Raw genomic sequence first — 72,089 nt, 5'->3', positions numbered from 1 at the left:
CCCCGTGGCATTTCCACTGGAGGAGACCTCCAAACTTCAAGCTAGTTTGTATGATTTCCTTACAATACCCAAATCTCCAAAATCTTTAACTCTGAGAGCTTCACCTTGTTGCCTGTCAAGGTTTGCAGGGCTTGCAGACCCCAAAACATAAGCAAGGCATTAGGTTCCTTAATTTTTCAACCTCATTACTCCACTAGGACACTTCTCTGCCAGGAAGAATGGCTGTAAGTGGGGTTTTGTGTGTTTTGACAAAAATAAATGAAATAAATACACTCCACACACACAGTTCAGCTCACGGATCTGTGACAATGTCAATGTATGTAGAGACATAATGTATGTAATTCAAACATTACTGATAGCCAGGGCTGCCTGAGTGTCCTGGTGAAGGTCAGAATACAATGCTAAATGAGAAAACAGCCCTCACTACGTAGAGGAAATGACAAGAAATAACCCCACAACCAAACCTCAAATAAATTTGGCCAGATCACCAACATGCTGAACTTGTACATGGCCTACCCATTTGATATATCAGCAGAATAAGAAATCCAAATACTTACTCCAAAATGAAAGACTGTTTCAGAGAAAGCTGCCCAGTGCGGATGATCGATCATGATGAACTACTGTACTTGTAGTTGGAGAGATAAATACATCATTCCAGTCTGGACACAGACTGGCCTAGTTTTTGTCCAGATATAATTAATTATCCTTAAGCTAAACCTGAAACCCACTACATCTGCTTTCCATAGTTGCATTCATTGTTTTGACAGAATAAATCATAAACTACAATCACCATCAGAACATTTATTCCTGGTGTTAATTTGGTGAAGTTTCTTGATACACATTGGAACAAATGCAACCTAAACAAACCTTGGATTCACATAAATCCAGCATTGTTCTTCCTAGAAGTGATTCTACCTACAGTATTTTGTTGATGATTATTAATCTTGATGCTAGGGGCAGCTTGTTTTTTCCCCTCTCTTCCTAAGCACTATTTTTAGCCTGAATACAGCAGTCATCACTCCCCAAAAAGGCTTAACAAATGCCAACACTTTCAGCATCCTCTGGAAAAGGAATTTGCTTCTTTTTTGTTCTGTGTGTAATAGCTGATCACACAGTTAGTTGCAGATCCAGCTTAGTTCTGGTGATGTTTTCCTCAAGACTTTATAACTTTTAAAAAGTACTTTTAATACATAATTTAACAGCAATATAAATCCTAGAAGTGAAGGATATTAGAAATGTGAAAGCTCCTATTTCATAATGATAAAATATGTACTTTGGCATATGTGCAATACCTCCCATGCAAAAATCCCAGAATTTCAAAAACATTAGTTGAAAGAACATAAGATAGGTGCAAGATCAGTGAATCCACCCTGTCATTGTATGCACTGGCCAGCTGAGGCACAGAACACCCACATGAATCATCCTGTCTAAGGCTATTTAGGAGGTAAATGGGAGATGGAAGGAGAAAGAAAAACACCAGTCTTGACTCTGTTGCTTCAGCCACCTCCAAGACACTCTTGCTGTGAGGAACTGTAAGCAGGTTAATGCTTTAGCTGCCACAGCAGCCATGGCTTTCCTTTGACAAAGGCACCAATTTCACCAATATCTGGGGTCCCATTGTCCTTAGGAAAATAACAGGTTATTATTCACCTCCCTCCTTGTAATTTCTTCTGCCATGATATCAAAGAGGTCACCCATTATACCTGGCAGTGTGACAACCATAAAAGGTTACTCTAAAAAGCACTTAAATGTTCTGAATAAAATTCCCATTTATATTTTTCATAACAATTAATTTTGGCAACAAACACACCATGTTTACATCTACAAAAGCTTCAAATTATCCCTTTACAAACACGACATTTAAAAAATCTTCCTACCTCATCCCTGAAAGGACCGGGAAAACAGTAGTAGATATTCCAAGTTTTAACCTTTCCATTTTAAGACACTTTCTGACACTCGATTGATGGCCACAGAATTCAAGAGGTACAGTTTGTGAGCCTGCTGATTAAAAGCTCACATCACCTTGAGTCTGAAGGTGAAAAGCAAGGAGAGTGAAAATCCTGTAGCTGCATGAACAAAAACAGGGCAGAAAAAAATTAAAAGTGTAAAAATTAATAATATTTGATGACTATTTGGTATTGAGCTCTCATTCATAATTACAATGGTTCCTTGACATTCATAGGCCTGCATTCATAGGCAATTTTACTAGTAGTATGCTAGAATGGAAGAGTTGAAATAGTATTAATGTAGCTCCATGAATAAATACCTGTCCCAGTAAGAGAATATTCTTTTTTAATTGATGTAAGGAAAACTAAAGTTCTAACCTAAATGGAAAAGAGACACTACTACACAAATAGAACAATGTCCACATGATAATTACAGAGATCTTGATACACATTACAACTTGCTCAGTAACTGCCCAGCACAGCTGAGTTGTGGTCTACAGCCTTATCCTTAAGAAAATCCTCCTTTTTAAGGGAGTTATGGAAAAGATATGAAGTATTGAAATATAGTTCTACAGTAAAGCAAAGCTAAAGAATTATTAATTCAGATGGTAACCAAGCCCAGACATGCGTGCCCCAGTTTCAGAGCGCCCCAGTCACTTGTCCTGCTAAAAGAACAGGACTTTTAACCATCCAAATCTGGATGAAGATATCCAGGCTACACAGATCTGCTGTTAAAGCAGAAAATCCCTTACAATGTTGCTTTTAAACAAGACACAGCCCTCTGAGTCAGACTTAGAAGTATCTGCCTTTCAAAGTGAAGAGTCTGTATTCCAGCATGTACAGTGACAAAACCACAGTGCAAACTGCATCTAGGCTAAAGTTCCCTACAAATTCACTTTGTACATGTTGATGATATCATACACTGTCCAAAATCTGAAGAGACAGAAATATTTCTCAAACACCAGAGCTCAGAAACACTGGTACTTTCAGAATATAAGCATCACTTCTTCACTCAGTGTTAGTTCCCTCCCACCCTCTTTAGCAGCTGTATGCAATGCCTGAGATCTCTGCATTTTGTCTTGTGTTATTAGTGCCTGGGTCTGCTTATATCTTACCAAACAAATCAGTGGTTGCTTTGAGCTCCATCCCTGCTCCAAGTCAAGAGTCTTGCCTATCCCTAAATACTAAGGAAGGGGACAAAAGCTCTATACAAGCTCCTCAAAACAATTAAATACAAGATGAAACCACCAAGGAGCTCACTTCAGCATCCATCTGGAGAAAGAGCCATTCCCACTGTGAGCCAGCCAAGACAAGAGAAAGCACAGGGTGATGGAGAGCGCAGAGAACTCATCTCTTGCCTGTGAATAACCTGGCAGGATATTAATCTGTTTGTCAGAAACAAAAGTAACACCACTGCAGTTCTAGCCTGAAAAAAGAAATTATTCCTCATTGCCTCAGCTCTTCACAGCCTGGACTGTTTTGGGTAGAACATGAGATTTAAGCAAGAGGGAAAAAAATCTCAGTGTTCTCCTGTGTAATTCTCTGTAAAGGCAGAGACTAAATGATTGAACTGCAGGTCACCATTCCAGTCCATGCGTCCAATCTAAGAAAGGCATTGAGTACTTGTCAGCAGTGACACCAGACATTTGGGAAGCCAGAGGAGCCTCCAAGTAGGAAGAGCATTCTGGAAGCAGGCAAAGAAACCCAAGGAAAAGTAGAAACTCCCAATTCCTCCACCATACAAAACAAGAAAGAAGATCTCTGGTTGCCAAGAGCTTTAAGGGCTCATTAGTTTAAAATGAGTTAGAGATCATTAGCTAAAAATATAAATATCCAGGCTGTATTCTAGAGCAGAGATTGTGTTTTTCATAATACGTTAAATGTTAACTACTCAAGATTTCATTTAAAATACTTTTCTAACAATGAGATCACTGAATAATACCAAAATACAGTGTATGTTTATGATCTTTTAAGATTGCAATTTGTTTTGATTACATCAAACAGCATCTGCTCTGTTTTCTCTTTACCCAAAGCACCAAGAATATGCATAATCACAATATCATTCTGTATTTTGGAATTCATGAGTCTTTCTGCACATTTCATTAGAGGGGAAGTCTTCCAAGGCAAACTTGACAATATATAACACAACATGAGGGATAAAAAAAAAAAACCAACAAAAACAAAGCAAACCAAACTGTCAGGAATACAGCATATTTGCATTTCTCTTACTAGAGGCATTCATGTTTAAGGAAAAAATATCTCTGTTTCACCTCAGACTCTACCTCGACTGTAGAGAAGTCATAATCTTATGTTTATGCCATACATTGGTGTAGTCAAGCATGGGCTATGATCACTATGGTGTACAATTTTTAATTTCCTAGAAGCAATATTTTATATTGCAATTGGCAGGTTGGTTATAGTTGTCATTTTGAGCCGCTTTTTTGTTGTTCTTCTTCTGGTCTTTTATTAACATACTGCCAGATATCGCTCTATGACAGCCCATGCTGGGTTAGTGATAATGTTGTCTGCAGTGGCAGGTCTACCTTGGCAGATTATAGGTATAAAATGGGCAGGGGGCAATTGCCTTGTCAGAATATTTACAAATTTCAAATTACTATCTGCAACCTTAATGACTTGAACAATGAATAAGATTACTATGTCCCCATATCTTCCCTGCATGATTACGGCAATAGTTGGAGAAGATGGGCTAGGAAGGAGACAGCCCTCATTAAAAACAAATAGTTGTGACTGACATGAAAAACTATGAAGGCAAAAGTAAGGTAAACACATTTGGATTTAAGTGGCTTTATTGGAGGGCTTACTGAACCAAGAAGCCTTGCTAACCTTACATAGACTCTATTGCAGAAATAAGTATTAGTCCAAGCCAAATAGCTGTTATTCCTGAAGGTACCTCCATTTCTTCCACTGACTATATTAACCAAAAAACACTGCCTACAATTTAAAAAGGTTACCATGGCTTCTTTATCTTACACTTGATTCATCTGTAACATGTCGTCAAACAGTTATGCAACAACTCTTTTAATGTAACCTATCACACCTCACATGCATCCTTGTTGCATTTTCCTTTTTCTGTCTTTTTCTCCCTAACACCCCACAACAGCCTGACCACAGAACAGCCTGACTACAGAACAGCCTGATTTCTATAGAGTGGCTTCCAGTATCATTTAGCTTGCTATTAGGAAAGAGGAATATCTTCGATTGTCCTGAAACACTTTTCCTTATCTCTTTCTCAGGGTGCTCTTGTCCTTATCCATTTACCTTCTCTGCACTTTGTCAACTTTTTTCAGGCTTAGAGTCACAAGTATGGTGAATTTCCATCAAATTTGCCAGCCTTTGTTCAAAGCCTCCATCACAGTCTGGGACTCTTGCTGCCAGGCTGGAGACTAATACAGGGCAAAAGCACCAGCTTTTCTCCCACAGAGACCAGACATTTCAGCAGACACCTATTAAAAAGGAGTCTAAACCCATTAGATCTTCATGAACCACAGCATCACAGACCATGACATCACCACAGATCTGGCACTGACATGGGCAGACTTTGGACCACACAGTGGTCACCAAGAGAGCCATCTTGCTGGGGGGGGGGGGCGGGGTGCAGAGAGGGCTGACTTCCTTTGAGATGCAGTCAAGCCAGGAGTAGAGGTGACCATGACACAAGACATACCTGCACCCACAGACACTGTCCCTTGGGGACTGAACACAGGGGGCAAAGCCAGGGCTGTTAACAACATACATCAACAGCAGCAGGCACAGCAATGGGACAAACCAGGTCTGAGACTCTAGTCAGGAACAGCAGAAAATTGTGCAGAGACAGGGTAGGTCACAAGGTCTCAGCATGAGTCTATGGGGTCCTAATCAGGAGACAGAGCTAGAGGTAGGACTGAGCACAGGCACAGCTTCTGGCATGACTTAGGCAGCAGTGATGACCATGGCCTGAGGGGAAATGGTAGTCTGTGGGTGGGCACCCAGGTGAGGATGCAAAGGGTTATTAGGCCTGTTAAAACCACCAGTGCCTGCCACAGCCTTCTTAAACTTGGCACAGGACCTTACAGAAACTGACTGCAACACAGAAGTCACTATCTGACCATTCTTGCCACAACAGAAAGCCACCTATTGTCCATCTTTTCATCACATATCAGTTTCCTGGGAAACCTCATTTTTTGTTGCTATCCTCCCCAGCCTAAGGTGGGAAGGGAAAAATGTCTTGGTCATAGTAAAAAGCAGTAAGAAAAAAATAAACCTTTTTTTTCATTTTAGTTGTATTACAAACTTAGTACACTTTATCACTCATTGTCTGTGCCCTCTTGTGGAACTAAATGCTGGGAAACCCAGCAGCATCCCTGCTAATACCTCCTTCCATTCAGCTTTCCTGCTTCTTCAAAGGATTCAATATTATGCTTGCCAGAAGCCAAGCACAAGAGCATGCAGCCCATACCAGCCTAATCCTTGCTTCTAGTTAATAAGAATTTTTGCACTGACTGGAGTGAAGGACTGTGTTAAAACAGTGGAAGGTCACTTAGGCAGCAAGATGATGACAATTAAATACATAGCTGCTACATATTATACTTTAAACACTTCTGAAAAATGGTAAGCATCACATTAGATCACTCTTTCAGATATACATGAAAGAAGTTGTACAGGAAGAAGTTTCTTTGACAAAATCAGAAAGGTTATAGTAGAACGAAGGACAGAAAACAGGTCTCCTAAGTACCAGACATGTTCCTTATCCACCATTTCTTCCTAGAGTGTTTTCCTACACTCAACATTTGTAAGAATTTTTGATACCATAAGGCTTTTACAGGTTAACTTTTTAATTACAAATGCAAAACAAACTCTTTGAAAGGTGCTACCTTTACCAGTACCATTTTTCATGGTCTTTGAAAATATTTTTAAAAGGGGTAACAGCCTGAGCATCTGCTTGTTATAAAATGGAACATGTTTACCTAAAAATGATTTACAAATGTTTTTAATGTTTCTATGGAAACCAGAAAATCCAAAACCACTTGTGTCAGAGATGTTAACATAGGAATGACACATATTTTTTCCTCATATATGTAAAAATATATGCTCAGGAGAAAAAGCCTCTTTTAATTTTAAAGAACATAGAATTGATGGCAAAAATCTTTTGAAATCCAGCACCATTGCTTAGCCATGGACCAATAGCAGCAGGAAAGAGTCAGCAACATAGGACACTGCCAAAATCCTTCACAATTTGAATCTTCAGTTTCTCTCTCAGGGGTCTATTTCTCACATTTTCTGTCTAACAAACCACCACATCAAATGCACTTCAACATGTACAAGTACTTGTTACAGACTACTTCACCTCCATCCCAAACAGAAGCACTAAACAATTTTTTTGCTGTTTTTTTACCTTTCTCATAAGTATTCCGATATGAGGTCAACAGATATTTAAAAGTGAGAGGCACTTGCTTCTGAAAATGTACTGCCTTTGTAGAGAAGCTATTTAGTTCACTCAATGTGGCAAAATAAGTTTACACAAAAACTCTCATTACAATCAATGTGTATATAAAATTGCACATAAGCAACCAGCCCCTGTCCTATGTATTTCTGGGCATCTCAGTGAGACTTCTGCACTGAGTACATGATTGTACACTAGCGCCAGAGAGAGGCCTGGGAATCTGGTGCTTCACCAGTTAGACGTAAAGAATCAGCCTTTGGTTGTGATCATATATGTCTACTGAATATAAAGGGAGTATGCAGCAACCACTATCATAATTCAGGGACTCCCTTGGAGCAGGGTGAATGGGTGTAGTCCTCCATGCAAGACACCACTTGTGCTAATAAAAATATGCAAGAATTGTCAAACCTGGAAATAACTTGCCCAAAAAGTTAATAAATAAATAAATATATAAATGTCCACTATATTTAGCAGATTAAAGGCTTTAGGAACCTATAATTGGCACTCTAAGAGTAGTCTCTGAACTTGGAAATAATTTTATTGTCACCTTTAGAACTTTGGACCTCATACTGGGAATACCTAAATTCACCAGAGCTCCAAGTGAGCAGCTGAGCTACATTTCTTGTAAACTAAAGAATCCATTTATAAACGTTTAGGTAAGTAAATACAGATGGCATCTTCAATTTAACCCAGTTTAGTCCTAGATGCCTAAAACCATTCATCAAAAACTGATTTCAAGATTTAGAATCCCTTATTTCTTTGCTGTGGCTTCCTGATCTTTGATGGAAGACCCATGAGACTTACTTGTTTTGAGATATATGCAAGAAAAAACAACCAATGGACAGTAACATCACCATTAAGGAAATGTTCAGCATCTGAAACCATGCTTCAGATTGTTTCAGACAAAACCATCCAGAAAAAAACACGCCATAAGTATTTGCATGCTTCTTTGAAAACAAACAAAAAAAAAAAAAAACCAAAAAAAAAAACCAACCAAAAAAACATAATAAAAATACTTAACCTGTGAAAAGTAAGATGAAAAAGAGAGCAAAATCTGGATACACTAAAATAAGTCAGTTGTATATTTTATTATCTCACCAGAATGTTACCAAAACCAGCTTTTCTCACCACAGTTTCTGTGAATCCTATGTTACTTTCACTAGTATAGGGAGGCAGCAGTGTTGGTTTATGTATTCCAGTCTTTAAGGAACTGATGGACTATACCCGGGGGTTAAGGGTCCAGTTGATGATGAGGATATTGCAAGAACAATGTGCTGCTCTGGAGAGCTAGAATTTGCACTTCAGTTATTGTGTTAATCCTGCTAAAAACAGCTTCTGAAAGTCTCACTCAGCTACAGATATTTCACAACTATCTCATCATACGTATCTGAGCACATTTTTATGAGACAGATTGGGCAGTACAAACTCATACAAATTAATGCAAATACTCTTCCAGAAAACAGTGGCAGTAGTAATGTGAACGAAGGCTTCCTAAAGTAAGTCATCTACAATGTGACACATGAAGGTTGCCGCCTATCAATCAGAGCTCTTGAAAAAGGCAAGATTGAGTATTCATCCTTCAGTTTCCATGGTTATTTTAAGGTCTTTACATGACCACTCCAAATAAATTAAATTAAATGGATTTATTTTTTTAAACACAACAAACACTGGGATTCAGGATAAAAATGAAAGAAATGTGCTATCTGTAATTTCAACACTATTTTTTCTATACCCACACACATATAACAGGTTTATAAATTATCATATTAACACATTGCTCACTGGCATTTAGAATTAATAATTTATTAGTCATCACCCAAATACAATATATCAGGACTCTCAATGGATCTCTGCTATACTGGAAACAGTAAATATAAAAAATTACTATTGCAAAACAAAGGACGTGATAATGCCATAGCTCAAAATTTAGATATTGAAGTACAAAAATTCATTTTGATGCAGTTTCTGCTAGCCAAAATTAAGACAAAACTGATGTCTAAGCCACACAGGTTTCAGATGTAGCAGTAATATACTGAAGTTCCTTAGTGTTATTTCTGTGCATGCTCATGAATGTTGCCACCAGTACAGTCCTGCACATCACAATGTACACAGAACTTTCCATATTGCCACCAAAAAATCTGCTTCAGGACAGAAGAAAAAATGGATGGAAAACTGTTCCCCTGCTATGGGGAACATGTCTGTGGATATTTTTGTGGGCTTTTCTCCCATTTCAGAAAGGATGTTGTCCTCTATTATTAATTAAATGGAAAATATCCATAGCCACTGATTGAATTACCCCAAAGCACCTGCTTAAAATGATCAATATTGATCAAACTAAAAGGTAGAAAGTACCACTAGTCTTCTTAATGTAAGTGATTTGGCTCAAGAAACGTTTTGATCAAATTAAGTGGAGGATCTAATTAACCTGTGATTAAATTAAGTGGAGGGCAAGTGGTATAGGCATAAATCCCATACACATTGAGATGAAACTAATAGTAATGCACATATTTACAGAGGCAGCCAGGGGAAAGCATGCAATAAATTCAGCAAAGAAAAAAGGTCACAGAAAGAAAGGGAAAATAAAGCACAAAGGGATTAGAATAGAGAAAGAAGATAAATACAGCCACAGACAATGATTACCATTGAATGAGCATTAGCCAAGCCTGGGAGATTAAAGACTGTGAATACACTGGAGTGTATTCTTCCAGATTAAAAATCTAATGCAATGCAAAACTCTATGATCCAGATTGAAATAGAATTCCAGAAGCTACAAAATAGGCTCTTAGATAAGGTCAAATTATGTATGTCTGTAGTTTGTTCCTCATGGGCAGCACATGATTAGATCAGCAGTAGGAACAAGTTGTCAACTCATAACTGAAACAACCCCAGTGCCTTTCCCGCACTCAGCAGATCCTTTCTGTTAGGGAAAGGGGATGTTTCCGGCTCCACACTCATTGAAGAGCCATCTGCAACAATTCAAACGGTCAGATAACCCTCCTTGCATGACCCACTTTCTTATAAGAGACCACTGCCTTATTTCTTCATGAGGTCTCTGAATAAAATTATCACAACCTGTTTGCAAAGAAGTCTGCATATTTTCCACCCACTGCCACAATCTTAATACAGAGAGGCTGGAACAATACAAGTGAGGTCTCTTCTTGACTCCACACCAACTAATATTGGAACAAAATTATCTGTCTCCAAAACAACTGGTTTAAAATCAGCATCCCACTTAAAGGAATAAGAAAATTTTTAGATGCATGCCAAATGGGGCAGAAATCCAAACGTCAGTGTATCTCATAAAGACTTGTTTTTTTTTCTGAAGTTTTTAAGAAAGAACTGTTGACATTATGAAGTTCCAAAAGATAAGGTCTATGTTTGGGGGTTTTGCCCTAATAAGACCACAATACATTAATCTCAGTGCTTGTCAGCTGACATTCTGAAACCCCACTAGTACTCCCTGTATATGGAGTCTGGGAACATGTCCACAAACTCTAAAACTTTTTGATACATTTCTCAGATTAAAAAAAAAAAAAAAAAAAAAAAAAAAGAGGAGAAAAAGAGGGAAATAATTGACTGCAAATTATTTAAGAACAATAAATTACAGATATGGAGCTTAATGGCACTAGAGAGTTCCTATATTTCTGCCCAATGCTTATGACACCAAATGATTACTTAAAAACACCACTCCAGAAGTGATACTTCCATTCTGCCAAGGCACTGGTAGTATTTTCAGACAGTATTCTCTACTAATTATGTTTCTGTGCTTAGGCAATCATTTGCCAGAATTTAGAGTCTCCCCTGAAGGACAAGACAATCATTTAGAAGATATAAACCCCACAGTATTTCAGGGCTCAGTGATTATGCATGAGACACCTGTGTGTCTTCTTGAAACCTGCCTGCATTCAGAAGATACTATATTAGGTTCCAATTTTACATAGCAGCTCTACTTCCTCGCTCATTAGCAATTTTCCACCACCTCAGTCATTCTTTTCCAAAGTTTTGGAAGCTTGCAATAACTAAAACAGACAATGGACTTACTTACTAGGTATTTGGCATTTTCAACTCACAGATTTAAGGCATCTCCATGAAAGACCCTTAAATAAAGAAGACTTTTAAAGCTATCGGCCTTTGTCATCTGGGTACACTAAACTAAAAGAAACAAAAAAAAAAACAAACCCATGTTTCCTTTGTTTCTTGTTTTTTTCTCACCCATGAAGTTGGTGGCTATTATAATCTTGATTTCTGAGGTAATGTCTTTAGATGAGAATAGTTATTTAGTAGGAATCTTTCGTCTAGGCATAACATGTGATTTGAAGAAAGCTTAATTAAATTTTTTTCTCATTTGTTTTAAATTCTAGCTTAGAGTAAATGTTCAGAGATATCTTATTCTAGGCAAAACCTTTTGTTTCTTCCCCATTCTGCTTTGTGCCTCTAGGAATGCCCAAGTTGTGAACGGAAGCAGAAAGGCCGCAGTACATTCTGACAATGCATGTACTTTGAACTTATGCAGAGAGTTATTAAAAAATAAATTGCTTAGAAAGAAAAAGAAAATCCTTCAGAAAATTGAGCCTTTTTCAGACCAATTTTGTAGAGCCACATAGCTCACAAAGTTCCACTGATCTCTAAACAACTCAGCGAACATGCATACTTATGTTGTGGCTGATGTAGACTTTGGAAAGCATTCCTAGGTGCTTTTTTTCTTCTCCTCCCTTTCCTGTCTATTAGAACTGAGGTCTAACTATAGTGAAATTATACATATTAAAAATATGCTTCTTTGATTAATGATAGAATGGCTAATACAGTTGTAAAATGCACCGATGTCAACAGCTTGGAGTACTCTGGAGTACCTTTGGGGCAGGAGCAGAATTCAGAAGGATTTTGACACATTGGGGAAAAACTATGGAATCAACAAGGTGAAATTCAAATCAATATGAGTACAATATATTGCACACAGAAAGGAACAAGCAAGGTACACATATTATGAACCAACTGGCCAGGCAATAGGAGAGCTACTCAGAGTCATTGCAAGTATGAAAACTTGTCATATTTTTTAGTATTACAATAAGGCATTATTATGGATTTTTGATAGGTTACATCGTGTATATAGTGATGATTTCTTCTTCAAGCTAGTAAGCAATAATGGTCACAGGAAAATTTTTTTTTTTCTTTTTCAGTCAAAGAGATTCGCTCCTACACAAAATAACCTCTGTATTACAATCAATAGCAGCACTGAACAATTGGATTTGAAATCACAGTGCATAATCAACTCCAAGACTCCACAGCAGAATCCCTTTTGTTATTTCCTGAGCAGACAAATCGAGATCTTTGTTGTCTTTTAAGTATCAACGATTGTTCAGTGAAGATATTAATTTTCCATTAATAGGCATGGAATTATACATCTGGCTGGTGTCAGCTGTTTTCTGTTACTGGAACCATGAATTAACCTTGCAACATGCAGGCAACTCTGCAGAATTACATATCAAGATCATCACTTTCCCAACTCAAATGATAGCAATAACTTTGTAACATAAACCTTACAAAGCAGTTCAATCTTCTTTTATGCATGAAGTAACTTAATCTTTTTATATAGCACCAGTTCATTCCTGTACATCTAATAGTAGCAATTGCTTAATACAAGGTGTAATAATATTTTTCACTTCAGATCTTCTGGGTTGCAGAACTTGTTGCAGTATCTTCAGTTCCCTATGACAAATCTATTGGTTTCTTCTCTATAACCTGTTAACACCCCAAGTAAAATTGGCAGGTCCCCTGCCAATCAGGAACATTTGAAGGGTCCCCAGAAGACTTCTGTTTATCTTCTTCGTTGCACATAATCATGGTTTCCATGACCTTCATGACACTTTACCACATGCCCTGAAACAAGGAGAGCTACATAACAAACCTAAGGAAATGGCTAAAACTATACACATTGTTTATCTGGGTTCTCATGACAGCTATAGATTAATGGGAAAATTACTCCAGACAATTTCTCTCCTATTTAGCTTTTCGGACAGATTGTGTTCAGATCTTTGTATCTTAACTCCTTGCTCCTCAGAAGGTACTTAGTTCTCTGACTGATTTCCAACTGAGAGACATGTAGAAACATTCTTACAATCACTTTGAGTTTATCTTCACTGACAAAAGCAGGGTGTTAATAGCTAAACTAGGACAATAAACAGTGCATTAACTTCTGCAGTGTACAGCAGTCCTTTGAATTTTCCTTATGCATTTATTAACTTCTGTGTCTTTACACTATTATCTCTACCTGTGGAGAATAATACCTTATCCTGGTACTTAATGTTCTATACACCTAACACTGTTAGACTTCAGTGCAAGTGATTTGATGTTTATTCCATAAGCAATTTTAACTTGCCTCACAAGCTTACATGTTGTTTTTTTTTTTTTTCCAAGCATCTATAAACAACTGTGTGAGCTGGCAGGATGTATGTACCTGTGGCATTCTAATTCTTCATATGTAGTACCAGAAGAATTTATTTCTTTTTATGTGTTTTCAGAGAAGGGTCTAAAAGCATCAAAATGAAGACCAATTTGGGAAGCAATCATTCCTTTGATATATTCCAAAACTGTAGTTCACTTTGAGACTAATTCACTAGTAACACCCACACAGAACACCTAACTTGGAGAAAACTCTGAGGAATAAGTACTGAGTTCCAGCCTGTGAATACTTCTTCCCTTTAGCATCCCTTCTCAGTCATACCCCACCCACAAATTGTATCACAGCTCATGGTGTGCTTGGTTTCCAAGCAACTTATCTATATAGCTAACTTTTGCTCCTTACCCTGCTGCAGAAATTGGGAACCAAACAAAACTACAGCTACAGAAAAAATTGCTCTTTTCACTCATCCTGAGCATAGCTTGACTTCCTGTGCCTAGCTGTAAGCAAGTAAAATATTCTTTCTGTATTAATACCCAAAGAACTTTGGCACATTTCTATTTTGAATTGAAAGTGATTGATCTTAAGCCAAAGATCTCTCCTGGACTACGACCCTCTGCTGCTGCCCTCAAGAATGTGTATTTGATCTTGCTCTGTTTTGGACAGAATATTTCTGGCCAAAGAAACCCTGCATTTCCTCTATCCTTGTTAGAAATATCTTACTTGCTCACTGGATGTCTGGGTGTGGGGAAGACCACTGAAGAACCACTTTCCTGAGACCCACTTCCAGGCTCCTCATGTTTCTTACAGGCAGAAGGAGCAGATGCATGGAAAAAACTACAGTCAAGGCAAAAACCCAGTGTGTCCGGAGGTTTTGCTACCTACTTTTACAGTCTTCCACCAAAACCAAGGAAGTAATGGTTCTCCTCTCTTTTGAATTGTCCGATGTGGGTAGATTTTCATAAGAACATCTGAATCTCAAGCAAGATAGTACTATTGACACTAAATGGAGAGGTAGTTCAGATTCTCAAATGACTGCAAGACTGTTTTCCATCACCTCTTAAGAGAACAGTACATTTTTTTTTAAGTTCAGATTCTAAAAAAAAAAAAAAATAATTAATTTTCATGTATTTAACCTTTCCCTAATTCTTTTTTTTTTTTTTAATTTTTCTTAAGATTTCTAGAAAATTTTGGTGGAAGAAATAGCCAGGAAAATCTTGGCAAAACTGTGAAGAGCAGACAAAGGGATTCCAGAATAAAATCCTTACTGTAAGTTCCACAAAAAAAAATTGTACATATGCTTTGACATCTAGATACCTCTTTGGTCCGAAGAAATTCTGTTAAATGAATTGTGTGTTTGAGAGCCCTTGGAAGCAGTTGCTGTCTTGATAACTTGCACTAAGAAACAGTAATCCACCTGACATTAGTAATTGCAATCAAACCATTTCAATACAGATTGATATACATGATATTATAATATTTTACTAAGACATCCTTCTGTCCCTCCTGTTTCAGTTCCTGGGCTATATGTTCCCTTGGCTTCTGAGGCAGAAGTCAATAGAAATTTCACATGAAAAACTAGGACAGCAGGCTGGCCTCTAAGGAGTTTGGATGCCCCAGGCAACCTGGAAATCATCCATCCTTCCTTGTTTTCAGTCTCTCACTCAGCAGAGATACTAAATGTTACAGAGCTTTTAATATGCTGGTTCCTACATGTCTCTAAAGAATATGCATTTAACTGGCAATTGCCTAAGAAAACAAAGGAAACAAATATACATCCAAACTCATAAGAAATCATGACAGAAAATGTCAAATATTGTTTTACTTTATAAACCTGTGCCTCAAGCAGAATTGTGTCAGATGCCAAGCAGCATGGGAGAAAGACCACAAAATCTTTGTTTTAAGATCAAGTTTCATAAAAAGGTTGCCTTTTGCTTACATCTCAGTGAAGGACAAAGTGGGCTTACAAGCAACAAGAAGCCTCTTCTCATTACATCTCTCATGATGTAACCTCCTGTGACCTGATTTAGCAAGCTGAATGCTTCTCTTAATGCTTATTTACTTGGCAAAGTTCCATACAGAAATACCTAAGCTGTTTTTTGAAGTAGCTGGCTTATATACTAGAAGCTATGTTAAACAGAAGGAAAACACTGGGTCATATCAAAAGCCACTTCATTTAGGCCACTAGCTTCTTTCCAATGGCAGCCAGCACCATAAGCCCGGGAAACAGCAGAGGTGCATAAGTATTTCAGCTCCAGAATAGACCCATCAGTGATCTGTGGGTCAGGACTTTCAAGCCAGCATGGCATCTTTGCCTATCACACAGTTCTCTGAGATCTTTTTTCTCTCAGGATTTTGAGCAGCTGTTTTTCAAGTCAGCACAAAGCCAAGTACCAAGGGGTTATTTTGATGGGTGGAGCACTGCATTAATTATTGTTTCTTCATATCAATATAGGTAAATTATACTATGAGCACATGCATACAAAGACCAAATGTCAGAGTAGTTAGATATGAAATTTCTATGTACTCAAATGGCTATTAGCATACCCAGTTTTCTGAAAGGATATTTTTATATATATTATTATGACAAACCAAGAGGAGAAGAAGGGCAAAAGTCTGCAAAAGGAAGATCCTAAAAGGTAGGTTTATCTTTTTCATTCATAGAGTCATGATTATGGTCACAAACACATCTCACCATTTCCACATTCCAAAGCTGAAAGTATAGCAACATCAAATTAGAGGAAAAAAAAAAAAAAGTTTAATTTAAATGTAATTATATCATTAAATGTAATTTCTGTATTACACAAAAGGTTAATATCATTGCAACTTATTAAAAGAATCTCTGTGAACCTCATCAAGAAAGTTAATAATTTAGATACCATATGAAGTACAAGAAAAATTCCTGTGATACATTTGTCTGTATAAAACAGCAGTTTTCAAGGTTATTCCTTTCATATATCTTAATAGAGGTGAATACTGCTAACTGGAAAACTAAATATAGTTTGAGATTTATTATTTCAGTAATTGCATTTCAGGTCCTAATTAAAAGCAAAGCCAAGAAAAATATTTCAGAAGGGGATCTGAATACACTCACATACATATGCTATACAGTACACATACACTACCACTACCTAGAATGTCTACATCCAGTATCAGAGAAGACATACACTTAGAGCTTCCATGAGGGAGCTATTTTTGACCAGAAATGCTGCTATTCCCCTGTCTGATGAGACCACAGAATATGAGTCAATTCACTAAATAATGCAATGTTTTGGATGGGGCAAAGAAATGGTAAGAGGTAGAAAAGCTAAAGGAGATTCTTGATTTTAACTCATGCAAAGTATACCAAAGTAAAAATGAAAAGACTGCTACTTGTAAGCTTCAGAAGAGGGTTTGGGAGTCAGTCCTAGAAGTGTGAAATGCTTCCAGATTTGTGTAAAAATAGGGTAGAAAGATCAGGAAACAGAACAAAGGCACTCACAGAAACAGAAAGTGAAAAGTCTGAGTATCAAGTGAAAAAAATAAGAGGAAACTTAAGGAAAAGGTCCTTAATTACCCTTCTGTAATTTTATAGGAAACTTAAATCACACTCTAAACAGATGTGATTCATTTAAATTAAGAATCTCTGTGTGGAGGGCGAAGAACCTGTGCAGTGGCTTGGATAAGATTTCTCAGTTAGTAAGCAGTGGTATCCATTTACCACCGTGGTGTATTTTGAAAATGCACCTGAGACTCCTATTTTCTGTCAAAGGGAATTTAGCATTGTTTCAAATGTTCACCAAGATGACACAAAAAATGATATAAGGATATGGGGATTCCAGGAATCATATAAATGTAGAATCTTATTTAGAGGAAGGTTTTAATTTAAGTCTCTTTCACAGTCATTCCTTACATTGTGGCAAAAAACTGTACGCTTTTTCATCTACTTCCCTCTTTTCTTTTCTTTTCTTTTCTTTTCTTTTCTTTTCTTTTCTTTTCTTTTCTTTTTTCCTTTCCTTTCCTTTCCTTTCCTTTCCTTTCCTTTCCTTTCCTTTCCTTTCCTTTCCTTTCCTTTCCTTTCCTTTCCTTTCCTTTCCTTTCCTTTCCTTTCCTTTCCTTTCCTTTCCTTTCCTTTCCTTTCCTTTCCTTTCCTTTCCTTTCCTTTCCTTTCCTTTCCTTTTGTTTCTGGCTGTAATCACCTCCAGGACAAATGGAGTTATTATGATAGGCTTTTCATCCTTACTGGTATAATGTTTATATTTAAAGAAACGGTTTTGAACTACGAGTAGTAATCGATGAAAGAGCAAAGCTGAATACAGGAAGAAAATAACCAGGTAACAGAGAAGAAGAAAGACCAATTGGAAAGTAAAGATAACATTTGTGTGAAAAGCATTGTGGATTATTTTTCATTTTTCTTAGCCACAGATTCAGAAAATTAATGTTTTTAATTTTCTCAGTTCAGACTTTTAGTGCCCATATAAGCATACAAAATGTTGCAAGTCTAAGTGGGATATCTTGCAAAAAAAAAAAAAAAACACCAAAAACCTAAAAAAACCACCAAACCCCAAAACGTTTTTGCATTATCCTAATGACAAAAGTAATCTATTATCCATTTCCTGTATCCTGTCCTTGAGACACTAGATCTTAAACAAGATGTACAGTTGCCTTTGATTGAAATACCAGCACAAACAAGCATGTGAAGGTACAAAATATCAAGGCCAAGAACAAACCTCATATAAAAAATGGTACAGTAGAAGATGTTGCTGAAAATTGTTACTCCAATTTCTCTTGATTTTTTCCACATTAAAAAAATACATACTAAATTCTCTTCCAGTTACACACATGGCACCAAGGCCAGCCAGGCAGGGGGATATTATCTGACATACAGCTGAAGTCAATAGCACTCTTTATGCAGGTGCAGAAAGCTAGATGAGAGCTCAGCTGCATGTAGTTGTACAGCAAAAATGGAAGGGAGATTTTTCATATTGGTTTTCTACACAGACTGAGGAGTGTGACTGGTGCCTTGTACTTGTTGTGTTGCTGGGACAAATTAAACATGAAATATAACCTACTTAAGAGAAATAATAATTCTAATGAAATGCTATTGTAATTACAAACTCATCTATCTGCTATTTACACCTACAACAGTGAAGAAAAAAGAACATAAAGGGTCCATTTACCAAGAGAACAGGGCAACACAATACAAAACAGAATTGAGGTTCAGCTTGGTTTTCCTTCTGTAAAGGAGAAATTCTGTTAAAACGTGTACATATTTATTGTAAATGCATCCTTAACAGAAAACGGAAGTTGCCTAATATAACTTATTCCATCCTGGCTCGAGTTAGAACTCTTAAATAGAGAATTAAACTAAAGCTTTCCATATCACAACGTTAATACTGGTATTTTTACACTAAGGTATTCAGGGCATGAACTCCTTCCTTGCTGGCAAGAATACTCAGGCTTTTCTTAGAGTTACAGTTTTAATATTAAAGACTCTAAGAAATGTATTTTGAAAACAACCAAGTTTTTCTACAAGAAACAAAGATGCTTTAGTCTCACAGAGGATGGTTAACTTCTTAAGATACGTTGTAAATTCCACATAGACCATGACAGTTCTGACTTGACAGCAATATGTACTGGCCAATGAACATGTGTTCTGTTGTCTGCCATTAATTTCTTGGGGGGTGGGGGAAGTGATCTGTAGAAATATCTGATCTGTTGGGAATGATTCCCTGCTTTCTGGATTCAAAGTTTTCACTTGGTACTTTTTTTCTTCTACATAGTGGAAACAATATCTGCAGATAGTTGTCTCATACATTAAAAGACATTGGAATCTAAAGTGTCCTAATAAAAAAATGGGATAAGTTTATTTTCCTCATTTTAATAGCCAGTTCATGCTTAGGCTCTACATTTTCCATTTTCCTCACAGAAGCATTTTCAACTGCAAGAACTATAGCAAGAGTGATTTTTTTTTTTTAATTTTTTTTTCTGAAAATTGAGGGGTTTTTCTTTACAGACTCTGTCTGGAACACTAAACCAGTCCCCATCTTCCCATCTCTAAATCTTGCCTTGATAATGTTTTGAGATTCTTTGCAATAAGGGAGAGGGGTAGAGAAGAAATAACCCGCAAATGACATCTCGTGGCACTTTGCAGATGGCAGGTACATACCAGGAAGCTGGTACTCAGCCCAGTGGAAACCAGACTGTGTCAGGGATGTTCTGTACTTTCATGTCAACAGCAGCACAGTGATATAAGATTTGCCACACTAGATCAAGCCATTGGTCCATCAAGCCCCAGTCGCTGGCAGCAGCCGGCACGTGGTGTATCATAGCAGAGGTATGCAACACAAATACCTGGGAGCATGGGATGTTTTCTGAAGTCATCACTCAACTGCCTTCCCCTCCACCACTACTTCCTCCTCGGCTTTTTGAAGCATTTACTAAACACTGCCACTGCATTTGTGGTGTGTTTTCTCTGTTGCTTTATCTGGGGTTTTACTCTGTTAAACATTAGTGATTGGCTCATTTATGCTCCCTCATGGGCAAAGGAGCTTTTAAAAAATAATATGTTTTCTCAAGTACCAAGGCAGTCCAAACTTCCAGCCTTTCTACTGGAGTTACAAGCAAAAGGGACATCAGGGCTGGTTTATGATGTCAGCTCATTCACAGTGTGATGATAATATATTTAAAGAGAAACATGAGAACAATCCAGAGAAAAAAAGATAGACACAATCCTGCCAAGATGCAGGTGCTTGATTTCAGACATACTGACAACAAGGCTATAAACAGGGGAAAAAAATGTTGAAAACTAAGGATACAGCACTAACCTGACTGAAAGAGCTTGTCTAGAGCTGAGTCATTTCGTACTCTATACTACATGTTTGTTCATAATCATTGCTGTCAGTTTATTTGTTCAAGATTTTTGTGGATTCATGGTTAAAGCCTACTCATTACAGCTGTCCCACAAGTCAGTCTGAATAAAAAGGTACTGTGAAGTACTATGAGTGAGGCATCATGGTTTTTGCACTTTAAAATGCCTGGTTTAAACTAAAGAAAGGATGAACAGTAAGCATCAATTAAATGGAACAATTTGGCTGCTCACACCATACAGCACAATGACAAAGAAAATGACAGCTAAATCACTAAAACATTATTGGGATTGACAGAGACTGAGACAGTCATATTTAACTCTAGAAGATACAGTCAAGGTATATCTGACTGCACTGGAGTTGGCGAATTCAGGCACCTGCAGGAACACATCTGGTGACATTCTGAACTAAATTTCAATAAGATTATTGTTCTGTTTGTATAAGAACTTAGGTAAAACTGAGTGGTCTTTACAAACTAAATTGTTACCCAAACCATGCTATAAGTGACTGCTTATCCCACAAATAACTTCGCATGCAGTCACTTGTATATATAGCTGGCTTTCTAGAGATTAAATGTTCTACAGTACTAATGCCAGACATTTATAACACATGACAATTTCATGGCACACTGAAATAGTTGCCCTCTTTAAAAAAAAAACAAACAGCCTGTACTTAGAACAGTGTGAATGGCATGAGCTTCTTTGCAGAGGTTTCACAGATCATGTGCCTCAGTGTTTAGCACCGGGTACCAGGTGTCAGTTCACTCTGAGGGAAATCCGAGAGCTCCCAAGGGAGGGGAAAAATATTAGAAAATGACAACTTTGCAATAACCTGTACAGAGAGGCTTCTTCTGTCACATTGCATAATGGCAGATCAACAGTGCCATTGCAAACATGGAAAAAAACTCAATATTTGCATGTTTCTCTGCAATTTTTCTTTTCATTATGATTCAGAAAGCTGTGTTAAAATGAAACAAATGGGTAAGCTACTATCAAATGGTTACAAACAAATGGTTTAACAGGTAAAAGTGATCAAGACAGTGTAAATACCGTGGAGAGCCACAGTTCTTCCCTCAAACACTGTTTATTTTAATGCTTGATGTATACCATTTAATGCTTGATGTATAACATTTTTCCCATGGTACAACGCTGATGGAAGCTTATGCATAGTCACCTGTTTTGGAAAGAGTATTATGTCAGAAAGCTGTATAATGAAGGGAGAAAGGAAGAATGTACCTATTTACATCCTCCTATTTTTGACCAGAGAAGTTTTATGTCTATGCATTTGATTTACATTTCAGACAGTCATTATTCCAGGTTCTGATATTTGTACTAACATTCTTATGGCACAGATAAAAACCAGGTACAGCTACCGGTTGGGTGGAGAAGAGATTCAGAGCAGCCCTACAGAGAAGGACTTGGAGGTGCTGGTCAATAAGAAACTTAACATGAACCAGCAGTGTGCATGTGCAGCCCAGAAAGCCAACCGTATCCTGGGCTGCATCAAAAGGAGCGTGACCAGCAGGTCGAAAGAGGTGATCCTGCCCCTCTACTCTGCTCTCTTGAGACCTCACCTGGAGTACTGTGTGCAGTTCTGGTGTCCTCAACATGAAAAGGACATGGAACTGTTGGAACAAGTCCAGAGGAGGCCCACGAGGATGATCAGGGGACCGGAGCACCTCCTGTATGAAGATAGGCTGAGAAAGTTGGGGCTGTTGAGCCTGGAGAAGAGAAGGCTGCGTGGAGACCTCATAGCAGCCTTCCAGTATCTGAAGGGGGCCTATAAGGATGCTGGGGAGGGACTCTTCATTTGGGACTGTAGTGATAGGACAAGGGGTAATGGGTTCAAACTTAAACAGGGGAAGTTTAGATTGGATATAAGGAGGAAGTTCTTTACTGTAAGGGTGGTGAGGCACTGGTAATGTGATGCCTAGGTAAGCTGTGAATGCTGCATCCCTGTCAGTGTTCAAGGCCAGGCTGGTCAGAGCCTTGGGAAGCATGGTTTAGTGTGAGGTGTCCCTGCCTATGTCAGGGGGGTTGGAATTAGATGATCTTAATGTCCTTTCTAACCCTAACTATTCTATGATTCTATGACTCTACAAGGATGCCAGAGAGGGGCTCTTCATGAGGGACTGTAGCAATAGGAAAATGGGCAATGGGTTTAAGTTTAAACAGGGGAAGTTCAGGTTAGATATAAGGAAGAAGTTCTTTACTGTGAGGGTGGTGAGGCACTGGAACAGGTGGCCCAAAGAAGTGGCAAATGGTCCATACCTGTCAGTGTTCAAGGCCAGGTTGGACAGAGTCTTGGGCAACACGGTCTAGTGTAAGGCATCCCTGCCCATGGCAAGGGGGTTGGAACTTGATGATCTTAAGGTCCTTTCCAACCTTAACCATTCTATGATTGCACATAATAAAACTAGGGGGCAGCAGACAGTGTCTAAACAAAAGTTATCATGAAGAACTAGATTCTGCAATGGTTTTCCTATTTGACCACGAAAAGCACAAAATATTGGGATGAAAAACAAGGCCAGCAGGCACAGGTTGGAGAAGTTTTAAGATGAATGCATATACTAGCATTTAAAGTTCCATTTCAGGTTTTTCTTTCTAGTAAATAACTTTATACAAGTACGTTGACAGGTTCTATGTACAAACCACTTATCAAGAAAACAACTCAAGTGGTTCCTTCACACATCTTTGAAAGTCTAGTTTGAAGTGCAACTTGGCATGATGCATCATGCATACTGCCAGCCAGACAGATCCACAACCCCTTCACACCCAGGTGTAAGGGGCCAAAATAAAGCCTGTAACCCTTAACAAAGTTTGGGATTATACTCTAGATAAAAGAAAGTAGAAAGATGACAGAAGACAAAGCAGAGAGCAGGTTTGCAGGTGTTCCTATGGCTTTGTTTCCCTGTGGACACTTACTATTTGCAGAGCACAAAGGTTATAATGAAGCAAAGCAATTACAGTGAATTACTGTGAAGAAAACCAATTACATTAACTGGAGAGAGAACTTGGCACCAAGCTCACAGCTAGCTGAGCTGAAAAACACAGCCAAGGAACGGTATAGTAAGTTAACTTTGACTTTGCCCTCTCCTAGTAAAAGAGCCATAATGTGTGTTATTGTCCTTCACTATTAATGAGTTTGGGGACATTTGAAAACTGTGTATTGTGCATGAACAACATACTTCTAACCTGGAATTCACAACGTTTATGATAGCATTGTAAATCAGTTCTTTTGATGAAAAATCTGGTGACAGTGGTGAAGACAAGGGCTTTACAGAATCCTTTTCTTTTAAATTTTCATCAGTGAATACCTCTACAGATGGCATCAGCTGTCTCTGGGAGGAAACAGCAGAATTTAAAATCAAAGATTGCAAAGCAGGTGAATAAAAATGTTGAGGTATACAGATGTTTGGGGGGGGGGCTTGTTTGTTGTTTTTTTAATTCCTTGATATTTGAAATGTTTTGCTTTTAACCACCGGAACTTCCAAGCCTCTTCAAAAAATTCAGTGAATCAAGCTACAAGTGTCAGATCAGACATAGCAACTTCTTTGCACTTCAGCTATTTCACACAGGTAATGCCCTTCTAGCAACACAAGCATTTTACTGAAATACAGTCACATGCCACAGGAAGCAGGCAAGTTCCTCAAAACTGACAGATGACCAAAGAAGCTGTGTCTTTAACTTGGTGAGTCAAATGACATGGAGTCTTACACACAACTTACATTTTAGTAGGGCTTTACTGGACTCTAGAACTGGGGATGTCTCCCTGCCACAGAAAAAAATCTGTGCCACATCCACCTTAGTTCTGCAATGGCAGAAAGGAACAGGCAAAGAGAAGCACTGAGCACTGACAGGTCCTAAGAAAGTCAAAGGAAACATCAGAGTATATTACCTGCTAAAACATTATTGTTTGCACGGCTGAGAAGTCGTATCATATTTTGTAAGAGCTTTCTTTCAGTTGTCAGGTCAATTGTGTCAGCTTTAGAAATGATCAGATTGATCTCCAAATCAAGCAATTGGTAATTGTCCTCAGAAATCTAAAAAAAAAAAGAAAAATTTTCATTCAACTGTGCTGAATTCTTCAGATGATGCAAAACTACTGCCAACCTAACTCCTCCTTGAAAAGTAACGACTTTATGGATACCTATGAAAGCCTTGCTTTGATGTCCCTTTTCTTTTCTGAAAAGTTACCTGGGGGCTTTACAAGCACTGTCTAGAGGCAAATAAGTATGTAATGCAGGACAAATGAGTTGTTTTTGTTAATACATGACTGGATTGGCACATGCCCTTATGCTCAGCATGTGCACTTAGGTGCACATCAGACAGATGCAAGGTTCTCACTTCCCCTGTAGGAAGGTTGCATTGACTTCCTGGTATTTGGCAGGTGGCATGGAGGCAGTCCTGTCAAAACTGCTGTTCTCATAAGCATGCAAGCAGGTACACACATCTGGGGAATGAACGACCAGAGACATGCTTTCATGTGTGTCCACATAGGAACTGATGAAAACAAACCCACATCTGATTTTTGAGCAGCCCAGTCACAGGCACCTCCTTACTTGGTGGAGATTACACCATAGTTTAACCTATGTTCCAGGGAGTACCTCAGGGGCCTAGCTTTGCCAGTAGACAACTGCAGGAAACTGAGAAAGTCAGCAAATTGCCTGCCATGCAAAAAGCTCAGCCACTCAAGGCAAATTCCACAGGGGTTTGAGGTCACCACACATAATTAAAAATTAACCATCAGTGAATTAAGGACACCACATTTCTTGGATGACAATGATGCTTTAGGCTTTAACAGCCATTTATTTCTCATTTCTAATAAAATTCCCTGTGGTTTCATGAACTAAAAACATAACTAAACTTGTAAACAATCGGTTTGCTTCTATATACATTAATAAAATGCGATAGGTGGGTTATTACTAGCCATGCAGCATTCACCAAAATCATACAGATGTAGAAATGCAACATGAGCATTTTAGAGCACCACAGAAAAATCACAACCAAAACAAACTGAGGAGAAACTTTTTAGGTTATTCTCTATTTGCTTAGCCAGCAAAGAAAAACAGCAGCTTCAAGTGACAACGCAGGTTAAAAGCTTTGCAGAGCTCCTCAGAATGGTTTATTATCACCTCCATAACCCTCAGGAATATATTCGATAGGCAAAAGGGAAAAAACAGCTCTTGATGCCCAGGGCAAAAAATACTGGGTTTTGGGAGGGGGTTGGGGGGTTTGAGGTTTTGTTGGTTTTCTTTTTTCAAAAGAAAAGCAAACAAGTTATGGCATATAAAATTGCACGTACTTTGACTGTACTGATCAGGGTAGGAAATTAAGATGCAACAGAAACAGAAAACAAGGTGGAACGCCAGCCTAAGGAAGAAGAGGAAATCTTTAACATGGGTCCTTTAAAGCCAAGTGGCTCAAAGTGTTCCCCTGAGGTGATGCAGAGCCCCTTTGAGACGACACCTTTCTGAAAATAGGAGATAACACTGCAGCTGTTTGGTGCAGCCCCTGCTCTGATCAGACTGAGAGAAAGTTTTCTGCAGAGTGAAGAAGCAAATATATTTCAGCAATTGAGGTTACGCCAGAGGACTTGATAGGAACTCCCCAAGGAATTGCGAGTCCCCAGTGACAAAGCATTGATTTGTTGCTCTTCTAAGCAGCAGTGGGCTTCCTTCATGGGCCCATTGGAAACACTTCGTTCCAGGAAGAACAGCATAGATAGTAATAAGTGGCTTAGTTACAAGATATTCCACAAAAATCACAATGCTAAGCCAAGGACAAATGGTTTGCTTTTTAAATTCACCTCCGAGCTACTGTAGTAGAAATAAGCCATGCACTGTGTATGGACTAAAGACAGAAGTACATTGCAGGATGCAGAGTACCTAAGCCACTGATAAACTAACTTAGGAGCCAAAAGTTGTTTACCCTCAGCAGCATGCTAACTTCTGCTGATGAACCTATTAATGTCTGAGACTGACAAGACTCAGTTCCTGTAATCTGCAACAGAATCAAAGGGACCAAAATAAGAGTCAGACCAAAATAAAAAAAAAACCCACAAAACTCTGAACTAACTTTTGAACTTATCTGATCATCTCAGCTGTCTTTGGAAGGAGGTGAAAAGCCTTTGGCACAGGTGGAAAAGAAAGGATGATGACTAATATCCAATAGATAGGTTGGAAGAATTCTTTGCCTGCCAAAATCCTGAGTTAACACTCTTGAACAGACACAACCAAATAGGATACATATCCAGCTCATGCTCTGCTGAAATTTTCAGCCTGCTGAATTAATATGAACCATCACCAATCACAACCTGTGCTAATGTCTTGACCTGAGAGATGTAATGGCATATGAGCTAATGTGCCCACTGTTTAGACTTTCCTGCTCCTGGTAGTTTCTTGAAGACATGGCCTAGGCAGCTGTTGACAGTAATCACACTCTGAGCTATGGCTAAGTCTACCACCAAACATGAACCAGGACTCTAATTTGGGATATCAAATTAAACACAATTATGTGAATCTTAACACTGTATACCATTCCAAGCAGGGAGATGGGAAATAGATGTCCTTGGGGAGATGGGGGGAGATCAGGTATCTTATTTTTCAGCTACTGAATTAAATTTTTCCATAGAAGAATCTAAGAAAAGTATACTACTTTATGGGTTCAGCTAGCTGATTGACAGGTTTCTGGAGGATGCTCCATTGTGCAAAGCAGACATGCCCTTAATCACAGCAGAGACTGTGAGACTTCCATAAGCAAGGAAGAAAATCTGGTTACACTTAACAGCCTCACAGTGTTTTAGATTTTTTAATAGATCTGAGAAAGAAAAAAAAAAAAAAAAAGCCAGAATCCTGCAGTGAAAGGAGGGCCAAGGAGAATTTCCATCCTCTATTGGATACTAGGTGAAACCTAGTGACTGAGGATGAGGAAAAAGCTGAGGTACTTAATGCTGCTTTGCCTCGGTCTTTAATAGTCACACCAGCCATCCTCGGGGTACTCAGTTCCCTGAGGTGAACGGCAGGGATAGGTAGCTGATTGAAGACCCCGTAATTCAGGAAGAAATGGTTAGCAACCTCCTGCTTAACTTAGACATAAGCAGGCCTATGAGGCTGGAAGGGTTCCATCCAAGAGTGCTGAAGGAGCTGGCAGAGAAGCTTACTAGGCCATTCTCTATCACCTATCAGCAGTCCTGGTCTAGTGGGCAGGTCCCAGAGGGATTGGAGGTTGGTGACTGGTCACTAGAGGTGTCCCTCAGGGCTTGATGTTAGGCATCAATAATCTGGATGAGGGGATTGGATTCACCCTCAGTAAATTTGCAGACACCAAGTTGGCTGAGAATGTTCATCTGCTGAAGGTTAGGGAGGCTCTACAGAGGGATCTGGACAAGCTGGATCAACGGGCTGCGGCCAATGATATGAGGTCCAACAAGGCAAAGTGCTGGATTCTTCATTTGGGCCACAACAACCTGATGCAATGCTACAGGCTTGGGGAAGAGTGGCTGGAAAGCTGCTCAGCCAGAAGGGACCTGGGGGTGCTGATTGATGGAGCTGAACATGAACCAGCTTCTGCCCAGACAGCCAAGAAGGCCAACAACATCCTGGCTTGTATCAGAAATAGTTTAGACAGCAGGGCCAGAGCAGAGATCATCCCCCTGTACTCAGCACTGGTGGGGCTGCACCTCGAATACTGTGTTCAGTTTTGGGCCCCTTACTACAAGAAAGATGTTGAGGTGTTGGAGTGGGTTCAGAAAAGGGCAACAAAGCTGGTGAAGGGTCTGGAGAACAAGTCTTATGAGGAATAGCTGAGGGAACTGGGGGTGTTTAGTCTGGAAAAGGCTCAGTGTCTCTACAACTACCTGAAAGGAGGTTGTAGTGCGGAGGGGGTCAGTCTCTTCTCCCAGGTAAGAAGTGATAGGACAAGAGGCAACAGCCTCAAGCTGTGACAGGGGAGGTTTAGAATGGATATTAGGAAACGTTTCTTCACAGAAAGAGTGGTCAGACATTGGAACAGGCTGCCCAGGTCAAATCACCTCCCTGGAAGTGTTCAAAAGCTGTGTAGATGAGGCCCTCACTGATATGGCTTAGTGGTGATCTTGGCAGTCCTAGGGTATTTGTTAGATTTGATAATCTTAAAGTTCTTTTCCAACTTAGTTTATTCTACGAAAATTCTACGATAAACAAACAAAATCCACTTACTCAAAAGACACCAGTCTGAAAGATGCTGAATTTAATACTAAAGGTGATGAGACCCCAGATTTACTGTCCCTGAGCACTTTCTTGTGCTCATCAAGGGTCATAATGTTTCATTTTCAGCCTTGCATCAAGTGTGCTTAATCTACCCCTAGGAAATAATACATGTATCCTGGGCTGCATCAAAAGGAGTGTGACCAGCAGGTCGAAAGAGGTGATCCTGCCGCTCTACTCTGCTCTTGTGAGACCTCACCTGGAGTATTGTATGCAGTTCTGGTGCCCTCAACATAAAAAGGACATGGAACTGTTGGAACAAGTCCAGAGGAGGGTCACGAGGATGATCAGGGGACTGGAGCACTTCCTGTATGAAGTTAGGCTGAGGAAGTTGGGGCTGTTCAGCCTGGAGAAGAGAAGGCTGCGTGGAGACCTAATAGCAGCCTTCCAGTACCTGAAGGGGGCCTATAGGGATGCTGGGGAGCGACTCTTCGTCAGGGACTGTAGTGACAGGACAAGGGGTAATGGGTTCAAACTTCAACAGGGGAAGTTTAAATTGGATATAAGGAGGAAATTCTTTCCTGTTAGGGTGGTGAGACACTGGAATCGGTTGCCCAGGGAGGTTGTGAGTGCTCCATCCCTGGCAGTGTTCAAGGCCAGGTTGGATGAAGCCTTGGGTGGGATGGTTTAGTGTGAGGTGTCCCTCCCTATGTCAGGGGGGTTGGAACTAGATGATCTTGAGGTCCTTTCCAACCCTAACTATTCTATGATTCTTTTGTATTTCATGTTATTACGCTGTCTTCCCAACTGGATTGCATTTCCCACAAAGTGCTGGCTACGGGGCTCCCATGATACATTTCAGAAGAAAAAGCTTCAGAAAAGATGGAGTCTGGTTGAAAGGAAAACAGAACAGAGAACAGTATGTCATGAGGGCTGATCTGCCAAGATCTCTGTTAAGCACCTTAACAAAAAGATGATAATCACTTGCAGTCATCTCTGACTTCAAAGGAGTGGATGATTACCCCTGGAACAAAAATTAACCTGAAAATATAGGCACTTCACATAGAGTGGCAAATATCACCAGATACCTTAAAATAGGCTGATAATTAACTAGTGAGGTGACTGCTGCAAGTAATACTCAAGAGTCTGGGAATTATGACCTAAAATAAAAGCTGGCACTCAAACCAAAATACCAGCTCTGACAATGCACCAGCTGCCCACACAGATGATTCAGTTACCACAGGAGGATTGCTGCTCCAATGTGCCTGTGGCCACCTCCAAGCCAAAGCCAAAATCTCCTTCACAAAGAGAAATCTGAGTGGGGCAGACTAACCCTCTGCAAGTAGAGTGAAGTCCCCAGAATTTGGATACTGCAGAACAGACCCCTGAATTAACAGAAATTGTCATGGTTGACAGCTATTGGGAAGAAGCTGATTAATTCATCAGGCAAGAAAGGAATTAACTAAGACATTTTGCTGAATGCCTACCTACAATATTTACTCTGCCTACTACTCCCATTTATTTAGCAACCAGTCCAAAATATATAGCTAAGGACCAAAATGCAGCTCTATCCTATTTTGCCAGTGTTTTCACTTATCATTTAATGCGACAATATATTCTTCTAATCCATTGCTTGGTCTAAATTTCCTTACAATTTAAAAGATCAGCGACACTTGGGGTATGGAAATCATGATCAGATGCTCTCAGGCAAAATGGGATTAATTGTAACTGCCAACTTTTCTGAGCACACTTAACAATGTAGCAGCCACATGCTGCCTTATTCCATGAATCCAGGAGATTGTTTGAGCAGGCAGTGTTATATTACTCTGGGGTGGGAATGAAATCATGTGGGAGCAGCAAGCACAGCTCATGGAGAAAAATTACCATTTTATATTTATTACTTTGGCTGTCTTAAGTGCCACAGGAATAGACTCTCTAATGCATTTGAGTGCAATTCCCCAACAATTTGACTCTGTTGGTTTGTAAACTATTTTTAGGGAAAGACTCAAAAGGCTGTTAAAGGCACAAGACATCTGATTTTCAAAGGTTATTTCGGTGGTTTATCAAAAGGATATAAATAACATGATATATCTCTCCAGATTAGATTGATACTTTGAATTCAGCTAGGAGATCAGAATTTTAGAAGAAAAATGCTTGGGTTTAACTTGCACATCATTTTTGTTCCATAAACTTCAGTACACTTCTTCAGCAGGCTTATTCAGAGTTTGGCTTTTCACTGATAACTGTGCAGTATGGATTCTTCATGCTTTTAAAAAGAGGTATTATTCTAATGAAGCTACAGGCAGAAATGTACATCATTGCATAATTATACTGTTCACAAGTTAATGGCAAAAGAACATAAAGAGTCTATTTTAGAGGTGATGCATGTTAAGAAAAAAGTAGACAGGCATAAGTTCATGTCTCTAGAAAGATAGCTAAACAAAACCACATTCTTTCCACAGAACAGCAAGGTAATTTCAAGTTTACTTTCCTACTTTCTGCTTTCGTGATGCCATAGAACATAGCCATTTGTCAACATCCAGTTCTCTACACACTGGAAATCTCATTTTCCAGCATAAAAATGTAATTTTCAACTAATTGGACCATACTACAGATTAATTTTTGGGATGGTCTTCCACCACTAGACAATTAGTACCTTGAGAAAGTATATGCATTCTTCCGGTGTATGCAGTAATAGCTGTATACTAAATTAAGTAGATGCTAAGACTGAAAACTCAGCCTGTATACCCATTTATGACATTACATTAATAACTCAGAGGTGTTTCCTGTTTAATAGTCATTTCTTTCTTAGTCACTGAATCTTCAGCTGTATACATTCCAAAGCAGAGTCAGAGGATGTTCTGAGTCTGAAAACTCTGAACAAGGACTCTTTTCCTAGCTGCCATTTCAGTGAATGCCAGCAAGCATGTTCCAACCTACCCAGCTGGCTGCCAAAACAACTGCTATGCTATACTTTATAAAATATTTATGGTGCTTCCTAAAGGACACAACAGGCTCTTATAACAAATCAAAATCATTTCAGCAAGGAGCTCACACACCCTTCCCTGGAAGTGTCCAGGGCATCATTTTTCTGCCTTGTGATGTTGCAGGAAGCATAAGTGTGGGAGAGGCCAATACTGGTTTTGTTTGCCATTGTACTATTTATACTAGCAGTAGGAGACAAAGTGAGAAAAGCATTGACATCTAGTTGTCATCCTCCCAGGAAATTCTAACCCACAACGGTGACTCTAATCAGAGTGCAACATTAGTCCACACTAATTCATCACAAACCATCAGCTTCAAACTGTGTTTCTTTTCTGAAAGCTGCATGCAGCAAGCAGCCAGCCCACCAGGTTCATCAGATGAGGACAGCCACACCAAATTGGCGAGGTCACTGAGCCTTGCAGCATGTGATGGGAATTGCATGACCACTACTGGACTACAGAAGCCTTAGGACTGCAGCTGCCTTCCCTAGAACAAGACTTTAAGATGGCTGTTCCCTCTCCTATCTCTCAGATAAATCTGTGAATTGATACAAGGATTAGAAAAAGGTAAGTAATTTCTACTCTAATCACACACAACACCATCTGTGCTTGAATAATGGTGCTTGAGCCATTGCACGGGAGGTAGTTGGCAGTGAATCATACTAAGCAAATCAGCGTAGACCTAATGACTTCGGTGAGCTACATTGATTTAAATTAACTGTAGATTTAATAGAATCATAGAATAGAATAATAGAATAGAATCATAGAATAGTTAGGGTTGGAAAGGACCTCAAGATCATCAAGTTCCAACCCCCCTGCCATGGCCAAGGACACCTCACACTAAACCATGCCACCCAAGAATCTGTCCAGCCTGGCCTTGAACACTGACAGGGATGTAGCATTCACAGCTTACCTAGGCAACACATTACCAGTGCCTCACCACCCTAACAGAAAAGAATTTCTTCCTTATATGCAATCTAAACTTCCCCTGTTTAAGTTTGAACTCATTACCCCTTGTCCTATCACTACAGTCCCTGATGAAGAGTCCCTCCCCAGCATCCTTATAGGCCCCCTTCAGGTACTGGAAGGCTGCTATGAGGTCTCCACGCAGCCTTCTCTTCTCCAGGCTCAACAGTCTTAACTTTCTCAGCCTGTCATCATACAGGAGGTGCTCCAGTCCTCTGATCATCCTCGTGGCCCTCCTCTGGACTTGTTCCAACAGTTCCATGCCCTTTTTATGTTGAGGACACCAGAACTGCACACAATACTCCAGGTAAGGTCTCACAAGAGCAGAGTAGAGGGGCAGAATCACCTCCTTCGACCTGCTGGTCATGCTCCTTTTGATGCAGCCCAGGATACGGTTGGCTTTCTGGGCAGCACATGCACACCGCTGGCTCATGTTCTTTTTCTCATAAACCAACACCCCCAAGTCCTTCTCCACAGGGCTGCTCTGAATCTATTCTCTGCCCAACCTTTACCTGTGCCTGGGATTGCTCCAACCCAGGTGTAGGACCCTGCACTTGTCATGGTTGAACTTCATGAGGCTGGCATCAGCCCACCTCAAAAGTGTGTCAAGGTCCCTCTGGATGGCATCCCTTCCCTCCAGCGTATCAGCTGAACCACACAGCTTGGTGTCATTGGCAAACTTTCTGAGGGCGCACTCAATCCCACTGTCCATGTCAGCGACAAAGATGTTAAACAAGACTGGTCCCAACACCGATCCCTGAGGGACACCACTCATTACTGGTCTCCAGCTGGACATTGAGCCATTGACCACAACTCGTTGCAAGCAGCCATCCAGCCAGTTCTTTATCCACTGAGTGGTCAGCCTATCAAATTGATGTCTCCAATTTAGAGACAAGGATGTCGTGTGGGACAGTGTCGAACACTTTGCACAAGTCCAGGTAGATGACATTAACTGCCCTACCCCTGTCCATCAGTTCTGTAGCCCCATCATAGAAGCTTCCCCGGACAACATCCCTGTATTCTTCCCAGGCTGCCTGTCCTTGCTTCCACCTTTTATAAGCCTCCTTTGAAGTTTCCTCAGCAGCTCCTTATCCACTCAAGGAGGTCTCCTGGCCCTCCTGCTGCACTTCCTTCTAGTTGGGATGCAGCACTCCAGAGCTTGTAGCAGGTGATCCTTGAATGTCAACCAACAGTCTTGGGCCCCTCTGCCCTCTAGGGCTATATCCCATGTAACCTTACTAAGCAGGTTCCTGAAGAGCTCAAAGTCTGCTCTTTAGAAACCCAGGGCAGTGAGCTTGCTGCACGCTCTTCTCACTGTCCTGAGGATCTCAAATTTGACCATCTCATGATTGCTGCAACCAAGGCTGCCCTGGAGCATCACATTTCCAACCAGCCCTTCCCTGTTGGTAAGCATGAGGTCAAGCATGGCACCTCTCCTTGTCGGCTCCTCTATTACTTGCAGAAGGAAGTTGTCTTCCGCACAGTCGAGGAACCTCCGGGATTGCTTGTGCTGGGCCATACCGTCCCTCCAACAGATATCAGGGTGGTTGAAGTCCCCCATGAGAGCAAGGGCCTGTGAGTGTGAGGCTGTTCCTATCTGTCTATAGAGTGCTTCATCCACAGAGTCCTCTTGATCAGGCGGTCTGTAATAGATCTTCACAGTAATGTTTCCCATCGCTGTTTTCCCTTTAACCCTGACTCACAAACTCTCTGACAACGGCTCACCTGCCCCCAGACAGAGTTCCATACTCTCCAGCTTATCCCTAACATAAATAACAACTCCCCTTCCCTGCCTGCCAGGCCTGTCTTTTCTAAAGAGCCTGTAACCTTCCATTCCAACACTCCAGTCATAGGAGCCATCCCACCATGTTTCTGTGATGCCTGATATATCATACCCCTATAGACATGCACATATGTCTAATTCCTCTTGTTTGTTCCCCATGCTAGGGGTGTTTGTATAGAGGCATCTGAGCCGAGCTCCAAATGAAGCCTGCTCATTGGCTGAAGTGGCTGGAGTACCTCTACTTTGCTCCAAGCATTTATTATGGGTGCTGGCAGCTGACTGGGTGTACTGAGAAGGAATTATGCCCCCCTCCCCCAACACATCTAGTTTAAAGCTTTCTTGACCGGCCTGGCAAACCTCTTACCAAAATCATTCTTCCCCTTCATTAGACCAGCTCCACCAGCCCCCAGTAGACCTGGCCTACTAAATTAAGTCCCATGTTCTAGATACCCAAACCCCTGACTATGGCACCATCGTTCTATTTATTAACCTGACAAATCCGCCTAGCCTTTTTTAGGTCCTCCCTTGTATCCTGGAGAATTGATGAAAAGACAATCTGAGCTCCAGAGCCCCTAATCACCACTCGCAGTGCTCTGTAGTCCTTATTTATGTTCTCCGGCCTACCGCTATCTATATCACTAAGCACCCACATGGATCACTAGAAGTGGGTAATAGTCAGTGGGACTTACTAGACCAGGCAGCGTCTCTGCAACATCCCTGATCCATGCCTCTGGTAGGCAGCACACCTCCCTTGAGACTGGGTCAGGCCAACAGATGGGTGACTCTGTTCCTTCCAAAGTATAGTCCCCTACCACTATGACCCACCGCTTTTTCCTGGCAGCACCAATAGCGATCTTAAATACATCAAATGATAAAAAAAAACCAACACAGAAAACGCATTATTGTAGTATTTTTGTTGTTGTTGTCAAAGCTCCCCCTTTTTCTGTGACATCAACTAGTTTGTTTTGGTTTTGAGGGTTTTTGTTTTGTTGGGGGGTTTTTTGTGTGGTTTTTTTTTTTTTGTTTGTTTTTGTTTTTGTCTTTTTTGTTTTGTTTTTCTTCCACAAAAAGATAAATGTAAACTATCCTATAGCAGACTAAAGTATGTGTAAAATGCTCTCCAAGGAATATTTTACAGATCACTGGACAAACTACCTCAGTGCTTTATAGGAGGCCAAATCCTTCTCCTACTGCTTTTAGTCATTGTCCCATTTTCTGTAATTGGATTAATCCTTAAGGAAAGGAGAGCACATCTTCACTCCAACTCTCAAGTCTAAAAAGTACAGTGTCTTCACCATTACTGTCTTCAAAGCTGCATGGATTTTAGCAACAGTAGACAATAAAAGGATTTTCTAGATCTTGTTTTTCATTCCAGTGAGAGCTACTATTATATGGCAACAATTCCAACACTTACAACATCATTAACTTTTTTTTTTTCAAGTTCTTTGATATGTTGTTGACCATAGTAAAAGTAAAAAACAAAGTAAATAACTGAAATGAAATTCAAGAAAATACAGCTTTTTCTCATGGCAGAGAAGATGGGGAGAGGAGAGGGAAGTCACGCAGTGCACATCAAAGCAGCAATATCACACCCCCACCCTATAAATCAGCTTCAGAAAGCTGTTAAAAACAGAAGTCAAGAGATAGCTCAGATGATTCAGAAAAGTACTTTCTTTCTGCCCGAGCCTCAGGCATATCTAGGTAAACATCTAGCCATACCATGGAAACACCAACTTGCAACTGAGAAAACCAAAGCATAATGCAGAGAACAACACAGAGATCAACAGCTGACCTTGCTTTTAGACTTCAGAAACTGCACACAATGAACTACAGCTACTTGCCATTTAAGGATGAGAAAATAATTAAAAAAAAATGTATCAGCAATGACAGCACATGAAGATAAATAACAAGACCTCCCACAGCACTGCCAGGGCTAAGAAGAGTGGAAAGGCAGTCACGTCACATACCTACACTGCGTTGGAAAAAGTTTTCTTCTCATAATTTCTCACTTAATATTTGTAGCTGTGGGAATATTGAAGAAAAACCAAAGATTTAGAGAAGGAGGGATTGAGAAGCAAGGCGTCAATAGTTTCTTACAGAGATGAAAGAAAAACAGACCAGCAAGATCAAAACTAAGCAAGAAAGAAATCAGATATGGCAGCTCAGTAATGGTCAAATACACATGTCTGGTATAGTATTTAATCCATTCAACACAGAATCCTAGGTTTTAATTAAGGTAGAAACATTACCACATTTTCTTCATTGCAAATTACACTAATGACTTAATTTTAAATAGCCAACCCGTAGACTGTTTCCCTAGCCACAGAAAAGCACAGTTCCCATTCAGTGACATTGCTTTTATCTCTCATTTTCAGCCGGTTACCTCATTAAGAACTGGCTTCTGAAACTTCTCTCATTCACTGTATTCTGTAGCAGAGTAGTTATTACATTTGTCAAACTTGTGAGAGATCCTTGAAAGTATTAACTTTGTTATTTGGCCAGGATTCTTTTTAAACTCTTCTTCATGCAGAATGAAAGAAGACAAATGAGGTAGACTAACTGGACAACTCATAACCCTTTCTAAACTGGTTCAGAGAAAAGGGTTTTTTTTATTGGATAATACAGAAGAAAGTCTGAGACACAAGTTTAATTTATATATTTAGTTTCATCCAGCAAGTACTTTTTGCTAGTTAACATTATGTGACCAAATTTCAAGAAGTAGCTTTTCCCCTCAACTTGAAGAAAAAAAAATAGAATAATGAACTTTCTTTTATTTTAAATCCACACCTACTTCAAACACAGCTTTCTATAAGAAAGGCTGAGCTCACTTTTAGATTATAAAATTAAGCACTTAATACTTCCTCCCCCATACAATATATAATTCTGAAGACTTTTCTTCTCTGAAGCACATACATTTTTTAAAACTAAGACACTTCTTTGGGTTTAAGCAGAGAGACTGGGAAACTTTACACTTAGAAGAATGTTTCCTGAGAAAGTGGAAAGCAAGCTGGAAATAAAGCTCAGTTTCATCTCTCAGCCTTAACTTATGGTAGTCTTCTGTGACTTCACTGGAAGTCAATAGTCTGATGGGTAACACACTTAACTAAGGATCAGACAATTGCAGGGTTGATTATTCCTGTCTTGTGAGCATTTGTTTTTTCATTATTCCATGTGGATTCACAGCCTTTGAAAACCTAAAGCTGATAGATAGAAAGAAAGGACACAGAGAACATGCAATTTTTAAAAGGATTTGGGGTTCAAATTGCTGTAGATGCTTCAATGTGGGACCAGTATGATTCTCACCTTGGACTCCCACTGCCTAATTTCATTAGCTGCCTGAATGGGCAGAGGTTATATAATAAAAAAAAAATTCTATCCCAGTAAAAACAAAGATCAAATAACTGTTTTATATCTGTGAACACTCTCCAGTGAACCTCTTTTCTGGGTTCTGCTCTGAGGGAAGCAATGAAGCAAATGAGGGATCCAGACCTGACCCCAGAAAACATTTTAATGGCAGCAGGATTGAGCTACAGAGTAGTGAATTAAGAGTGCTTTCATTAGTTGCATGCTAATTGCCCTGGCAGCACACAGAAGGTCAAACAAGGCTGGGTTTATCACTGAGTAGCAACCACCAGTGCAAGCTGGCATGCAGAAGGCAAAGAAACTGCTATGCCTGCACCCTCCAGGTGACAATCTGCCTCATGCAAGAAACCTCTCCTGATCTGCCTTCAGAAAAGCAGTTCCAACTCACTTCCCCTTTGGGATACTTGCACCACTGAGCCCTGGATTAAAATAAAGGGCTGGTAATAAACTAAATTAAATGAGCTACTTCCCACAGAGGGCTGAGTCAGGAAGAAAAATTAAGACAGAAAAATAAAAAAAAAAAAACAAAACAAGAAAACAAGAAAACTATAAGAAGATGGCTTTGTTTGCTTTTTTGTTTGGTGGGGTTTGGGTTTTTTTTTGGTGTTTTTTTTTTTTGGGGGGGGGGTGTTGGTTTTTAGTGTGTTTTTTTTGGCTGGGGGTGGGGTGTGTCATTTTTCAGGAGAAACTAAGAAATAAACCAGGATAAGGGAAGCAAAGACATTTCCCATCACAAATGTTTGAATGCTGTGCACGTGACCTCCTTGGTAATGGGTCAATGCCTCCTGCTGTGCCTTGGGCAAGACGGCTGTGACATATAAAATACTTTTAGTGGCTGTTGACATTGCAGAAAGCTTTTATTTCTCTCTCTTTTTTTTTTTTTAACTGCATCTATGTCTTTATCTTAAGCCTAGAAAAATTATGAACTTCATAGCAATCAGTTGGTTGAACTAATAACTGGATATTACACCATCTACCACTCATAAGCAGTCAAAATTTGTCACACTGTTAATAAAAGGAGATGAAAATTTAAGTGCAAGTAAAGACATTTGTGACACATTCTTGTCCATGGTGCTGATCTCAGGGGCTGCTTCCAGTAAATCATCAAGAGCCTGGAGGCATCAGCTGACATCCAAAACACCTGAAATCAACAGAAAGGCTCCCTTTCTGTCTAACAGCTAAGAGGTTGTATTTGCTTTCATTAGCACATTCATCAAACATTTTGGAAAAGAAAACCACAGATCTTTTGTATTACTATCCCTTTTGGAAAATTACTATTTCATGTGATCAGTTTCCCCTGAGAAGTATAAAAACACAAAAAGGCTCAGAAGGGTATATCAATGCCTCCAAAAAGAATGTGATGGGCAGTGATCAGATAAGATTTTTTACATAGAGAGCAGGAGGAAGTTGGTGTAGAAATGCAGCAAAAGAAAGCAGAAAAATTGCAAAATATAGCTTCATTATAGCAAATATATATGATCATGATTACTAATGGCAGAAAGCAAGTGAATTTTCTAGAGTACTAGTGACATTTCAGCTTCCTGTAGGACACTGCAACACAGAAGGTTCATGTAGAGTAGATGAAGGGTGAATCTTCTGTTTCCTCTGCTTTTCCTAGTTAAGCAGTAACCTAAATAGGAATAGGTTATTAATAGAATATGGCTCAAAAAAAGAAGAAATAATATATGTACGTTTTATATCATGTCCTTCTCTGGACTCACTACATTGCCATTCATTAAAGAAGGGAAGATTAGACTCCCAAAAGCCATTATTATTTTTATTATTCTTATTACTTACTGCTATTTACTTGAAGTTCTTAAAACTAATACAGAATGCCATTTAAAATTATCTAGAAGAGGAATTTCACTGCACGATCCTCTCCCCTTCCCAAAGGAAAGACATGGGTTATAATACAAAGGCTAGATATCGCCCAAGGAAAACCCTCACCAGAAATTTCAGCAAAAATGTACTCCAGAAAATACACACAGACTGCCTAATAATAATTATTTTTCCTAATTTGTGATACACTAGTACTGTTTCCTGCATTCTTTCTTCTCTGTATTTATGTGTGTATGATCTTATTGCATACTATGAAAGAGACATCAAGGTATAATTCTCCATTCTTGCCAAAAGGTGCAGTAAAACAATTCAGCTGTTGTCAGAGTATTTCCTGCAGGATACTGCTTTAAATGAAAAGCACCACTACAAACAGTGACCAACAAGGTAGTCAAATTAATCAGATTCCCACCCCCCACCAGTATTTTTAGTAAATTCTCAATTTTTATAGTTATTTTTGTAATAACCAGCTTCTAGTCAAAGAAGGAAGGCATTTTCCACACTGAAGAATTACTAGCAAGAAAGGCAGAAAGGCAGACCTCATTAGGTTTAACAGGATCCCCTTAGGCAGACCCAAGCTGTCTGGAGAGCACTTAATACTCCAGGAAAATACCTTAATGAATTATCCTCACCCCATTTTCCCCAGGGAAGAGGCAGAAAATTCTGCAAGATGCTTGAGGGCTAGCCTTTCCAGTCCATACCCACCTCACTCAAGCATTTAGCCTCAGTACAAAAGAAAATTGATACAATTCTTTGGCCCACACTTCGAAGCTTAAACTAGGTGATCTACTGTCAGCTTTCAGCCTTAAAGAAAGCCCCGCCTCTATATGTTATTTTTTGTACCTTTCTCTGCTCCCTCCTTTTTTATTCTGTTTCTCTCCCTCAGGCAACTTGCTGCATCTATCCATAATTTGACAAAAGGAATAACCAGAAGCTCTGCAAATGCAGTGTGTACATGTGTGTGTACCTACATGTCTGCCCCAACCAGGGCCAGAAAAAGAGATGTGTCAAAGATATACCTTAAACATCCTGACAAAAAAAAAAAACACTGGATGAAACTCAGTTTCTTTTGGATACACAGTGAATACAGGGATGGTAGAGTTAAAAACAGAACCCGTGCTACTACAGAAAATACAAATCCACGTATTGCACCTTTCAAGGTTACCTGTTGTTCTGTCTCATATTCTTTTCCCCTCATATGGCAAGGCTGATCATTTCAAAATGTCAGGGAGTCAAATACAAATCAAGAGACTTCTAAGGCACTGAACAAACACCTCTCAGTACTTATTAGGAAGCATTTGCCTTCAGAGAAACATCACTATCATGTGACCTTTGAGCACTCATCAGCAAGGTACAACAGGTGACGACCACATCCTGAAAGGTATGCCCTGCACATAAGCAAAGTGAATAGATAAAGCAATGACTGGCTGATTAAAAAAAGAAAAATAAAAAAAAAAAAAAATCCAAAGCTTTGGCTTATGTCTGTCCTGCACATCCCATAAAATTACAGCCCAAAAATATGGAGTGCGCCTTGATAATTTATAGCAGAAAACACCTCACTCTGACACCATGATGTTGTCTGGCTCAAGATAGTTCCTAACTAAGCACAAAGGAAAACAAAGGAAAATGGTAAAATAAGAATAAAGGAGTGGCTAGAAATGCTAAACACTTAGAACCAAGACAGAAAACCAAAGCCAAGAGCTTTGCCCCCACATGCTCTAAAACACACACACACACACAAAAACCAAAACCAAAAAGCCCACCAAAAAAAAAACCCCAACAAAACAGCACCAGAAGGGGAACTATAATATTAATAATTAAAATTGAATTAAAAGTAGTGTCAGTTAAGGCCAAGGGAGTATTTTTAGTTTATAAATTTTTTATTGCTTTTGATCAGTTAAAGCCACGGAAGGCTATGAATACAGAAATATGCATGCAAATGAAAGAGTACGTACTAAGATGGCCTAACTGAGGACTTTTTTTTTTTTTTATAAACCATAAAAATTGTATAATTAATGTAATAATAGATTAAGGACACAAATAAGTAATGAGAATTATATTTAAATAACTGATGTTTAGACAAGTGTCTAAGAGGATTAAAGATACAACCTTGAAGTTAGATTCTCATTTTGTCAACACCATAACAACCATTGCAGAGTTATACTGCTATGATGACCACAGCCATGCATCCTTAGCTTAGCTCTGAATTATTATGGTATGGAAAGTTTGATTTGAATTACACAGTATTTCTGAGAGTCTTAAAGGGAACTTTTATCTCATGAGATTAAGGGCAATAATCATCCTTAGATTTGCAAAATTCATTGGTTATACATTGGTCTCCAGACGTTAATGGCAAGTCACAAGCATAAGCTTGAGAGAGGGGCAGTAAATGGCTGTAACTCATTATGCTGGTCCTTCACTTCATCTGGGTTGCTCAGGTACCCTCCCAAATCCCATGACATGGTTCTTGTCAGCAGGCTTCAGGAAGGCAGAAGGAGAGGCAGACCTGGTGGGATTTAGGACAGGCAATCCTGGTGCTTCAAGGGTTTGGTTGCCAACCTGAGCTTGGATGCTGCAAAGGCTGTGTGTTGCATCTGAGATGGGAAGGAGTGGCTTGGCTCTCCAGGAAGAAGGTCTGATTATTAGAGCAAAAGAAGGTCTGTGCTCCCAATCCTCTTTTACTGTGCCCACTCTCCCCTGTGCAGACCTGGCATTAAGTGGGTGGTGAAACCCCCACAGGGCATCACTCCACTCCCAGAAGCCTCACCACCACTCCCCAGCACACTGCCTCCTTAGGCACGTCTGCTATGGCCCAACCATTGCCAGTATTAAAATACCTTGGTATTTACCCAGCTTTTTGAAGATGAAAGGCAGCATCTGGTCATTACATTATTATGCAAGGGTGCATAATAATAGATGGTTCATGAGGGTTTTCCAAATGTACATTACTAGTATTTTGGAACACTAGGCAAACAAGATCTTGTAAAAATGTTATTACCTCTGATACAACTGTTACCCACTGCTTCCCCAGCCTGACAACTGGATCTGAAAAGGCCCACATACAGAGGATCCTTCAGAAATACTCTGGGCTTTGTGCAAGGAGAATAAAGAGTCTTTATAGAGTTGCCACCACAGCAACTGCAGATTAAAGATGAGGTCTGAAGTCCAGCTGCTAAAATACTTAAGAAATGTTGCTGGCAATATTTATGTGACAATAAAAGTTTGCTGCTTCATAAACTAATAATACAAATATTTTTAGGCATTCATATAAGAAAGTTATTAAGTCCATATGATGAAACCTACCAAAGATCCACTGATCAGAACTGCAGCACTGTTCCAGACAAGATTTAAGGACCACCTGCTGTGCACAGATGCCTGGTCGTGACTGAATCTGCTTGTTTTGAGCCATATATACCAGCAGAAGACTTGGACCTCAAGGTCAGTCTTAAAATTCAACCCCCTCACCTCTCTGAGGTCACCTGAAAGTTACACTAGGGATCCATTCTTTCTCTTTCCATCTTCTATCTTTGCCCTTCATCCTCTGCATTTTTTGCAGGAAAGTAAAGTGCCAGCAAGACCATGAGAGAAGGAAGGAAGAAACAATACTGGAAAAAAATTGTTTTTTTAAAGCAAATCCTGTTCGTGTGAAGCATGATTTCACAGGCACTGTAATATATCATGAGTTTAGCTGCTCCTCTAAGCAACTGTGGCACATAGAGTCACCCTTGCTGGCAAAAGCAGTATCAGTCAGTGGGAAAACCACCAAAACTTCTTGCCTAGCTAGCCATACTCTTCCCAAGAAATGAACTTTCTCTTCTAGGGCTCTCACATGCGTCTAAGAGGACTCTCCTTGCCAACTTATCATTACATGAGTTAGTTTGTGCTCTTTTGTGAACTAATATTCTATTTCACCATCCCATGTGCATAAAGTAAATTTACATCCATCTCACTTCCAGTGCATCCAAAAGATCACATAAAGACATGGACTTAACTTCAACATTATTTTCTTTTATGGTTACCAATAATGTTTTTGAAATACAAATATTGGTTGCATGTAGGTTGATTGCTTCATCTCACAGAGTCTGAGGAGTCAAGCTACACCCATTTTCTCTTGTAGTACCCCAAGGATTGTCATTATGATAGTGTTATGCTGCAAATAAAGTGGTGTGGACCTAAGATAACTGCATACCATTGGTTTGTTGTTTTGAGAAGGAGACAGGTGAGAATTCAGTTGGCATGTTCATGTTACCTGAAAACATGTCCTTATTTTACACATATGATCTGTCTGAGATAACCACAGCAGAGCAACATTAACACTAAGGCTTGTTTCTTTTCCCCTGGAAAAGAAGGGTTGCACAAGGACTTAGGGATAACTTCAGCCTTCCAAACTTAAACAAAAGGGAAAAGAAAATGAAACTTCATGTGCAGATTTATTCTGAACAGTAATGGTAAGGAACATAATTTTGACATGTACAAAAGCTGGGTTTATTATCCCCTGGAGAGAAGATGAGTGGAGAAGCTGACATTGGTTGCATAGTGACATTTCAGGATGGAAGGAAGGCATGTAGCAAATTAAGTCTAGCATTTGTACCCTGTGGTGTTTTTCCCCTCAAGTGCTTATCTAACACTTTAGAATGTGTTCACAGCTGCAGCTTCTATTTCTGCCATTAGTAAACTTTTCTACTCTTGCTTTAAAGGAACATGCCCTAAACTTCCTTCCTGCTTCATTCTTTCTGTGATTTGGCAGGATCTGAGATCTCAAACAAAACACAAACATCTTATCCTACTTACTATTTTCAGCCCTCTTCTAAGTAATTCAAATTTTTCCCTTCATATTTAAAAAGAACTTACTGTCAGCCCAATCAGTGCTTATTTATTCATTGCCCTTTGATTTCAATCTTGCATTGACTAGCCATATTGTTTCGAATGTGACCCTGAATGAAAATGCAAAGATCAAATACAGCTTCAGTCTCATATTACATTTGCTGTCTCTTTTTCACTGTATCTATAACCATTTAACAGTTCCCTAGTCTCAAAATCAAAGTGTTTTCACATAGGACTTCATCCTTAACTGGGGCAGATATGCTTTATACCCTTTATCACTGTACAACCAATCATCCTCAGTATGCTTAGCATAGTAACATATTGTGAGGGTGCAGACTAGGTGGAATTTACAGCTTCAGAACCTAAAAAACCTCAGGGTCCAGACCATTTTCACCTTGATGACAGTGAAGTTACAAACCAGCATCTGACTTGCAGAGATTTGCAGTCTGCACCTTGCAAGTTCACTTTAAATCATATACACCTGCTCCAGTGTTGAAGAATCCCCAGTGAGACAACTTGGCGCAAAGGATTAAACTTTGTCTCGTCAAGGAGTTTGTAGCAAGCGAGAGACTGAACAGATTCCCCATTATTTTTCTTTAACACAAGGAAGAACTCCTCTCTCCATAAATGTGATAGTAGTTTTGGATAGAAAAAATTATTTGTTTTCCCCACAAAGCATAAAAGCTCTGGATATTGACTTACACTGCTGTGCTGGGTTCAGATGCAACAGTTATTTTTGGTGGTGTGTTCAGGGGTCCCACTTGCCCATCTTTTCCTTCAGCAAGTTTATTATTTGTCTTCCTCAGTCCTGCTTTCTTGTTCCAGCTGCAGAGCAAGTGACCTAGGCTTATCTTGTCCTTTCCAAATTTCCATTCTCTTATCCTACACAACCCTTTGTCAAATGGAAAAAGTTCCTAAGAGCAAAATTCCCAAGGAAACTAATCAGTTTGCCACTGATCTGAAATCATATGTAGTAAAGAAAGTGTTTCCTGAACTTTAGCAACAACACTAAGGATACAACTGGTATCAGAAAGACAAAGTCATTCTTTGCTAATGACCCTTAATTCTTTATCATTGTTTGCTCTCATGATCTCCTTTTGGAATTTCAGTGCAAGCTGAAGACTAGAAATACAGAGCATACATAACTAAATTGACAAAACAGAACACATGTTGATACTCTAAAACATCCCAGCAGGCCTTATTTCTCGGAAAACAAGTTCATATTGGAATAAAATATTAGTGCTTGCACTACAGGGAGTTCCAGTCTCTCTTGCCAGAGAGGCTAAGGATAGATCATTTCTTTCACCAGTATGACTGATTAGACACCCATTCAGGTAAAGAACAAGGAGGTCTATGGGACACAGCCCTAGGCTGGGTCATAATTATAGGAATGTCTGTTTGACTTCATCTGTTCCACACTGTAGTAAATGTACCTAAGAGTCAACAGTACAGTTTTGGAGTTTATAATAACTCCATGGCCATCTATGCACCTACTAGCTCAGTCATTTGTTCACTATCCTAATATTTCCCCTATAAAATACTTCTAGAAAACATACTTAACCTAATGACACTGTTATTCACCATCTCCATTTGTTTACCATTTCTTTCTTAGACAGCCATTTCCCTTAAAGTCTATAATTCAAGAGCCTTGTGAGCTCACTTGATGGAGCCAGACCACGGATTTTCAAAGTCAAGACTCTATTCTAAAAGCCAGATACTGCTTACATTTAAGTCAACACAAAAGTTTAGCCTACCTTAAAACTAAAGAAATGTAGCAAAATACAAGAACTTCCTTACATATCAAAGCACTAAGAGTACAGAGAAATATTTTTTACTGAATGCAGAATATGTAAACAGTGTGTTCATTCTTCATTGCTCCTCAGGAGCAAGGATAACTGGGGAAAGAAGATGATGGAGTAATTATGTCACTGGCATGGAGATGACCTTGTCTCAATTCTACTTTCCCTGAATTGCTGCTGACTAGTATTTTAGCTGCAGTTTGTCTATTCTCCTAAACAATCCACAGCACAGTGAAACACTTCCTGCAAAAAGAGCTGTGAAAGAAAAGGGATCTGCTGACCTTGATGCTACAGTACACTGTTCTTTCCTACTTCTTTTCTTCAGTCCATGTGTAGGAAGCTAGAAAAGAGGAGGACTGCTGATGTGAAAATATATGCCAGTTGGCAGAGGAAAATGGGATGTTCAAAACTGGAAAAATTAATAGTGAGATTGGCCAAAGCAAGAGAAAATTACCTCTTTCTAAAAAGCATATCCAAAAATACTATAATTTTTCATTTTAGCTAACATTCAGCTTCTTCCTTTAAGGCATTGCTCTACTACTGACTGAAAAACAAAGGTTTCCTTCAGTTGCAGAATCACAGGCTGAGGTCAGATAGGCTTCTGGGGGTTATCTAGCCCAATCTCCCTGCTTGGGCAGGGTCTCCTAAAGTTGGTTGCCCAGGACCATATCCAGAATGCTATATATGCATGTATTTATACATATACACGTGCTATATAGAAAAAAATAGTTTACAAAAGATATAGGCAGTTTACATATAATCCATATATATCATCTACACAGGGATTACATATATAGATCCCAATTATATACTACAATATATACATAAAAATATGAAAGTAATATATAAACTTACAGTGATATTATGTAGAGAGATATACAGTAAAGACCAGAAAACAGCAGGACTTGAGAATCCTGGAGGGCTGCATGGATTCACCCTTTTGTCACTAAAGGAAGGGCTCTGACCTCTTTGCTAGAAGACTCTGCATTGCACATGCAGCCCCAGAGGAGAGCCACGGGTTCATTTTAACCCAAACATTCTACATCTAGATCTTATCATATAGCCCCTACAAATTTTAAACACTCAGAGCCTTAATTAAGGCACTTTTTTCATTCTCATACAACCAAAGTCACAATAAGCTATGAACACACAGGTGATATTGTAACCCTGATATTTTTGTAAGCACAAATCTACCCCCAAAGTCAGAAGCTAGAAATCACACCAGCATTTTGTTAATACAGGTTATACTTCATGGCCAGCTCACTTTGGTATTCATCTGTAGGCAGATATTCACAACCTGTAAGTACACATGAGAGCTAATATCAGTTTCAAAGATGACAGTATCAGTAAAACTGCCTAGACAAGTTTGTGCATGTAGTATTTTTTTGTTTTGACACAAGGTGCTTATTGAATATTCTTGTCTCACAGTGATGGGCCATTTGGGGATTTGCCTCAAACTGCATACCTCAAAATTGACTTACCAGCTCAGTTCAAGGCCATCACTCTCTGTGTGACTTTTCTGCTCATCTGAAGGGAATTAGCTATTTATGTATATAATCTTGCCAGCTTCTTCACGAGAACATCAGCTTCTTAAGGACCTCCAGACTACTCAACTGTAGTCTTCTGTAGCTCATATTGTTGAATCTCCATTGTTTTTCAGAGCTTATCATTCCTCTGTGGCCCAGACGTCTTAATTTCTTCCTCCTTCCCTTCCATTCTGATTTTCTTGCAGTTTCCCATAGTTCATTTGAAGAACAAAAATTACAGCAGATATTTTCTTTAGAACAGAAGGAATAAATATGGCAAGGGTGAAATATCAATGTCTCCTCTTTCTGGCTTTCTTTGCTTTTGGCTTTTCATCAGATTTAAAATCTAGTCCTTCTTGCAATGGAAGCCTGCCTGGGTTTTTCGCTAATACCTAGATGTAACAACACTAACGCTAGCATCAGTTATGATTTTCTTGTTGTCAGCTATTTGTATAAGGCCAATAAATATAGCCACTTATTATATTGCTTTTAATCTGGAGTTGCTTTGCAAATTGCAGCAGAGAGCAAGAATTAAGGTGCTAAAATTAGATTGCACTGCAGCAGTAACAAATTAAAAATGGCACCCTGTTACACCAAGCAGTGTACAGTTCTGCCAATTGATTTATGAGGTCAGGAGTAAAAGAATTTATCACTTGGCATTATCTTTGCCCAGATTTAATGCCTGCTCTGTCATCAATACACAAAAAAATATAGGAGTAGAGAAAGGTCTTTTCTAAAGACAAGGGCTGTTTACAAAGGAGTGTTTCTCTCTAAGATACCTTGATAAAATAATAGCTTCAGGAGCCTTAATCTCACAACATAGTGAGAAATCCGTATGGTGGTAGTTTTGTCTCCAGACAAATATTTTAAAATTCATTATTAAATGACGAGAGCACTGTCACATCACCTCCAGCCGTGAGGAAGATATTAAGCTCTGGACTGTCTGGATCTTTGCTGCCCCTTTCTGTCTCCCAGTAGCACAAACTTAATGGCAGGCTGAGATATTTTGCTGAAGCTCAGAACAACATGTTCACTGTTAACTAAGTCTCTTTTTAAAAAAGTAAACACTGACAAAGGACAGAGAACTATGTTGGTTCTGGCATAAAAAGTCACAGGAAGAGAGAGAAAGGGAAAAGTTAATTCCTGATTGATGGTGCTGCTTCATCTTGTTTAAAAAAAAATAAAGAAAGAAAAAAACAAAAAGGTGATCAGACTATCAATCAGCAGTGTTTTAATGTAAGAATTGCTGCTAAGTTTCACATCAGAGGTGACTTCAGTGACAGATGAATACTTCCCACTCTATTATATGCTGAATGCATTCAAATACTTCATGGATTGGAAGAGACGTAGTAAACAAAAGGGTTTATTATAATGGCATTCATCTGAAGAGAAACAGGAATAAGTATGTACTCAGGAGACCATAAGAAGTTTATCAGCATTACTAGTTGCTACTCTCATTGTAATCATTGATATAAGAATGATTTGTGTGCCTTCCACTTTCACTATGCATAGCCACTCAAAAATCACTAAAGTTCAAATTCACAGTCTTACAATAGACAATTCATGCCCCATTTACTGCTCAGAGTCCACGAAATTCATTGCTGGAAAAATATCAGGTGATTCACATTTTAAAAGGAAGGACAAGGAATTCCTGAAACTTTGTTAAATCTTCATGAAAAAGTTGAACATTATTAAATCCAAGGAAAAATTTTCTATATCACCTCATTTATAATTATGCTTAAATACAAATGGGTACAACCAAAGTTTTAAATTCAATGTCAAAAGTCAGCAAAAATATTTACATTTTTAAACTCTAAGTATATATTTAAGGCACACTAAATTCAAAACCTGCCTGTGGTCATATAAATGTCATGGGGAAACAAGTCTATTTTATGTGTTTTGCTGAGTTGTATGCTGCTACACTTTGTAGGAGACCTGAACTTTGCTACTGGCCATTCTATTATTAATTAAAACACAGTCTTCATCTTTGAACACACTCGACTTTGGCATTAGCTTATTTCTAATTACAAGTTGTACAGTCTTAGTGGATTACAGACAAGTGCAGAACCCACACAACTGTCTATCATTGTACAGTCATGCATCTGAAATTAATAATGTGAATATATTTTTAATTAAAAATGTTCAAAAACGTTAAAGGACTTGCATATGGAGATTTTTTTATAATTTTAAGTAGCAACAAAGCAAATACAGACATCACCTAAAACCTGTATTTTTTCAACCCACCTACCTGGGCCTCAGCTAAAGCTTAATTTTACTACTAAATCTAAACATTCCATAATAATGTAAAATAAATAAATAAATAAATAGAACCCAAATGTAATTCCTCTTACGCAGTGTACTCAAGGATCACCTTACAGTTGGTATTTTGCATATAGAATTATTTTGCTCCTATATGTACTACAAAATGGGACTAAAAGACTTTCATAGGCCCTGTAGCAATAAAGGAAAACTAAAACATCTGTATGAGTGCCCATAGTTTCCATTTAATAAGTTTTGTTTGGGTTTTTTCTTTTTTCATTTCAAAAGTGGTTGCTGTTTAGCAATCCAGACTTTGGTTCAGATTTTGTAACCAAGCCCCAGTAAATTTTAGACCCATAGAAACCTAGTAATTTTGTCAGAGGTTTGTCTTATGCACAGCATTGATATCAACCATCTTCCACATGTTATCAAACCTATTGCTTCTATTGCTAAAAAAGATTAGATTATTTTTACTATCTCTCTGTAACAATGCCAGCCTTTTCTCTTCTAACAATAAGAGAGTTAGAAAATGTCTTTAGTTCCCAGAGAAAAATGTAAGCAGTGCCCCATAGTACTGCAATGATCTCAAGTCAAAGTCAAGCCAACTTCCTTGGCCCCTGATCCAGGACAGCATGTTGAATCATAACAAACAGCTGCAGAGTTTTACCGTCTTCAGCTGGGCTGCTCAGCCTCTTATACAACTTTGCATCAAGAAATCCTATTTCAAAAGCTCTTCATCTGGAGTCTTTCAACATGTGGGTATTCAACTGCACGCAGCAACATGGTGTAATACATGGCCCGTGAAAACACTCCAAACTCTAGTATGTATAGATCAGCTTCAGAAAGCTGGGGACCAGAGAAATGTAGCTGTGCTTGATCACAAACTTATGCTGCAAGGAGGGCTGAAATTTGGGAGAGTGAACTGGAGGGACTTCCATTATCACTTCTTTTTCCCATCAAGCACATGTCCTACATTCTGCTTATAATTGACTGTTATACTGGGTGGATAGGATGAGGATGTACTCTGAGGCTGTCTGTACTAATTTGTTCAATAACAGGCCAAAGATCCCACAACACTGGGCTTTGGAGCCTTCCTACTGCAAATAATGTAAAATATCAAGAGCAACATTTCTTGTAGCACCAGAAGAGTCCCATTGCATTTTGCAGATCTAAGCTCTTGACTTTATATCTGTAACCGAGACAGAACAACACCCCATAGGCCTCTATTGGAGTATTAGTTCAATACTGACACAGGAGCAGGTATAATGGCCAGCTAATAAATGAATCACTGACAAGAACTGAAATAAACTTATGCTATTTGTATACAAACACAAATACATAGGTGTATTAATGGGTGCCCATGCACTTCTCATATGCACGTACACATGTAATTGAGACATCATTACTACATACACAAGGGGCATGAGTAAACTGAACTCCCACACACCCTTTGATATAGAAAGTCAGTGGTTTGTAGTAATTAGTGGCTAATTTGTATTGACACAGGTGTGCTTGGAAAGTTACTGTGTTTCCCTGATGTGCTCTAACACAGTTTCAGCAAGGGCAAGAGCCACTGAGACTGCTACTGGTTATTTCTGTAAGAAGAAAGAGGTTTCAAAGAGCAAGTTAGTCTCCAAGCCTAGTTTTTAATCTCACTAGTGAACGTTTGTCTAGCCTTTGCTATTTTGTATCCCACATGCTTTGTTATTTCTAGGCTTCTCTGAGAAGCCCCAGCAGGAGAAGCGGTCACTGTGCCATAAAAATACTACTGCTTTTGAATAATTTATTTCTAATTTCTGCATTTTAGAACATCTTTCTGTGCTGTAGATCCCACTTTCCCCTCTCCCATTCACAAATGATAATTTATTACTCCACTGTATTCTAAGAAAAATCTTTCATCAGCCGGCTTCCAATAGTGCTAAAGCCCTAGCAGAAAGCAAAGGTATACAAGCAGGGCAACACCACAGATCTCAGGGAGGAGAGAAAGGTGGGATAATAGCACTAGATATAGTGATTAAATAACCAAAAAGTTATACAGAGTAAAAGCCAAATGTCTGAGGAAACTGGCAATGTAACCAATGTAACAAATGTAACAAATTTTTATTCTATTTGAATATTTAAAATAGAATAATAGAATATTTACTTAAAAGTGTTACCATAAACATATTGATGATGCAATAAGGAGATGATTTCAGGCAATTCCTTGCACTGAATATTGTTTTGGAGCTTCTTGGCCCAGGAGTGACTGAGAACTGAGCTTCCCTCTCCACTGTTAAGAGTTGCTTCTTTCAGATAAAAAGTGAGGTTACACAGCTGGTGACAAGTTCTGACTTTTCCTGAGCTACTCATATTTCATACCTAAACAAGGAAATTCTTACCTCACTGGTGCATTGTCACCTTTTCCAAAGCGATTTTGAATCCCTTCAAAATGTGAAATCTTTTAATGGGTATAAGAAAAACAAAATTGTAGCCCAAGGCAACTGTTAAAATGCATTAGCCATTCTTATGTTTCAGTTTGCAGAGGCAGGAACAAATGCTGAACAATCTTTCTAAAGACATTGAAGAAATCACACCAAAGAATTTTTATGTAGTAGAGAGGAGAAACTCAGTAACAAGTGCCCTTATCTTTAATCCTCTTGCAATCATATCTGAAACAGTGTTTATTCTCCAAGACCTTACAGCCCAGGGAGCATCTGGGGAAACAAATCTTACAAAGTGAAAGGTAACTAAAAGCCGTACCAGGAAGATATAAGGGAATAAAAATCCAAAACAGCATCCCAGTGGAAAAATAAGCATGATAGATTTGAAAGACCAATGTACATGAGAAAACAAAAATCAGTTTTTTTGTCCTTGCTTATGCGTTTTGAGCAAGGAATACAAAAGATGAATATCTGTGTAACTACAACATGTGTTTTCAGGATTGCATTTCAGGAAAAGGTTCAATTGATATTTTATTACCTAGATTACTGAAACACAGCAGATATCATTTTTCAATGTACTTCAGCGCTTGGGCTTAGGGTCAGTGGGTAGCCATTGAGAACTCCAGTGTCACATGGAGGCAATTACAGTTCTTACATATCTATTCATCTAGATATTAAAGTTTTGTCTTGTAGTTGTTTCTCAATACCATTCAGCTATGGGTTGACCAGAGGCATGTAATATATAATTGTGGGATGGCCTTGTAATAAGATGTCTGAACATTACTGAAGCTTTCTTCTGTTGCCAAGTGTCTTTAATGCTCCCAAGCACTTTATCATCCAGCAGCATCCTCCCTTATTCAGCACAGCACAAGTAATAAAATCAAAAATGTCCTTCAGGGCTGAGGCTTATGTGCTATCACTAATTAGCTTACAAGTCTTCTCACCCTAAGGGATGCGGGAGGTAGACCTGGGAGTTAGTGGCTTGGAGATTAAATTTATATTACACGTGTGGATGTAATGTATTTAATATGTATTTCCCAATACATTCACATGAAAGTTCCAAAGAGATTCACAGAACTACTAATGATTGCTTTATCTGGGCTAAGGCACCAAAAGGCACAAAAGGAGTATTTTAAATAGGAATTCCCCTCCTAGCAAATTGGATAGCCAACAATAGACAGCAGCTAAAAAGTTCAGCATGCTTCTAAGTTCAGCAAAGCAGCTCTTTGCTGGTGATGGGCAGAGGGGAAAGGGGAGGAAGACGGAGAAGAGATCAAAACCCCAAATGGCATGGATCAAAGCAGCAGCAGTAAGAACGTATAATGAGACAGGAGTGTTCAAAAGGGTTAGCTGTGGGTTTCAATTTTTAGGAAAATGACCCACTAAGCTAGACAGCAGATATCAAACCCTTAATGTTGGTACCTAATTCCCATACAGGATCCCAAAAGTTGGGATATTGCTAAACACTAACATTTTTTTTTTCCCATTCATCACTTGGCACTTCTACTCTCCACAGCATCTCACTGAAGAACCAAGGCAAAGATTATGCCTGTTTGCAGATCTACACCAGTGAAGATCTTTGCACAAATTCTTCTTTAGAAAGCAAGATGCCTTGACTAAATCTCACCATTGGTTCTGTCCTCCATCATTCCCACCACACACATATCCGCTTTTGTATGTATTTCTACACAACACTTTATTTAGTATCACTTGACAGCCCTTCTTTTTTGATTTCTTCATACCTGATACCAAAAGCTAAGAACAGCTCAGGAAAATTCTTTGTCATAATTCCCTTGGTACAGTAGTATCTGTTCCAGGGTACCAAAGATCTCATTCTTCCTGCTCCTGTCGGTCCTACTGATAGCAGCAGAACCAGAGACCCTCATTATAAGCAGGTCTTATACTTGGTCGGAATAAATACTGACTTGTTAGCACTTCCTTTCTTCCAATGCCAATTAATAGAAATGCAAACCATTTGAGAAACAATTCTGAATCAATTTGTTTTGTCTAATTACCGGCCTCCCAAAAGCTTACCTTCCCAAGGCACTGAATCTCCAGTGAATATAAACCCACATCAAAAGATATTACTGCATTAGCTTGTTTTTATACCTCTGGCCTTTTCTCCCTTTCTCTGGTAATATGCCATGAATAACACACTTTTGACAAGCCATGAACACTTAAAAAGCACAATTTGCTGCAGAGAAGCACTACTCACCTTTATTTTGTTGTTGCTGCTGCTGCTTTTTAAATAATGTTCAAAGTTAAAAAACAAACAACAAACAAAACAAAACATGGAGTGCTGCGGCACCTCTCCTGTGAAGAAAGGCTGAGAGAACTGGGGCTGTTCAGCCTGGAGAAGAGAAGGATCAGGGGAGACCTTAGAGCAGCTTCTAATGCCTAAAGGGAGCCTACAAGAAATCTGGACAGGGAATTTTTATAAGAGTGAGTAGTAATAGGACAAGGTGTAACAGTTTTAGACTGAAAGAGGGTAGGTTTAGCTTAGATATTAATAAGAAATTCTTTACTATGAGGGTTGAAAGACACTGGAACAGGCTGCAGAGAGAGATTGTGGATGCCAATACCTGAAAGTGCTCAGGGTGAGGTTTGATGGAGCTTTGAGCAACATGGTCTAGTGGAAGCTGTCTCTGCTCATGGCAGGGAGGTTGGGATTAGATGATAGTTGGGGTCCCTTCCAACCCAAACCATTCTATGATTCTATAAATAATGGAATGAATTGGTGAGCAGTCTGGCCTTTATCAAGATAGAGCCATCGTGCAGTACCACTGTTTACCCAAAGCAGAAATACCTTACAGAATCTGATGATGCTGACAAAACTCAGTAACACCACTTGCAGAACAAAAGTTGTTCTGTAAGAGTAAGGATGTTACAGGTTGAGCATAGCTGAAATATTTCATACCATGTTTAATTAGCCTGGTTAGTAGATACTCCCGGTGATAAGCTGTCACAGAAAATCCTGGAGCAGAGTGAACAGGTATGGAAAAAACTGCATTACATAGGTAATGAATTCCAATTGTTTCTCACTGAAATTTACCTGTTTGAAATTTCTCACCATGGAAAAGAACTAATTAAATCCTGAATGTTCTTTACTGTGGTGGGTGATATTAATTTTTCGCTCAGACAGATTGTAGGGTGCTCAGATATGCAAAGTCGTGCAGAAAAATACTTGTGTGAGCAGGTCATACAAGGTCTTAAAACCTGTTACACATGAAGCTCCAAAAGTTCTTTTTGCTCATCATGTTATTTTAGTGGTGGACTTGTGTTTATGCAGGTGAGCAAAAAAAAAAAATTAAATTAAAAAGTGAAAAAATAATCCTAAATTTACACCCATTATTCACAATATGCCTGCAAAATATCTCTGAATACCAAAATGAAGATTTCCATGAAAAGCTTTCCTAGTGTTAGCTGAAATAGCACAGCGGCAGGCCTTCAATGATTCCTCTGGAGTACCCAGGACTAGGCTCTGCTAATCCATAATGTTTTGTTTTTCTAACTCTGTCTGCATCCAATTTGTTTTTCTAGAAATTGAAAACTTCAAGTTATTCTGGTCTCAGTTACAGCTTACAAAAAGCCCTGGGGAAGTCAGGCCTTTAGACAATGCAGCATAGCTTCCTTCATCATCTGTAAGAAATTGTAAGGAAAAGGATTGCAAGGAAAACCATCAAAATGCTACGAAATGTAGTTACATGGCAAAAAATATGGTTATACATAACTTCATTCAGCTTCCTATTGCTTATCTTTTCTGCTACAGTGCTCAGTGACAGTGGCCTTTAATATTTCTGTGGGATCCTCATTTTGGTCGATGTGGGGACTGCCTGAACAGTTCATTACTGCGGTGTATCTTCACAGTATGTGGCCTGTAACTTATGACTAAAGCTGTTCCTGAAACAGAATGATTAATTTTTCCTTGGCTTTTCCATGGCACTCCCCATAACAGTGCCTGAACAGCAGTTAACATTCACAGCCTGCAAGCGAAGCAAAAGCATTCCCTCCACTCTGCAGATGAGCAACAGGGGCACAAATTTGTTAAGATCAAAAGTTCTCTTACCTTAGACTTCACAATTGGGCACTGAATTTTTTTTCCTGTTGTGCCCAGTACTGCACACCATTGCTTATATTCACAGCACAACTCCAAGAAATTTCCTTACAGCCGAAAGAGCTCCCATCAACACTAAATTGCATGCAGGAAACGATGGCAGGAAATTCCTTACCAGCTCTGACAAGAATGATTTGAAATCCTTTGCCTAACATCACATAGGATTTCTATGGCAAGAAAAGGAAGAATAACCATGTCTATAGGTTAATATTCAAGGCTACAGTCCAAGAAACTGCAATTTCCCTCCTTCCAGCTGCCCATCTGATTCACTATGCAGGTTTAAGAGAATACAGACATCAAGGAAAGACACTTAGATAGAATGACTTCTGTTGTTACACTTTTCTCAATTCTCTAATTTTAGATAGGCGCATCCTGCACACAAATCCTGAGAAAAGGGTATCATCTGATCACATAAGTAGGCTGTAATATTAAGCATATGTGTAACGGTGCCTACGAAAGTTGTACTAACAAATTAATTCTGACATTTTCTAGCTTTTGCACGTTTGGCTAGGTTTTTTTGTAATTTCACTGTCTCTTCCTATGGGTGTATGTGTTTATTTGTTATGTGTATGTGTGCAGTTGCCATGGTTTTTAAGAGGCCAGACTAAAAGAGTTTATCCCAAGGTATCAGTAGTATTGTAACTTTCACATCAGCCCCAGAGAGCTCTGCTATTTCAGGTGAAAGGCTGATAGCAGGAATAGCCTGTCATTGTTAACACAGATCTGGTTTACAGGTCAACAAGATTAGCACTATTTTTCTGACTGCTCTGAATATTTGCACAGAGTCTACCTGTTTCATGAAAACAGTCTTGACCAAATGTTTTTCCTCAATTCTAGGCAAGGCTTATTTGGAGTAATTTCATACTTCAGTTTGCAGGCTTTCCCTTTTTAAAAGGCACGTTCAGCTGATCTTAAAGTGTGACCCTTCCTACAGGGGCACATGCACTTGCCCAAATAACCTTCTGTTTTCCCATGTAGATAAATGTGCTACTTGCTCCACCTTGCCTCCCTTTCATGTCTATCTCCTCCCCTCATAGCAGAAAGATAAGGATAGATAAAAGAAATACTTCAGTGTTCCTACAAAACTTACAGGGAAGTCAGGTACTGTTGGATAAGAGGGACCAAGGTAACTTTTTGTGATAAAATATTCCAGATTAAACCAGTTAATCCTCCATCATTTTCAGGCTCTGTATTTCTTCATGTGGGGTATATTTTTATTAAACTGGCTTTTTAGTAGGATTTGCTGTAACAAAACCCAAGCAAAACTAGCCTTTTCCACAGGAGAGCAACAAAAATGTGTGTTTGGGCATAGTGGAAAGGGGGACTGAAATGCAGCCAGCATTAAGCAGTCTGTATTGTTTGTTGGACAGGAAGGCTTGCTTATTCCTGTGTTCAGGTCCTCTTTTCTGGAGGACCTTTTTCTTAAAAAAGGCAAAACAAAAAACAAAATCAAACAAAAATTATACAAAACTCACAAAACAATAACTCCCCTTCCCCAGCAGCATTGTTTTCATGAGTTATTGAGCAGAGCCTGTCTCATCTCTATCTGCCTGTGTTACTGATACAGATTAATGATTTGACAGATAAGAGTGTTTTAATAATATCCTGACTGTAATCCAAGCTGTGTCAGAATTTCAACATCACAGCATGAAGTTACATAGGTGCTTTAATTTTATTTCTCAGAGAAGCTGAAGTTCATGTCAATGAAAGGTCAAACTGACTAATATGATTATAATATTCTTCTTAACCTGTCCCAAGGTCAATAATTGGCATCATTATTCATTTTCTAGCACTAAAGACCCTAACGCTGTTATTCTGATCAGAGAAAAAGAAAGTATATTAACTTCCTGCCATTCTTATTTTAATAAATTTGGAAGTTTTGAACTTAAATCAATAAAAGAGTATATCCCAATGAAATAAAACCCCAAACATTCTGTTCCCACATAGAAAAGAAATGACTGCTTGATTAATGACATATTGGAAAGTTATAGTATATTTTACAGAACATTGAAATAAACTAGGTTTTGCAATAAGTTTATCTTAGTGATTTTTGAAGTTATAACAGTGAGTGCAATGCCTGTCTTTTTCCTTTAACTCCTGAGCACTTTTTCTCAGTTGGTATTTGCTTAACTCATTGTCAGAGGAACACTATGAGCCTGATTCTCCAGCATGGAGCACTTGCAAAGATGTAAAATTACATGTTAAGCAGCAGTACACAATTTTTAGGAAGTGCTGTTTCTTTCCTGTTCATTTCGTTTACTGCTTTTTAAAAAAAAATTCCTCCTTCCCCAGATGTGAATGATCCTGCTTGGTTCAAGTCAGCTGGCAGCCCAGCTAAGCTCTCTCTCTCTCATAGAAGCATCTTAGTTTTGTTTTCTGTATTGTTCGTTTTGCTTCAGCTAAAGGTAACACAGAATTGCCTTGCCTACACCTAAAAGCACTTCCCAAGGAAGCTATATTGGCCAACAGTGTCAGTAAGAGCAGGTTTTATACCATCTATCTAAAGCTTTCTTTTGATACTGTAACTTTGAAAAGTCCCTCACACGGCACTGGTCACAAACAAAAAGGCAGAGTAAGGTTGTCTTTAGTAGGACATATATATGCATAGTTACATCACTTACGCATATAGCTTTTTCAACAGTAATTGAGATAAGAGAAGAAAAGGTGAATCCATGTTGTGCCAGAAAAAAAAAAAAAAAAAAAAAGTAAAACCAAGCCAGCTCTGCAAGGCTGAAGACTAAATCCTGTACCTCTGGAAGCAGTGGTGTAAAAGACTCAAAATAGCACACAGCAGCTCTATAGATCGAAATCAGTCTTCAGCAAAACACTTTTGCTGTAGATGACAGTCTGTATCAGAAGATTTTGAATAAGCAAATATGAAATAGTTAGATGTGAAAGATGGTAAATGCAGCGCAGTGAATACTAAAATTTAACAGACAAATGTGCTCCCTGCAAAAAAACAAGGTCATATAGCAAAATTGCATAAATAAGTTTAGTCAGCCTTAGGAAAGTGATTTAAATTTGGTGTTACTACAGTGTTAAATTTTGAAGTCTGTATTGTTTTCTTGTAGAGTCGACAAGCATCAAGTCCTTTCAGGCAAAAATCCCAATCCACCACCCAAATGCTAAAAGAAAAACAAGCAAAGGAGAAACAGTTTGGTTTGTCAACTTATGGGTGGTATACAGACTGTGAGGTAACATCACTCTGCATCAGAACTGCAGCATCTAAAGTAGCAGTATCAGGTCCCAGGATATGATTTCATGTTTGGCAGATGCAAAATGGAAGTAGACCTGTGCCAAAGCTATTTACTCAGAAAAAGCTGTGATGCATCCAACAAGTCTCTCTAAAGTTCAATTAGATCTGGTTATTAGTTTTAGTTTTACACACACACACAGAAGTATTTCTTTTACTTATTTACATAGTACTTGATTTTAAATTAAAAATATTTGTTTTAATTATTTCCTTATTGTAGATAAACAGGAGTAAAAATTGGTTGGGGGGTGAGGGGTGAGTTTGATCTGTTTCTTTAAGAAAAAAGAAAACTGTTTCTTAACAAATCCACAAAAATATAGTCATTGCGCTGATATGCTGATCTGTCCAGCTCTGACTGCTTCCACACTTAGGCCTGTGTGTCCAAACTTTCTGAGATGGTAGAAATTCACACTTAATTTCAAAAAATTTCAGTCCAACCTGAACCTAAACATTGGATGACTACATCCACTTTTGACTAGAAAAATAGACTTTTTCAAGTGGAGGTAGCCCAAAAACCATAACAACCAGTCATAACTGATTCTGCACAAGCTAAAAATGGAAGATTTAAACAAAAATTCATACTCAAAGGACCTAAGAGGCCACTGAGAACAATGAATTATGTACAGCACCAGATTTACTGCAGCTGGATTCTAGTATGGCTTTTGATATAAGGATTCTGCCTTACAAACTTAATTCAAATTGGCTTGGATATGAGCAGAGCTACGTTGACAATAAATTGGTTGAAAAAAAAAATAAAATCCATCAACAAAGAGTAGTGATAAATGCTACCATATGAAGTTGGAAAAACATAAAGAGTAGTGATACAGAGATTAATGCTCAGTAGAGCCTCTTAATTTTCATCTACATTCAGGCAATGGGCAGTAAGTACTTTTTATATATATATGCATACATAAGAAATATATATACACACACAGAACAGCAGACTGGGAGGTCTTGTAAATTCTAATGAAGAGAGAGTGATATTATAATGGGGTGCAAAGTCTGAAAATAGATGGTACATCTTTGGAATTGAGAATCTCATGCCAAATATTCACTAGTAAGACATCTCAAATTCAGAAGCCCAAAGGCAAGGTAAGTATAACACTGAACACTACCTGAGAAGCAGATTTTCAATGCTGTATACTAGCAAGAAGTGCAATACAATCTGGGAGGTGTGCATAATGATGTGATATACAACACAGCAAAACAGAGAACACTGGCCAAGATGCTTATGGAATGTCATATCCAGTTCTGTACTCCCCAATGTCTGATACTGACAAATTAGTAGCAATCCAGAGAGGAGAAAAAAACCTGCTTCCTAATGGTAGTAATGTCTAGGCCAGAATTCCACTGAAGTCAATGACAGGCACCTACATACCTTTGAGGATCAGACCCTCTACCTCATGTAGAAGGATTTGCTTATGAAGAAAGATTAAAAGGTCTAAATACGAACAGCTCAGCTAAGCTCTGACTAAAAGGAGACGTGATAACTGCCTATAAATATTTGAAGGATATAAACATTAAGAAGGGTGATGAATTATTTAGGTTGGTACAAGGGATATAACGAGGAGTAATGGGATGAAATTAATAAAGTGAAAATTTAGGCTGCTCCCTGACAGCGAGGTATATTTCATCTGTGAAATAATTTACACTGAACATCGTGAAAAACTTCTTTGCTAGATGTATTAACCTCTTACAGTCTCTCAACAGTAATGGCGGAAGTCCCATCTACTGGGTGTTTCTAAAATTAGATGAAGCAAAGTATGTGAAAATGAATAGAGGACTATCTTGCATTGGCAGAATACTCTATGGATGATCTAATAAATCTATTCCCTTACTCCAGCTTCTCAGGCTCCTTTTAGCTTTTCTATCCAAGAACACCACAGCATTTCCAGCACAATTTTTGTAAGCAGGTAATCTTGGGAAGTGGATACCATTTGCTTGAGAAGGAAAGGCATTATACCCACCTTTAATTACAACTGTTACCCAGCAAGTACAAGGTAGAACAGTAAGTGTCCTGAGAAGAGCACACCAGCATTTGCAATCAACATCAGGACAGATTAATGACAAAAATGAAAGTGAGGGTGAGGTGGGTGTGGATTGAAGCTCTAGCTTCTAGCTAGAAAATGAATTCATGCATCACAGAAATACCATTTAGGAGGCAGTCCCATTCCTTTAAGGCTGGCATGCAAAATTTTGCAGTTTCATCAGTTGACTTGTGTCTGTTCAAGCATGACATGCCATAAGCAAAACCCATCTAGTTAGTGCATTCTTTGTCCATTCACAAAATAATGCATTGTTGTGGAAAAGAGGGAATGCACTACCCAAAGGAATTTCATTGCAACTGCAGAAAATCAGCTTCAGTCTAAATAGAGTTTGCTTCCACTTCTGTTAGCAGTGCTCAGCTACTACTGCAGCTTGCAAAGTTCCCGTTTCCACTCTCCCCATGACAGATTTGCCATCATAGCATCATTCTTTGTTAAATCAAACTTTGGAAGGAATTCAAAACTTTGGACGGAATTGAGTAAACACGCTTTCAGGAGGACAGCAGTTTAATATTAGGCTGTTTAATAAACAACAACAACCAAACAAAAAAACCCCAAAACATAACAAAAACACAAGTCTGGATATTTCAGGAACGCATGGGGGAAAAGATATAAGGTGAGTCTGGGTGAAAAGAGTGTACTAGGTTTGCATGGCAAGGTTTTGGTAGCTGGAGAGTGCTACATGAGCAGCTTATATGAGAAGATGCCAGAAGCTTCCCCCACATCCTGTAAAGCCAATGTCAGCCATATCCAAGATGAACCCACTGCTGGCCAAGCCTAAGCCCATCAGTGACGGTGGTAACACTTTTAGAATAATATATTTAAGAAGGGGGGAAAGTTACTGTGCAATAGCAATTGCAGAGGAGGGGAGTGAGAAAATCTGAGAGAAACAGCTTTCCAGATACCAAGGTCAGTGAAGAAAGAGGGGCAGGAGATGTTCCAGGCACTAGAACAGAGATTCCCCTGGTGCAGACCATGGTGAGGCAGGCTGACCTCCTGTAGCCAAGGAGGACCCACACCAGAGCAGGGGGATGCCCACAAGGAGATTGTGATCCCGTGGGAAGCCTGTGCTGGAGCAGGCTCCTGGCAGTACCTGTGGCACCATGGAGAGAGGAGCCCATGCTGGAGTAGGTTTCCTGGCAGGACTTGTGACCTCATGGGAAGCCCATGTGCTGGAGCAGGGGAAGAGTGTGAGAAGTCCTTCCCCCGAGGAGGAAGGATCAAAAGAAACAACACATGATAAACTGACCACAACCCCTATTCCCCATCCCCCTGCACCACTCTTGAAGGGTGAAGTGTGACAGAAACTGGAAATAAAGTTAAACCCAGGAATAAGGGAGAGGTGAGGTGAAGTGTTTCAAGATTTGGGGTTCACTTTTTCTCATTATCCTACTCTGACTTGGTTGGCAATCAATTAAATTAATATTCCATAAGTTGAGTCTGTTTTGCTTGTGATGGTGATTGGTGAGTCATTTCTCCCTGTCCTTATCCTGACTGAAGCACCTGTCATTATATTTTCTTTCTCCTGTGCAGTTAAGGAAGGGGGATGATAGAGCAACTTTGGTGGGTACCTGGTATCCATTCAGGGTCAAACCACCACAGAGAGATGAGATGAATATTTAGCTATTTGAATTCCACTGTAGGAGAAAAATGGTTCTTCTTTTAAATAATTCAATTACTTTTTATAGTCAATTAAAGAGGAAGGCAGCAATATTCAGCACATCTCAAGAATTCATCTCTCAGAAATAGATCCTGAAGATTTTAGAGTGCTCTTCATGGGCTTGATCATGCACTACACAAGACAGAAAACCATAGCAGAATCGTATCTCACATCAACTCAAACACTTAGTTTAGCTCTCTGGCATACAAAAAGTGATACATAACTCCCAGTTTTAAAATTTGTGTTTTTTTTTTGTGTGTGAACTCGTTTTTAATCACTTCTCTAAATGCACCATTTTCAAGACAACAAAGAAACTTTAAAAACTGGCTTGAATTTCTAGGAATTAAAATGATGACAGACAAGTTTTTACCATATTGGAGATAAGCAGCAGACCTCCAAAGATCTAAATCCCATGCTGGAACATTGCTAACTCAAACACCTACTAAGACACAAATGTGCCTTTCTCTATTAAACCAAGTGCTGACCAGGCTAAATACTTTCCATTTTATGATATCTGACAAACACAAGACAGCAGTGTCACAGTTAAGGACATTACGCAGTTCTCCAATCAAATTAATCCTCCCTGGACCACTAGCAACACTTTACCTTTCAACTGTACTCTAGGCCAGGTAACAAAAGTTTTTGTACTCTCACTCTTATCCTAAAGAACCTGTGGAGAAAAGCTGTTTACTAAATACATGTGTTTCTTTCATAGAATTGCAAGTAAACATGTTGAGGGAGACACAGCTCAGGGAAATGAAGTCACTAACATTCAGTAAAGACTATACAGAAAGAAGAGCAAGCAAATGTAGCAAGTTTTCTCCTTATTAGAGGTACAGTTAGGGCAATTTTTGTTCATTCTGCAGTAATAACTTGTATGTAGGACCCTGACATGCTGTTTTGGTAATCAGTTACATGCTCATTTAAATACTGGAATCATCTATACTTCTATGAACAAAACATATCCCAATTCACATTTATGCAGTCCCAGAGAAGTCAATGAGCTAAATTCCACTCTTAGTTGGACCAGCATCAATCCAGGGGACTTAACTGGTCTCAGTGGCTTTGCTCTAGAGTGGAATACACCTTAGCATAACTTCTTAGCATATAAATTCGAATGGGATAGGTCTCCTGAGCAAAGAGTGAAACAGAATCTTCAGATGAATTCTATGACACTTTTGAAGGTTTACTTTCTGACTTCAAAATTTGATAGACTGCAAACAACAGTCAGCATATTTTCTTTATTTTTAACCTACATTTCTTATTAAAAAACCCATAAACAAACTGATCACCATCACCTCACAAGACAGGAGAACAGCTAATGTTTTATTCTAAGTGTAAATTGCAGAAAGTAAGGCTGAAAGGGACCCCAATACAACACCCAGTTCGCACCTGCTCCAAGACAAAGTTCTACCGTATACCAATCAGTGCTGGCAGACCTCTAACGCAAACTAAGAAACATTGGGTAATTAAAATTATACAACCTTGTTATATAAAATCCATTTCGGTGTTTAACTGTCCTTTCTTCTAGAAATCACTTAAGCTGAAATCCACAAGAGGATTCTATATTTAGAAGCTGGATTAAAGTGGGATTTACAAGTCCAGAACTGAGATCCTCAGACCACCTGCTTAGCTGTCACCAACTTTAGAGGTACCTCCCTTTTTGACATCAAAGTTCCCCAGACACCCAACGATTGCATTTATTCATACAGAAGAGGATTCTACTTTTTAAGAAGGCTGAGTGAATCAGCATCTGGTTTGTGTTTGCACCATGCTGGAGTCAATCAACAGGGCAGGCAGATGGAGGATGAAGGTACTCAGTCTAGAGCACATGGTCTTGGCAACATCATCAGATTTATTTTTGCAAACCTACAGCACCAAATGCCACCTCCTTCAAAATGAAATTGATAGAAGAAGAAGAAAGAAGCAGCATGACACTCAGACAGCCCCTTCTCTGTCTACTTCAATCAATAGCTGATGCACTTCAAATCAGAGTTTTGGAGAAGTATCTGCAATTTTTATTTCCAATTAAAAAAACACTCACTCACCAAGGTGGTGAGTCCCAGTGTTGTTCATCTACTTCCACTTAATAGGCTTCACAATGAGCATAATCAAAGTAATCTAAAACCCACTTCCCAAGTTAATTTTAGAATCACTGAAATAAAGCCCTTTTGAAAGACCATTACAGAAGCTTTGTGAGTCACAAGGAGCCTAGACATTGCCTTTGGGGCCCCCAGTCTTGGGAAACATCTCACCTTTGTGACCTGCAGCAATGTCCATGGAACAGGGTGGTGACTGAAATCATATAGTCATAGAATAGTTAGGGTTGGAAAGGACCACAAGATCATCTAGTTCCTACCCCCTGGCATGGGCAGGGACACCTCACACTAAACCATCCCACCCAAGGCTTCGTCTTACCTGGCCTTAAACACCACGAGGGATGGAGCATTTATAACCTCCCTGGGCAACCCATTCCAGTGCCTCACCACCTTAACAGTATAGAATGAGGAGCACTTTTAGAAAGAGCAGCTCTTCTCTGGACTGCAGAATTTAAATATATTGTCAGTGAATTACAATGACCCGTCATAATTTACAGTCTAGGGAATAAGACTCTCTTAAGAGAGCAGAACATGAGTTCAAGATATCAAGGCTCGGCATGATTCTGAACTTCCCCCTTCCGCACCCATACAGATGAGTGTTCTTGACTTCAAGTACAAAGCAAAGAACCCTGCATCCCTTTTAGCCTTGGGCGGTGTGTTTGTGTGTTATTGTTGGTTTTGTTTCTCAGAAGTGACTTTTGCACAATTATGATTTAATTTTTCTTTTCAAAGGCATAGGTGCTTACTATAAGGACTGATTCTAGATAGTGAATTTCAAAAAGGATAAAAGAAGCTCCTTGAAAGCAAGACATGGCAACTTCAATTCTTCTCCCATCTCCCATAGCTGCATTAAACAACACTGTCTCCAGTGGATAGCCTCCAGCCAATCCATATTGGCAGGTTTGAGGCAGCTTGGTGATAACTGGCTGATCCAGAGACTAATGCTGAAACCAGCCCAGAGATTAGTGGGTTTTGTCAGTCCCTATTTCTGAGACATCCAGCTTTCCCAACGGATGCATAGAGAAGCTTGATGTCTCTTGGTAAGGTTATGCATTCCCCTGCAGCAGCCAAGCACCTTAAACATTGGTGTTACAGCACAGAGAGCTGTAGCAGATTTCTGATTCTGTGTGTTTGCACAGCCTGTGCACTTAATTGTAATGAATGTTTCTGAAATAAAACCTGACCAATAAAAACCCTGGACTAGTTAATTATTAACAAAAATTAATCAGCAGATTGATTTCAGAACTGAAAGAAAATGATATTTTAAAAAATATATTGCTCCAGGAACTCATTACTTGAGTACCTTTGTGTATAGAGACCATGCCTAGCAGCTCCACTAGGTGCTACTGCGAAAATTTCAACACGGAGCACTGATTTCAGACATATTAGCTTTAAAGACCTAAGCATTATGTGAGGAATTGGCACTATAAACAGAAAATTCATAACAGGAGCATAATAGGCACTTCTGCAAAATGTTCTAGACCTTTATCACACCCACAGATGACACATTTATAATAACTATATAGAGATAACTTCAGGTTTCACAGGGTCCACTGTGTGTGCGTTTTTCAAATTCAGCTTCCTAGAAAGTTTTTAGTTTCACCCACAAATAAAACCTTCTTTAGAGGTCATAGTGGTTAACAAAATATAGTGGTCATCTTAAATATATTTCTGCTGATTTCAGCCTCTGTAAGTTTTGTCCCAGCATTATTGAATATCAGATACTAGTAGCTTGCTACAACTAGATATTATGTTTTAAGTCGATGCAAAAATGTATTTTCCATATTAATTTTGTTAACTTGTGTTAACACTATTACATGACTTTTCTAAGTGGAAGTGCCTCATTCCTGAGAAGAAAATAAAGCTGTGAATGAAACACTGACCCCAAAGCAGAGGTAGTTACAGCAGCCCAGCCTCAGCTCTGCCCTGGGCTCGCAGAGAGAATTTACTCAACTCAATGGTCCCTGCTTAGCCCTCTTTCCTCACCTTTGTAGAAAATAAAAACAATTGCTAATTACCTGAAAAAGAGTGAGACACAGCAACTGAAAACTACCTTTTCAATGCAGACTTAATGGAAAGGGCAACACATCTTGAAGACCTATGTAGCAAATTAGACAATTACACATCTTTCCTGGACAATTGCTCCCCAATTCTGTGGAGTCTAAGTTTGCCAGTTAAAAACAAACCAACAAAGAAATGCTCTACCTTCATCATTGGCAAGAAAAGTATCCTGGCCTGAAAACAAAGCTTTCTTGTTTCCCAGAATTTCTGGCAGGGAAGCTCCAGGACTTCTGCTGCTGCTCAGATGTTTCTCAAGACACCAGGAGAAGAGCACTCAGGCTTTTACCATTTATCAGGATTTTACCACTTGCTGACAGTGTTTTCTAGAACACCAAAGAGCAAGGAAACCAACAAGGTTCAAACAGGGCTGACACTGCTGCTGAAGGAAGTTCCCTAATGAGCAGCAACAGGAGCAAGAAACACCAAGCACGTGTGGGAATAGCAAGAGACAAGTAAAAATTGGGAGGAGGTAAAACCAGAGCTGGCCCTGTCACTTTAGGGTGCAGCCAACCTCTCAGCAGCAGATGGTTTGGAAGCAGAGGGGTTCAGATTCAGGAAAATACCTTGTGTGTATAAGCCAATACAGGGAATTTGGGAATTATTTCACCCAATCAAACCAGGAGTGTAATGTATAGCATCAAGAGGGTCATCACCATCATAAAGACAGCAGTGTCCTTCTTTCCCAGAAGCCTGTAGTAAAAGGAGTGATTTCTCATCTAAACACAGCTTTTGACTAGTGCCAACATCATTATTTCCTAGCAGTTCACAACTATGAAATACGTGGGATGTTTTCAAGACATGCACATGAGATTTAAGAGTTATTGGTTTTACAGAAGGAAGGAGAATTTGAGAGAAGTTCAAAAAGGAGAAATATAAAATGTACAAGAACAAACATGACATGGGGGAGAGAGAAAAGGGTACAGAGGGTCAAGTACTGGTGGGGAAGAAAAAACAAATCCATTAGATAATTATGATAAAAGTAAGGGAGCAACATTAGGATCAGAAAATCCATAAATGTACTTACCGGAAAAAGAATAAAGAAAATGGAGTCATGCCAAGAAAATTAAAAGGCTATAAAAAGCAACTGAGAATGAGGGGCCTGCCAAGCTATATTAATCAAATATTAACCACATTCCACCAGTATTTGTCAAATGTATTTAAGAAATACTATTTTCTGCTATAGCTGGCTAAGTACACTCCAGCAAACATACTGTTTAACAAATATCAAGGAAATTAATTCAGTCATCTATCCAGCTACTATTTATCTAGTTATCTCACCAATTCCAAAAGTAAGCTGCACTGTTGTTAAATTTGTTAACTGGAATGAGTGCTATTTGCAGCAACAAGATTTTATCCCTTTGTAGCTAATGCACATATGGATCCTGTCTACAGGGATAGGAACAGGAGGCTGGCAGCACTACAATTAACTACCACAGCCAACAAACACTATGTAACCTGTTTTTTCCTTTCTTTATGTTACGCAGGCATAGGTAATATTCCATAGCATAGAACGACTAGTCCTTTGCCTAGTAAATGTCAACACAGAGATTATCATAATTAAATTCCTTTGGTGCTAAATTCAATGTGGCAGTTATCAGCAAGTAATTCACCTTTCATCTGTTCAAGTACAACAGTGCGTTGTCAGATTAGCCTTGCTCCTGTAATTGGAAGGGCATGTGATGAGGTAATTTTCACCTCAGTATGTATCCAAATCAATTTTTGGTACAATTAAAATGCAACATCTTTTCTCCTTTGTACCATGCTTTTCATCCCCCAATATATTACAAATGAAGTGCTATTTTAGAAACTGAAAAGATACATTTAAATGAAGTTCAGATACAAAGTAAACTATCAAATATTAGGAAAACATCACATTTCATGCTGTACAGGTGACCTTAATTTACACCCCTAGTGTACATATGTTGCAATAGAATCTTTAATAAAACAATTGCATACAAAGTTTCCACGTGACTCTTCCTTCAATCAGTGCACAAGTTGGATGGTGCTCTGGGGCTGAATTAGCTATTCAATATTTCTTTTCATCCTCATCATTCAACATGCAGCCTCACCTTATTTACTGCATAACATCCATACCCTGCTCTGAATACCTAATTATTTATTTCCTCATGGGCTTTTCTGTGGCACTCATCACTACAGTATCTGATGTTTCACAAATATTAATGAATTTACCTTCCAACCCGGTGAGAAAAGCTAATGATACTTTCCTCAATCTGCAGCTGGAGAAAGGGGAGCAAAGACCATGGGAATTGCCTGCAACCACAGAGAGAAGTTGGGAGCAGAGAAGTTTAGAGCTACAGGTCCCCAGACTCCCAAAGCCAGCCCTCGCTCTGCCAGACTACATCATCTTGTTGTCAGAGGTGCCAGGGACTCACAGACTCCAGTTACCCCATTCACGACAACCTGTGCTCAGTACCCACCTAGGACAGGCACCCATGTCTGTGGCTTGTCCAGGAAACACACTACCCAGTTATTAACTCCTGCAGCCCTTCCTACATCTTTAAGTGCCTCACTTAAAAGCATCCTTCTGGCTCCAGCTTCCTTATTTTGTTGTGTTAGATAGAACTACATTCCAAAACTATTAAGAAACTGGGAGAGCAATCTATAGCTAAACAGTCATAAATCTCAGGAGCTTTCCATTTGCGATACGGGTTCACCAAAATGTCTGATTCTGGATCTAAATCGTCTGTGCCTCCTGCTTCCCATAATGGAAGTCACTATGTTAATTCTCCACCTGCTGTCTGGCAGAATTAGAAATGGATTCCCATAACTTCTTGACAACTGGTATCTCCAGACAAATACAGCTGGAGGCAAGAAGAGAGAAAGTACAGGAACATATATCTGGGGAGCTGAGGAGGTGGGTGGGGAAAGCTTCAATTTACGGGTGCAAATTGAGATGTTATCTTCATGGCTAGTTTTTTCTTTTTTAAATTCAAAAGCTGCTGTTAGAAAAAAGAAAAAAAAAAGAGGAAAAAAAAAAAGAGAAAAACACACGAGTATTACACAAACTTCCAATATTCAACTCAGTGTCATAGGCCACTTATATATTTTTAGAGATATTTTTCACCTCAAAATGCTATTATAAAGTCCTATTGAACACGTCTATGTATGCAAAAGCATAGGTGTCCATGCATATTAAGCCCTAAATCTGAGCAGCCCAGGCTCATTTTGAATTTTGCAGGACATAAAACATTTAAAGTTTGCTCAGAATAAAACTCTTCTGCCTTACCTACTTTAGCATTATGAAGGAAAAACAAAGTAAGGTTAACTATCCAGATGAGGTCACTGAAGTGCAAAAAGTATTTGTCTGTCACTCAGTGTTTACGTGGGTGGGAGTGGGGGGCTGGAAGGTGAGGAAGTTGGGATATATATTGACTCTGGTGACCTTGCCAGCTACTAAGGTGACTTTTCAGAGGACAATTTGTCCAAATGACAAACAGCATATTAGTGACCACTGCAAGTGGATCCCAATGACGAGAGCACCCTAAAAAGACTGAAAATAATATCTTGAATCTTGCACCAAATACACACAGACACTCAGACACCATACATGTATTTCATAAAGACAATGCATTAAACACAATAAATGTCACTGGTGAAACAACCTCAACACACAGAGCTAAAGCTATGGATTCTTTCTCTAGCATAAGCCTAGCTGATTTTTACACTCTCAAGTTTACTGACTCACATAGAGCAGAATGAAATCTCAAGAATTAGTTCCTCTGATAAACAGCTCAGCTTTCCATCAATCTGACATGAAGTGCAAATTCTGCTCTAAAAAGCAAAAATGCTCAGTGATGGAGAGAGAGGAGGAGGAGATGCATCATCCAAGTAGTGATGACTGGAGACATTTTTCTAGCAGAGACCCAGACAAGGTATTATGTCTTCACAAGGTGCTGAAAAGCTCTGCTTTTAGCAACCATACAGAGATTTCCACAGTATTTTTCTCTCCTCTAGGGAAACGCTGCATGTGCATAACTATGTACTCACCTTGTACGGGCATGCCCATGAGGAGCACTGCTGGCATTGCTAGTGGGTCCCCTTCCCTTCTGTGCCTGAACAGACAAATTTCAACTGCCCTTCCACAGTAGCACAAGTGGGAGAGTCACTTGGTAGTCCTCTGAATTGACACTCAGCACCCCAGACAGCAGGGATGAATTATCCTCAGAAGCACACATGAACTGCAGAAGTCCTGCTGAAGCAGAGCTGGGCTTCAAAACTAAATCAAAGCACACAGCTGTCAGCACCAAAACTTTCAGCAGG

Source organism: Lathamus discolor, chromosome 5 (genome assembly GCF_037157495.1).
Source record: "Lathamus discolor isolate bLatDis1 chromosome 5, bLatDis1.hap1, whole genome shotgun sequence".
Lineage (NCBI taxonomy): Eukaryota > Metazoa > Chordata > Aves > Psittaciformes > Psittacidae > Lathamus > Lathamus discolor.
The sequence above is the reverse complement of the archived record's forward strand: the minus strand, read 5'-3'. Positions refer to the sequence as shown.